Genomic DNA, 69,764 nt, shown 5'->3' with positions numbered 1-69,764 from the left:
GCACAGCTCTTGTGACCAGGATAGAGCAGGCCCAGGCCAGGGATGGAGAACTCCAGCTGGGGAGCCTTGCAGGATTAGGGCTGCCTGCTCTCAGGGAGAGGACAGGCAAAGGCACTTGGGTGACAAACGCTTCCTGTGAGCTGATCCTTGTGGGCAGTTGGCACTTAGGCTTCCAGAGGTTACAGTGCACTTTGCAGGAAAGACACTGATTCCTTCCTGCTTAACCACACAGCCCCTGGCACTAGGCAAAGGAAACCAACATGGTGTTGCTTTGAAAAATGTGGACTTTCTACACCTGCTACTAGGGGAGCGGCAGGATGGTCTATTTCCACCCCAAGCCCGTGATCTCGCCCAGCCCTTTCCTTTCTGACTTAGGAAAGGGAAGGGGGCTGAATGTGAGAGCCCAGACTTTTTTGACGATTAGCTCTGCAATCTTTAACATTAAAAACTTCACCCAGTAGCGCTGGTACTTTTTATGAGTGAGAAAGCATGTAAAGACAGTTATACATTTAGTGCTTTTAAAAATGAACCTATATTTTACGAATAGTACAATATCCAGGTGCACTTAGAAACTCGAGTCACATTTTATATTCAGTCCATACTCAGGGTGTGGGTGTATCTGGGTCTTAGGCCTCTTGCCACACTCTGGAAACTAATAGCCAACCCCAAATCTGGAGTTCCCGACACGTTTCAAGTTGCCTTTATAAGTGAGAGCTAATTGTAGTCATTGACAAGTCTGTCGGAATAGTTATAAACTTTCATCCCAACAGGAGAACGCCTTGAATAATTACCCTCGTCCAAACCCCTCTGTGGACCCGGCACACATGGACTCGGCGCTGTGCAGGGTGCTCTGGGTGGGAGATGTGGCCCCTTTCCTTCCAGGGCTTGGTGGCGGGACCTGCCCTCTGGGCTAGCTTGTCTCAGACTTCAGGATACAGTAGAGTCATGGGAGAACTTGTCAAGTTATAGAATCCCAAGCCCACCCTAGGAGGTAACAATCTAAGGGGTCCAGAAGCAGCCTTTAGAAAACCTGCAGCGGGAAGGATGTGCAATGTGCTCTGAGAGAGAAAGAGATACTAAGGGGGCTCACAAAACAAAACGTAAGCGAATAAGGACGAATAGAAAATACCTGTGACGCCAGCGTTTTCGCACCAGTGGGATACACGTGTGTGACGCTTCTTCAGGAGAGAGTTTCGACTTGCGTAACATCGCAATATATTTTTTAGAGTGAGGAAAACAGACCAGGGGAAGGTAAGGGATTTGCTTCTGTACAGGGAGTCAGTGGCTGAGCAGGTGCCCCCTGCCATGGTCGGAGCGTCCTAAGTAGACAACCGGAAGCCACAGCTTGTGTGCGTGTGCGTGCGTGTTGCGTGCAGTAGGGTCCTATTTGACCTTCAGATGGAAGGGCTAATCCTCTGATGCCCTAAGTGAGATCCTGTAATTTACGTCCATCTGTAAAACTATGAACTGAGCCTGAGCTCCCTGACAAGAAGGCCTGTGAGATTTATGCCACAAATAAATATTATAGCATCACTTCCTTGATGGGGCGGCGATAATAGAGGAAGACAGAGTTTTCACTAAAATGCACAAATGATTAGCACTGACCCTCAAAGGGTAAAGGCAGCCCAAATCAATGTTGTAGTCGTGACATGTTTTTGTCCTGTCGGTGACGTTGGGTCAGGTGGGCCTTTCACCGAGAATCCCACACTGTTGATATGTTCGCGTTATCTGGTGGCTTTGACAGAGGTGCCAGTGACTATGTGCCTAGTTGGTACGAGCGCCTTGGGGCGTGCAAGCGGGAGAGGTTGGTTTGGCCTCACTGTGCGTGCAGGACGTGGGCTGGGGACAGGATGCGAGGAGTGCGGTGCGTCCTGTGCGGAGGGGGGACCGCGGGGGGGTGGGACGGGGGACCGAGGCGGCCGGCGTGTGCACGTGCGATGCTCCGAGGCCCGAGTCGGAGACAGGTGCACGGGCCGTCCGGAGCCGCGCAGAGGCTGAACCGGTCTTCTCTGACTTGTGTGAGCAGGAAAGTCGTGGAAGGCGCTGACACTGTCCCAGAAGAGGCCCTACGTGGATGAGGCGGAGCGACTGCGCCTGCAGCACATGCAGGACTATCCCAACTACAAGTACCGGCCGCGCAGGAAGAAGCAGGCCAAGCGCCTGTGCAAGCGCGTGGACCCCGGCTTCCTGCTCAGCTCGCTCTCCCGCGACCAGAACGCCCTGCCCGAGAAGCGGGGCGGCGGCCGGGGGGCGCCGGGGGAGAAGGAGGACAGGGGTGAGTACTCCCCGGGCTCCGCGCTGCCCGGCCTGCGGGGCTGCTTCCACGAGGGCCCGGCCGGCGGCGGCGGCGGCGGCGGCACCCCGGGCAGCGTGGACGCCTATCCCTACGGGCTGCCCACCCCGCCGGAGATGTCGCCCCTGGACGTGCTAGAGCCGGAGCAGAGCTTCTTCTCCTCCCCCTGCCAGGAGGAGCATGCGCATTCCCGCCGCATCCCCCATCTGCCCGGGCCCCCCTACTCCCCGGAGTACGCCCCCAGCCCTCTCCACTGCGGCCATCCCCTGGGCTCCCTGGCCCTCGGCCAGTCCTCGGGCGTCTCTATGATGTCCACCGTGCCCGGCTGCCCCCCGTCTCCTGCCTATTACTCCCCAGCCGCCTACCCTCCTCTCCACTCCAACCTCCACGCCCACCTGGGCCAGCTCTCCCCGCCTCCCGAGCACCCCGGCTTCGACGCCCTGGATCAGCTGAGCCAGGTGGAACTCCTGGGGGACATGGATCGCAATGAGTTCGACCAGTACTTGAACACTCCTGGCCACCCAGACTCTGCCGCCGGGGCCGGGGCCCTCAGCGGGCAGGGCCCGGTCTCGCAGGTGACACCGACGGGCCCCACGGAGACCAGCCTCATCTCCGTGCTGGCTGATGCCACGGCCACGTATTACAACAGCTACAGCGTGTCATAGAGCCCGGGGCAGCCCGGCCGGCCCGGCCTGGTCGCAGCCTCTCCTTCCCGCGCGGAGCGGAGCTGATGCGCAGCGCCCCGGGGTGGGCAGGTCTGTGCTGCGGACCATCTCTGCGGAGCCAGGGCCCCTCCGCCCGCCCCCTTCCCCGCCCGCCCGCCCCGCCCCGCCCCGCCCCGCCCCGCCCCGCCCCGCCCCCTGCAGCCTGCGTTTTGAGTATATTCCTTCAAATGAGTTTGCATTGGCCACACCCTGGGAATCAGGCCCGGTCGTGGCTGAAAGACACTGTTTCCCGCGAGAATTTTCACTGACCTCTCCTCCCATTTCTCATCCCGGAAACAAATTCGGGAAAAGCCCGGAGGCATTCGCATCTCTCCTGCTTCTGACACAGCTGCAGGGGTACAGCCGTCCTGACCCTTGGTCGTCCAGGTGAGGAGAGCCCTGGGCTAAGATTCAGGGGACCCGGGATCCAATCCCAATTCTGCCTCAGGGGACTGGTGAAACCCGACTCCCCTCCCCTCCCCTCCCCGCCCATCCCCCCCATCTGTAGAGTGAGGGACAGACGCCGCATCTAAGGTCCCCTCTGCTCCAGGGTTTTCTGATTTAGGATTCTCTCGAGGCTAACACAGGAAGATGAAGTTGGCCTCAGTGAGCTCATTCACCTGCAACCTGGTGACGATTCCATGCACAGCCCAAGGACACCAGGCTGCTGCACTTGGTCACAATCTTCCAATATGATCATAGACTTCCAAAAGGACGCTTTGAGAAAGGACACTCACCTTGATTTGGGAAATTAACCCCTGGCGTTAACTGCATCACTGAAAATGAGATTGAATTCAAGATTTAAAAACAAACAAACAAACAAACATATTTTTTTAGACAAGTTCTTTTTTTATTACACACACATTTCAAGAGAATATACACAGCCTGAATACATACAGTGTGTGTGAGACACACACAACACACACATCTCCATGCACAGCCTGAATCAGATACTCTTTGCTGTCCTTGGCAGCTTCTCGTCAGCCCTCTGTTCCTAACAACCCGAAGAGCAGGGAACTGGAAAAGAATTTCAGCATGGTAGCATCACTTCCTTCCAATCTGAATGTGTTGATTTCTTGAGCAAAATTTCATCACGCTCTCCCTTCTGCAGATGCAAAAGGATCTTCCTTCCTGCCGTCTCCATCTCCCTTTCCTGGAATTTCTTTTCTCTCTTCTTTTCAGCTCGTTCTCCACCCCGGAATTGGCCACTAATTCAAAGATCCCTTGACTTAAAATTGCAGGCATGATTCCTATGGCAGAAATGGGAATTTGTTCTCCTCCCCAGCCAGCTGGTTCTTTGGGTAACATCTTCAGCCCACACATCAAAGGAACTTCCCTTTATTATACTTCCTTCCCAAAGAACAGAAGTGCACTGTGATTCAGAAAATATTTCTGAGCCCTGACCCCATCCCCAAAACACTTCCATCCTTCCCCAAGCCTCCTTTGAAGGAACATACCTATCAGTGTGCTAAAAGACAGTTGTTTGTCTTTTGATTTCACCATATTATTGCCTGTATGAAATATGTACGTGTTTTATATATTCTCCTATTAGTTTCACCTTATATTTCATATTGTTGAAAGATCCTTTTTCTTTTTTCCTTCCAAGGAGTCCTCTTGTAAAATCTCTTATGTGATTAATCTTTATGCTATTACTGTATATGACATTTGGTAATAAATAGTAAATCATGGACAATATGATTGGTGCAGTCCAGAATGTATGTTAATAATCTTATAAAACATTATCACAGACATTAAGCTAAACTGTTCCATTTTCTGTAAGAACCACACATGCTTTGGAATGGTTGTAGATATTGATTTGTCTAAAATATTTAATTTAAATAAACGTTTTTGTACCGTGACCATTCTATCATTCGAAATACAGTTTTGCAAAAAGAAAAAGTTTTCAAGGGAGGCGTAGGTATTACGCGCAGTGCTCCTTCCAGCATTGGTCAAAGTGTTTTCTCCCTCGACTTTTTTTATTTTAAAAAGTTGTCTTGTAGGAGTGGCTGGTTTTCTTTTATGAGTTACGGTAAAGAGATAAAGCCTAATTTTACACCTTAGAAACACTGTTGTTGTCATTGATATCGAAAGAAAAGATGGATTCATAGCCTACCTGCAAAACAGTTTTCTCCTCGGGAGCGATGACTTCACACTTGTAAAGTGGGATGAGGTGGCTGTCAGCTGTCTCAGGATGGGAAGTCGTGCCCAGTTATTTGCTTCCTTAAGGCTACCGCATTTTCCCCTTCTTTTTGAAATCATCTTTTGAAGAATATTTGGATTGCCTTCTTTACTAGGCATTTATAGATGTGGTATTACAAAAATCGTGTGCTCTCAAAGCTCCGTGGAGTGTTGTGGAGAAGACAGGGGAGCACAAGGTTGGGTAATTTAATTAAAGGATATAGCATCTTGTGAGGTTTAGGATGAAAACCCCAGCCAAAAAGTGCCTGGAAAAAAACTGATGATCCCTCAGTCCCCAGGCAGGTCACCGCGTCTGGCTCTTCTCTGCAGGGAAGCCGTTGTAACTTGTTTATGTCAGTAGTAGCCTTGTGTTCTTCCAGGGCCTCTGGGCCAAGGAGTAAGGTCTTGGGAGGGTCCGCACAGGCAGACGTTCATCCTGCAAATTTGATCGTAATCTCTCGTCATTACTTTCATAGCACTTTATAGATGTAGGGAGTTTTACAGCAAGTTTCGTGGTCTGTTTCTCATCCCCAGCCCCAGGTGGGGCCCGTCATCACTCCACCCCATCGCACAGTCAGGAACACTGAGGCCCAGGGTGGGAGGTAACACCCTGGAGTCACCCTACCAGCGGAGGCTGAGGTTTCAGCACTTTGTCAGATGCATCTGCTGGCGGTGGAACAGTCTCCCAGCTGAGTCTCCCAGTTCCTTTTATAGAGCTTCACCAGGCAGGGGATTACACGCGGCCCATTCGTACCTCTCACAGCCCAGGGAAAGAGGATGGACCAAGAGGAAATGGCAGGGCCGGTGTTAGATGACCCCCGAATTCCTAGCTGCTCAGGCCCACCACCATGGCCGCTGACAGTGGCCGTCTGCGGGGTCGTCAGCTGGCGGGAGGGCTTGTCATGCAGCGCCTGCTGGCCTTGTCTGTGTGTCAGCGTCCGGCCCTGGACGCTGCCAGATGGGCGTGTTTCATTCCAGGCCACACTGTGCGGGGTGGAGGCGTTGTCCCTGCCTCTGGGAGGGCAGGAAACTGGCAGGCGACAGGGTGCTCTCTCACTTTTGCTCAGCTATGAGTGAAACAGTCATGCCCGGAAGCGGGGTGTATTTCAGAGTTTTAGCTGCCCATCCCGGGGACCCAACTCCCACCCCCCACCACCCCCCCACACCCCCACACCCCCGCCCCGTGACAAAAGCACTTTTGGCTTTGGCTGATGGGAATTGATGGGTGTGCACAGTTATGAGTTGTTTTCCTAAAACATAGATGTTACCACGTCACGCTTTTCCTTAAGACCCTTCAGTGCCTGTGCCTCGCCCACGGCACACAGGGTGAGTGCAGTGGTGGGTCCACAGGGAGCCAGCGAGGTTCCTGGGTGTGGGGAGGGTACTGTGTTCACATGGCCAGCCCTCCGCCCCTCCCCCAAAGTGTACCTACTGCACGGAAGGCCTATTGTTCTCTGAAAATGCTCTCTTTCCCCATGCTTCCATGCTTTTCCCAGCGCTATTCCCCGACCAGGGAGACCCTCACTCCCATCACCTGTCTGATGACACCCCACCCACATTCCAGATCCAGATCAGACGTCCCTACCTGTGCAGGCAGAGGGGCGGGTCACTCTCCTCCCTGAGCTCCCGCAGGACTTGAGCACATCTGGCACTTACAGCCGGCGTTGGTGTCATCCACCCATGTGCATCTTCCCCAGCAGGGCAGACACGTAGTAGCTGCTCAACAAATAAGCGAATGAATAAATGAATAAGGTAAACATCTGAGAGGTCCTGTAGGTATTCCAGTTAGTCCTGGTGCTAAAGACCCGAAACATTCTGGGTTCCTAATCTTCTCACTCATCTCTCTGGAAACCCAGACTCTGGAGCCCTTGTGTGTGCAGGGCTCTGAGGCTGGATGCGATGCAGCCATGGCTGTTCACCCTCCCCTGCTACAATATAGCCTGCAGTAAACAGGTTAGGAGGTGGGCACAGGGGACCAGAGCATCTCTCCCGTCCCATCCTAGGGCAGCAGAATAGAGCTGAGGATGGATGATTGGCAGCTTTTGTAACTGCCTACCTTTCCTTTCGAAAAAGGTGTGCTGTTGATTTCATCCCAAGTGAAAGGAATTTGGAAGGAAGGAAGGAAAGAAGAAAGGAGGGCAGGAAGGGAGAGAAGGAAAGAGACATTATCTATTTATCTATCCATCCATCCATCTATCCATCCATCCATTCACCCATCCACCCACTTCACCTACCTATCTCTCTATCATCTTTCCATCCATCCGCCCACCCACTTATCCATCTATCTGTCACTTATCTATCTATATCATCTATTGATATTTTAATTCTCAAAAGAGACACAGTCTTTGTAGAAAGTTTAGGGAAAAAAATCATAGAGAAAAAAATAAATCATCTATTGTCAGCAACCTAGAGACATTACTGGTAATGTTTTTACACATATCCACCAAGTCTTTTTTGTTTGTCTGTCTATAGCTCTACATATACACATGTGTCTTATAATAGACATTTTTATTCATTAATATTAAATAAACATTTTCCTATGTTCTTAAACTTTTTTCTGCAAAAGGTGTTTTCTTTGCGGTTGAAAAATCAATAAGAAAAAGTTTCAGAAAAAGAGAAGAATTACCTACTCCATGACCTTGACATAACTATTTTCTTTTTCTAAAATTAAGAAGAATTTTTTTTTGGCTGTGCTGTGTGGCTTGCAGGATCTTGGTTCCCCAACAAGGATCAAACCCATGTCCTTGGCAGTTAAATGGCGGAGTCCTAACCACTGGACCACCAGGTAATTCCCAACATAACTATTTTCAACATACTCATTTTTGTATACTGAACTCCCCAGTCCTGTATTCATGTGTTCAAGATACAGATACCATTGGTTTTGGGCTTTATCCTTTCATCATCCTGTTATAGAAGTTTTGCCACATTGATATCTGTCTTCATATTTATGATTTTTGATGATAGCGCAGTACTTCAGTACATGAATGTGATTTAATTTACTTGACCATCCCCTTGATATTAGATAACTAAGTTGTTGCATTTTCATTTTTGCCATTACAAATAGCACCGCAGTGAACATTTACTTGTTTCTGTCCTTGGCTAGATTCCCAGTGGGGTATCACAGGTCCAAGCTATGAACAAGTTTCCAGCTTTTGATCAGACTGCTTGTTTGTTGGCCCTCCCAGCGCATCTCAGCTGGCTGTCGAGGCACAAGATGGCTCCATGCGATTCCCAGAATGAACTCTTTCCTACCAGGAAGAAGGAAAACTCCTGAAGACTGTTTATCACTAACTCCAACCTGAGTATGCTCCGTGGGCTTCCCCTGTCATGGTGGCTTGTCTTCCTGAGGACCAGCTATGTGCTTGCTGCTGGCTTCATTGGCACATTGGAGATGTTCCTTTCCTCAAGTGCCATGGTAGATGGCACACCCTCCCATCTACATCAGCTTACTATGTGGGGGAAAGGCTTCCTCTGTCAGTCAGCACGGGAACTGGGTTGGTGCCCAGAGTCCCCTGGAGCACAGAGCAGCTGGCTGCATTCACAGGGCGCTCGGAGAGCCAGGTAGTGGGAGAGCATCTGGAAAGAGCTGGAACTCAGGGCAGGGGTGTGACCTCACCCCATCACTGGACTTTGATTGGACTGGCGGTAAATCTCTGGGCCTGTTCTCTCATCCAGGACAGGTAGTTTGTGAATCTGTGGGCACTTGAGAAATTGTAAGGCTTTATACACATGTACAGAACAGCTATTGTCTATTTCAGATCTCTTTAAACAATTTGGATTTCTTTTAGACCTGGAGGCTGGTACTAGTTTAAAAAACCCAGAGTCACGTGTTCAGCAGTTACCACGCTGAGACTGACTGCGAAGCAGAAATGAGGGAACGGACCTCATGAGAGGGGCTTGTAGAGGATCCATCCGTTTCCTTGTTTGGCGCTGAGCTGGGGTTGACAGAGACCGTTTGGGTCATTGAGTCCACTCCCCTGTCTCTATTGAGGACTGCGTCTTAGCCATTCTCGGCAGACGGGTTTCTATTTGATTGGAGTCCTCTAGAGAAATGGGTTTTCCCTCTGTAAGTTCATCTAACAAGTTCCATCATCCAAAAGTTCTTTCTTGTGCCTCACCTAAATCCCTCCTGCTCAGTCTAAATCCACATCCGCTTGATGTCATATGAGGAGATTTACAGGATTTGTCCCCAGGTGGTCCTCGCCCTGTAGGCTGGTGGTCACACTCCTTTCCTCCTTGTTATGGGACCATGTTGAGGCCCCAGCATGGGTTGAGTTTTCCTCCAGATCAGGGCTGTTTTCCCCTGAGCCGGAGGCTGAAGGTTGTAGGGACGTGGGAGGGGGAGGGATGAGGAAGGTTCCATTATACAAACCGTGATTGAGGAAACCGGGTGATCGCCCGGGACTGGGAGAGGGGTCTCTGTGGGCACTTCTGGAATGTTCTGCATGTAGGCCTGGGGTGCAGTCGTCTCTCAGAGGGCCACACCTGGGCCAAAAGGCGGGTCCCCTAGCTCTACTCACTGCCCTTTCACCGGTCACTCACCTTCCTTCCATCCGCGGGGCAGGGGGAGGCACAGGTCTGGGACAAGTTGGGGGGACCTTAAAACAAGAAAAATATTCCACTGGATTCTGGAAAAATATCAGTGGATTCTGATGACTGAAATGTCTTTGCAGCCTCCAGGGCCCTCAGGGAGCTGGGTATTGCACCTTCTGATGACAGGACCTGAGAGGTGTGGTCGACTTCCACGGATGGGGTCCTGCCACCGGGGCAGGGGCCCAAAGGCGTCCACGTGCTCCACGTGTGTCCCTGCTTGCCGGTTTGTCCTTATCATGTCAGAGAATCCAAGAGAGCTTTGTAGCTCCTCCACTCCAATTCCGACAAGTGTCAAAACTTTCTTTTTCTTTATTCCCTTCCCTGAAAAACAGAAGCACCGGCTGCCACGTCTCAGGGCGCTGTGAAGGTCCAGGAAAGCGTGCGACATCCTTTAAAATCTGCAAGACAGGGTATAGTGAGATAAAGCCATCTGTTCCGACGAGGACCGTCAATCGATCGAGGTGTCCTCGTGTAAACAGAGCAGTTACGTTTTTACTGGAAAGAATTCTCCTCCCAGCTCTGCGACCTTGAAAAAAATCCGCGGAGGTCAGAGCTGGAAGGAATGGTTATCGTGTTGTCAATCCCCAGATTTGATGAAAAAGGAACTGGAGGCCTAGAGAGGTCAGGGGATTCGCCTGAGAGGGAGCAACTCGGAGCAGAAGCTGGTGAAGGGCCTTGAGTGCAGGGCTGCAGCGGCGGGGCAGGGTGGGGGTGGGGGTGGGAGCCGGGTGAGACCCCTCCCCTCGGGCCCGGAGGGTCAGTCATCCTCGGCAGCGCTGGCCAAGGAGGGCGGCTGAGGCAGGGCTGAGGGAGATCCCCACCACCACCACCACGGGGGCTAGCGGCACAAGTGCGGGGATGTGGGTATTGGGAAGAAGGGTTCCTGGGAGTGCAGATGGGAGGGGACGCAGGAGCCTGTGGGTGGGCATGCCTCCAGGAGACTTCCCTAGAAGTTTCTTGCTGGATTCTGGCAGTCTGGCTGGCCTTGGTGGAGCTGGCCCAGGAGACGGAGGCTGGGGATGGAGAGCCCCGGTACGCTCTGGTAGGGGCAGGCCCACGGCCCTAGGGTCCCAGACACTTCTGGGAACGGGAGGTGGCACAGAGGGAGCCAGAAGTCTCTGGGAGCCAGTGCCCCTTTGTCGTGTTCCTGCCATACCCGTCTGCCCTCTCTGTGACCAGGCTGCCCAGAAAGGCAGCAGGTGGTCCGGGGGCAGCAGAGGGGCTGGGAGGCCAGGGCTGCCGGGCAGAACCCCCGAGCTGGCCGCCACAGCCCGCCATACTCTGCTTCCCCAGTCGCTGGGGGACGAAGGCCGGCAGGAGGGGCCTGGAGAGGGTGGAGGCGCAGCCTGTCCGCTGAGCACTTTCCTGCCCACGGGAGCCGCTGTGACCAGGAGGAGGAGGATGTGGCCTGAGCCCAGTGTTTCCTGCCTGATAAGCCGGCCCCTCCCTGGGAGCCCTGGCCTGGCTACCTTCGGGCCCAGAGCCCTGCCCGGGAGGGGCCGGCTGAGGAGGAAAATCACTTCTCCAGATTAGCTCGCCCAGGCCGGGCGTTCCTCCCCCGCCCCGTTCTGCAGCCACAGGAAACGGGGCCGGGGCCCAGCACGCCCAGAGGTCCCCACCTTCAGAGCACTCAGGCTCCAGGCCCAGGGACTCCGGCCTGTCTTGGGGCCTCAGCGGCCAAGTCCCCTGAGAGCGGAAGCCTTCCTGCTCCAAAGTCAACCATGTCCAAGGAGGGCAGTGACTGCAAACCTTTTTATGTGTTTGTCAGATCTCATGCCTGGAGTTCGGGCCTGAAACCTGGTCAATTTCTTCACGGTCAGTCCACGCACCAGCCCCCTCTCACCTGGCCACTGTCCGAGGGCAGAGGGCGGAGAGCGGTGGGCTTGGGAAGTAAGACGCCAGGCTGGCCCAGAGGGAGGGGCAGGGGCTGGCCCAGGACCGAGCTGCTGCCCTGTTCTGCCCTGACGGGCTGTGTGGCCAGGGTGAGTCCCTGACCATTTCTGAGCCTTGCTCCCCGTCTAATTGGACGGGGGAGACACAGGGGAGCCACAGGGGAGCCCCTCCCGGGAGTCATGATGGATCGAGGACTCGGGGAGCAGCTGGGGCAGTGGCCGCCCCCGGGGAAGGCTGGCACGCTGAGCGCAGCCCATGCCCACCGTGGGAAGGAGGGAGGGCCTGGAGGGACAGCACCTACTCATCAGTGTCACCAGCAGCTGCCCCTGCCCCTGCTCAGCTCTCCTCTCCCCTAGAGAACATCCTCTCTGGTTTCCCTCCCACCATCCTGCCCCTGGGGCCAGACGCCTCCCTGGGAGCCGGGATCCCCGGGACTCCAGGTTGGGGGCAAGGATTATGCATAGGACCCCTAGGTCTGGGAGAGGGGCTTCTCAGAGAACTAAGTCCTGGAGAGGGCAGAGGGGCTGCTCAGACACACGGGGTCATCAATGGGGGCCCCAGCAGCACTGCCGGCCACCGCCATCCAGGCGCATCCCCCCACCCCCACCCCCGATAGCCGGCTCTCCCACAGGCCCCCTGCCCCGGGCAGTCCGGCCCCAAACTGGGGATGCACCTCCTTACTCACGCCCAGACCTGCTTCCCAGGCCCCTGATAAAGGCGCCCCCTCCACCCTCATCCGGAAGCCGGTTCTCGGTGAATAAAAGCACCCAAAGGGAGCATCTCAGGCCCAGCACAGGTGAACATGTGCTCGCCTTGGAGAAAACATGTGCATAGGCGTTGACAGATCCCCGAGTGGGCACACAGGACGTGCGGGCAGCACTCCGTCCTTCACATTTGGGGGCACAGTTATTTACAAAGCCCTGCTGCATCTGGTGTTTCACGTGACCGTTGCAGCCATCCCGATGTAGGCGTGATTATGCCCTTTCACAGGTGGAGCTGATGCTCAGGTGGGGCAAAGAGGGGCTAAGGCCCCGTCGCTGGTAAGCAGAGATGGGGATCCCGCCAATGGAGGTGGAGACAAACTTGCCCTTCCCAGTTCCTGCCCAGGAGGACGGGCTGTCTCTCGACTGCGCCTGGGGTGAGCATCCACCCACCACAGCTGAGCCTGAACAGCTGGTGGGCGATGGAGAGGAAGGTGGGGGGATTCCCTGGGCAGCGAGACCGCTCGCAGCCTGGCTGATGGCACAGGGCCACCCGAGCTGCCTGGGCTGTGCCGTCCTCTGATCTGGGGTCGCCTGGTCATGGGAGGCCTGCAGATAGGAGAGGTGGGTGAAGGAAGGAAGATTGGGGTCTAGGCCTTTCCATTTTATGCTCTGCAGGGCTGGCCCAGCCACTTGTCTGCTGTGTGACCTCGGGCAAGTCACTTTCCGTCTCTGGGCCTCTGTAAATTAGGAGTCCAGACTTGAGAGTTTCTAGGGGCTAGAATACCCTGGTTCTCTGAGCCTCTGAAAAGGAGCAAGGAAAAGAGAGGTGTGCCCCTCCTCTCTGCTCCTGGCCTCAGCATGGGAGTGGTCTCTAGGGAGGTGGCAGTGGTGGGGGTCCCGGGGCGGGGTTCCCCTGAGCTGCACACATCTGTGCTGGGGGTGTGGCTCCCGCACCCGGGCCCTGAAGATGTCCCTCCTCATCATCCCTTCTCGCTTCAGCTGCCCCGGGTTGTTGCCCAGCCTTGTCACCAGGCCGCGGCATAAGGCCCCCAGACATCAGGCCCGGCCCCATTTCCATGTGTCACCAGGCCCTGGCCCCGCCTCCTTGGAACTCTGCCTCACCTTGCCCACATCATCTGATCTCTCTACCTCTTCACACAGGCTGCTGGGCCGCGCAGGGTGAGGCAAGAGGCCTCTGTTGTCTGAGCTCAGCCTGGCAGGTCCTCACATAACCCTGACACCCAGGAGCACCCCTCCCGTCAGGACCAGGTGTGAAGACTGCAGCTGGTCTCCCAAGGGAGGCTGGGCCCTCTGTGGCCCAGGGGGACTCCCAGGCTCCATCCTCCCCACCCCACAACTACTGTCCACTCCCGGGCCTCGCCACAGTCACCTGGCTCTCGCCCTGAGCCTGCCCCCATCCAGTCCAGCTGGAGGGCCCATAAGATCTGCAAATGTCACCCTTCGGGGCCAGCTTCTGCCTGCCTGGTATCGCCAGCAAAGCGGAGCTTGGACCTCTCAGAGGGACATTCAGGCCCCAGTCCAGCTGGCAGCCACCTCTCCCCTGACTCATTCCCCACAGCACACCCTGTGTTCTGGGCACAGCAGATTTCCAAATAGGATTTGTTTCCGCACCCCCCAGTGCCTTTGCATAGGCTGTTCCCTCGGCCTGGAATGCCCTTCCCAGCATCTTCACTCTGTGGACTGCTACTCATGTCTCAAGACCCAGCTTGAATGTTCCCCCTCTCAGATAGCCTCTTCCACACATCCTCCACCCATCCGACCCACCTTCCCCCGGCCCTCAGCCCCAGAGGGTGTGTGAATATTACCACAGCCCTCTCACACAGTACCGAGGGCATGATGATGCAACCTCTGTTTTCGAGCCTCTATCCTCCCGCTAGTCTGGGAACGAATTTATCTGGAAAGGGCATCTTATTTATCTTTGATTCCATGGGGGCTACTTCGTGCCAGGCACACAGTAGGTGCCCCATCAGTGTCTGCTAGATGACAGAATCTACTCAGGGCTCGAACACTTCCTGGTCCCGCCTCTGCTCAGTGTTTGATCTTAGACAGGTCGCTTCATTTCTGTGGGACTCAGTCTTTCTACCTGTAAATTGGTACTAGCTTATGTCAAGAGCTTTCAGATTATGGTAATAAATAGAAGCTCAGGAGATGATCAATGGTGAGGGATAAATTCCTGATGCAATCCCCTTTTGATGATTGCTGGAAAAATTTAATTCTCCACTGGCTGTCTGCCACCTTTTAGCCCGTGTCCATACCCCACCCTTGGCCATCTGTCAGGAATGAAAACTATTTGTAATATTGTCCCCACCAGAGCAGATCAGGAAGAAAATTGGTGCTACATGTCGGGAGCTGATTGATAACACACACACACACACACACACACACACACACGTATTACATGTACATATTACACACGTATATATTACACATACATATATATCACGTACACATATATTACACACATATACACACACATCATGACTTTCCAAGGCCTGATATAAAAGACTTCGGGATAGCTTCTTCTCTCGCCCCAAGGGGACAGATCTAGGGGGCTGACACTAATGGTCAGTGTTAGGATTTATCAAAGTAAGGAGTCGGCAGCTAATTCTATTGTAATAAGGATGCTAAGTTCTCTTTGGAAGTAAATCTAGCCCTTTGGTAAGTTATCTTTTCCAGGTCTAATTTAAAAACCTTTTATTATTTTTTGTTCTATTCCTTCTAGGCTTTTTTTTTCCCCTAGGTTTTTGTGTGTGCTCACACACACATTTTTAAACTTTATTTCAGAATATCGAGATTACATCATTTTGTAAACTCACTTTTTAAAAAAGTGAACATTGTAGCCTGGATACATTTCCGCAGCAGTGCATGCCTCTGAACAGGTGCTGAACTCTGCCGTGGGCGCTTCTAGAAGCCACGTTTCTGTGCCCCATGTTACCAGACCCCACGGATGCCCCGCAGTTTGCTGAGCGAGCCTGAGGTGCCCTAAATGAGGACCCCTCTCCTCGACTGGAGAGCAGTTCACGGGCTCCTTACATTGAGGAGTGAGGCGTACAACCTCCACCTTTGGGGTGTCTTGGCTCTAAGCTGTGCCCGTTTTCAGAAGCCTTGTCACCCCAGGACTCTCTCCCGGGCATGTTCCCATCACCCAAGGGTGTGTGGGGCTTTTTTGCCACAAAGATCAGTAGCCACATGTTTACTTTCTACATGTGGGCTCTACTTGCCACTGAACATCAGTTCTCAAACGACGTGTTCCCTGCTCCCCTGTGTCATCCACCCCTTCCCCACTGGACCAGCTGACAGCTGGCTCCGGTGGGAAGGCCCCTGGGGCCCAGGTGTGGGCCACCAGGATTCCCACTTGCAATGCCAGGCCGGGTGCCCGGGGCGGGGGGGGAAGTGACTTGTCCGAGGTTGTGCCGTGACTCAGCAGCTTTGCCCAGCCTCCCCGACTGCTGGGAACCGGCCCGGGCCCAGGGCTGCTGCCCAGCCTCTAACATGCACCGTCCTGCTCAGGGTGGAAACCTCTCTTCCTGTGAAGGAGGGCAGAGACCCAGGGGTCCCCCAGTCCTGGGGCGCCTGCTCTGCCAGAAAAGGCCCAGTGGCTTTGGGGTGGCCTTTTCCTGTGTGTGTCCCTCGGCCCAGCCTTACTGTGACTGTGCAGGACATGGTCTTCCTGTCCCTTGCTGCCTGGGGGGAGAAAGTGTGCGCAGAGGTCGGGGCCTCGGGCCAGCTCTCGGCTCCCCTCCTTGCTGCCTGTGAGGCCCAGGGTGAGTCACTCCACTTCCTTGAGCCTCAGTTTCCTCAGCTGGAAGAACGGGAATCCTGAGAGCCCCCCAACACACAGGGTGGATGGGTGGATCAAAATTCCAGGCTGTCATCAAATGACTCAAAGGCGGCACTTAAAAAATGTGCACTTTTCTTTTGACTTCGTCCTGTCACTGCCCATCTGAGAATCACGGTGGTTCCCTCCTGGGAACATGGCTCAAAAGTCCCAGCCTCACACCGAGGGCCCATTTCCATATTCCCCTCCCATCCCTGGTCTGCACCAGACCGGCTTATTGGAGGGCGCCTTGGTACACAAGCAATTAGAAAACGGTAGGGTCGCTGGGCAAACGCAGCTTCAAGACAGGCTCCCTCATTCCCCTTTGAACCTGGAGTCCAGGAGCCCCCCCCAGGCCTCTGCCCCAACATACACAGACGTTCCAAGCCCCGGATTCCACCAGCCAGCCTGCCCTCCAACACCGCTGCCCGCTCTAACCATCACACTCCTCCCAGCAGGAGCCCTGGCTCAGGTGCCTCCGGTCCCTGCGGCCTGCCCTCCTGTGCCCTCCAGGGTCCTGAGGTCCCTCCTGCCCGAGTCCTGCCTCTTCCATGACCTGCATGCCTGTGGGCCGTGGCCCTTGGTCACGCAGTGCCCTGTGGACTGGGTACCAGCTGTTTTGGGCTTACCTCTAGATGCAGCCCGCTAGAGGGCAGGGGTCACCTCAGTGTGATGGCTGATTTAGGGAGAAAGATAGACGTTTAGGTTTAGGTGTGAGGGGCCTGGGTTTGAGCCCCAGCAGGGCACTTACTAACTCGGGAACAATAGGAAAGTTCTCCGACTCCTCTGAGCCTCCGTGGTCTCATCTGTAAAATGACGACAATGAAATAAGGTGCTTGGCACCTGGTAGGTACTCGTTATTAAGCTAGAGATGCCCTTCATGGTGCTATTTTTGCAGTCTCCTCTGTGTCTCGCACATTCCAGGGGTTCCACAAATGCTCCTGAAATGGGGCAGTAACCAGCGTGCTTGGCTGGGCCATGTGGCCGTGATGGGTGCAACTGTAGAGCAGGCCAAGCTGTACCTGGAGGTCTTACTGGTTCCAGTCTGAGTCCCTCCTCCATGCTGGCACCTCAGCCCTTTCACAGGCTCACCCTCATGCTCACAGTAGATTGGATTGTGGCATTTCTGGGTACCAAGACTCAAAGGCAGGGAGAAGGCAGCCCTTCCCGCACCCTTTCACCCAGCATTCCGGTGTGCTGGGAAGGTCTGGGCTGGAAATGTGAGCCCTGGGTTGGTATCATCACCAATGACCATGATGGTGACCTTGGGCAAATCCCTTTCTCTCCCTGGGACTTATTTTCCTCAGTTGTACTACGGGGTGGCTGAAGTAGGTACCCCTAGGATCCCTTCAGCTCTGCTGTTGCGTGACTCTGAGGTCAAAAAGCTTCCTGGTCTCAAATAAATAAAGGTGATATTTTATTCTCAAATTTCAAGTAGAGTGACACTGGCTATACGGGTGGGTGGGAGGAATAGTAATTGTTGAATAATGGCTGGTAGCATTAATTAATGAATTTGCTTCTGTAATTAACCATTTAGTTAACTCTTTTTTTTCATGTGGGATCTTCCCGGAACAGGGCACGAACCCGCATCCCCTGCATCGCCAGGCGGACTCTCAACCACTGCGCCACCAGGGAAGCCCCAATTTAACTCTTCATTTATCTAGTGTTCTGTGCCAACGCGGCAGATCAAAGTTGGCTAAGAATGCTTTGTCACTCCTTTCCCTGAAAGGCATGTCTATTTTCCCACTCCCGTGATTCCGAGCTGGATCTAACACTGCTTTAACCAATAGAATACAGTAGAGGTGATGCTCTGCTTTAAGACGACTGTCACCTTCCACTTCCTCCTTCTTGGAACCCAGCTTGTGAGGAAGCCCAGGCAGCCACACGGAGAGGCCCGTGTGGAGGAGGGTTAGGGCTCTGAGTCAATAGTCTCAGCTGAGCTCCCAGCCAACAACCAGCACCAGCCTGCCAGCCATGGAGGTGAAGCATCTTGGAAGTGGCTCCTTCAGCCCCAGTTGAGCTATTCTAGCTGATGCCATGTGGAACAGAGACAAGTAAGCAGTCCACGTGAACCCTGCCCCTATAGCAAAATCCTGATTGTTTTTTTTGTTTGTTTGTTTGTTTTTTGCGGCACGCGGGCCTCTCACTGCTGCGGCCCCTCCCGCTGCGGAGCACAGGCTCCGGACGCGCAGGCTCAGCGGCCGTGGCTCACGGGCCCAGCCTCTCCGCGGCATGTGAGATCCTCCCGGACCGGGGCACGAACCCATGTCCCCTGCATCGGCAGGCGGACTCTCAACCACTGCGCCACCAGGGAAGCCCTGATTGTTGTTATTTTAAACCACTAAGTCTGGGGATAGTTTGTTACACAGCAATCATCACTGAAACTTCAGAGCTAGTGCTGGTCTATGGGAACCCAAAGATAAAGACGTGTCTTAGCCTATGCTCCTCTCAAAAACAGAACCTAAGACAAAGGTTTGCTTGCAGTATACAGTTTCTTTGAGAAGTGACCTCAGACAGCAGAAATGAAGACCAAAGGGGGAAGACAGAGGAAGGAAAGCCGATATTTAGGTGTGTCCCTGAGTTGTCCACCACAGTGGGTGACTAGTACTTGAGCCCACTGGGACCGTCTGAGGAGCCCCAAACATTGTGTCTCAGAATTGTCTGCCTGAGGGATGAAAGGGAGAAGCATTTAGACATGGGTTCCCCCCTCCTATTTGCCAGAGGGGTCCATGGGATGTTCAGTCCCCCCACACTTCCAGGATGTGAGTGTGTGAATGCCACGCGGGTTCCTGACAGTGCCACAGGCTGTGACATGAGAGAAGTCCCGGGGCAGGAAGCAGGGGACATTGGCATATGTTGGAGTTAGGTACTGTCGGCACAAAGTGGACAAAGTGGCATGGAACCATTGCTGTAGCCTCGGCTGGAATCAGAAGTGAGGCCGTGAGAATGGGAGGTGGCCCACAAGAGATGTCCAGAGTGACACGGCCCTTTGAGAAGCTGACCGTCTAGTGCCCTTCTCAGCACGTGGGCAGTGGCTACTCCATGAAGCGGTCAGGCTCTCTCAGCCGCACCTGCAGGCTGGTGTTAATTCCGGGCTTTGAGTCCCAATCACCAGCAATCTCCTGGTTCAGAGTTTGAAAGTGGGTCTCCTCTGGACGCTAAGATTTCCAACTGGCATTGTCCTGGAGACAGTAGCCACTGGGCCAGGTTAGTGCTTCTTGCAAAGAATCTTGAGCAGCGCTGCCCACCTTTCACCAACAGCTCTACGCTTTTGCTAGAAAGGTTCCGAAGCCTTTGTCCGCCTGTCTGGTCTAAATTATTCCCAAAGCTTTAGAGGTACTTGGAGTCCTCCAGAAGGAAACACCTAAGGCCGGTTTACATGAGAGGCTCTTTCTAGCTGTGCCACTTCCTCTGCTCAGAGGTCATGGAGGTGGCACTTCCAGATTCTGCTGGAACTCTGAAACCCACAGGAAGAGCAGCCTCCCAAGAAACTCTTCTGGGATGACGGGGCCTGGAGAATACAGTCTCATCGTAGCAGGTTCAGGAAAGTATGTTCCTGGAACCTAGGCTGGGAATCACGTTGCCGTGTTCTCAGAAGGTTGGAGTAGGCAGGGGGCTCAGAAAGGTCACAAGGGTTACCTTGCCCCTCATTTCTAAAATGTGGGCACTGGGAATGGCCTCTGGTTTCTCAAGCTTTGGAGTAGGTGTAAAAGAACTTTACAGAAAATATCAGAAAGCCCTTTGGGTTCCTTGGAGGACATTTTCAAAGTAGCATTGTAAGGAGTTATAATAATAAAACATGAACGGTTGACAGAGGTTTGCACTTAATGCATTTTATGGCCGAGACCCTGTTGAATGAACAAGCAGGGTATGATGACGTTGCTGTTGGGGTGGATGCTTTCTGAGGAGAGGATAATAGCGATGGGTACATTCAGTTCATTGCTGCCTAAATCCTCCACTGGACTTTGAGGGTCCAAGTTCCCAAAGAAGAGGTTCTGTCCCGTGGACCCTGAATAGTCGTCCATCTAAGAGTAGATACTGTGTTCTGGCTCAGAGTCCAGAGCAAAAAGTGTGATTTATACCCAAGAGCCATTACACCTGTGGGCAGGGCAGTGGTCTTGGCTACAGGGACCGTGCCTTTTGAGGCAACACATGAGACAAAAGCGCTCATCTCAAGGCTGGAGTTCTGCTGCATCTGTCGTGGCTTAGCCCCCTGTTAGTCAAGTGACCTTGAGTAATCGTCTCACCTGTGTGAGCCTCCGTTTCCTTATCTGTCATGGGAGAAGCGTTCCCTGCCTCGCCGGCTTGCTGACCTCAGTCAGATAATGGGTGTGTGCACACTGGCGCAAACCACTGACGGGGTGGAGCTGCCTCCAGGTGATCGGTAAGGAGCAATCTCTCAATCAACCTCTCCTCTTTTTTTTCTGCTTCCCTTTGCATGGTGTCTTCCTTCTCTCAGCCAGGGATCTCAGCTACTAGAATATTAGCCTCCTAGAATCCTTACAGCCTCACACCTAGAGGGAGGGAACCCTGCCAGCTCTAGGTAGAAAAACACCTGAATCAATCACCATGGCTGGGGGTGTGGTGGGTGGGGTGACTATGGAATATTTTGATTGGTCTAGCTTGGGTCATGTGCCCATGCCTGGCCCAGTCACTGTGGCCGAGGGCAACGGAGTACTAGGATTGGTCCACTTGGGGAACATGCTTCTCCTTTGGCCAGGGAGGGAGGCGCTATGCCTGGGAGCCTCCATCAGAACCACCTGGTTGGTGCAGGAGGTGGAGGACAGTTTTTCAGAGAAGGAGCTGTTGATCTGGGCAGTCGAAACTCTAAATGTCCACTGAAGTGGAGGGCTACTTTGTGAGCCTTTAGGCGCCAGGTGCCTGTAAGGTGATGTCAATATTTCTGTTGTTAGCCCTGTACCTGAGTTTCTGTGAGGAGGACCAGGGACGGGGAGCCTGCTCTACTCTGAGTATCCTGGCCAAGAAGGTTGGGGACTTGATTTCTCACCTGTTATTGAAAATTCCAATGTCTTATCGATAAAACAGTTCTCCCCTTTAAAACAGAGAACACATGGGACTTCCCTGGTGGCGCAGTGGTTAAGAATCCACCTGCCAATTCAGGGGACATGGGTCTGAGCTCTGGTCCGGGAAGATCCCACATGCTGTGGAGCAACTAAGCCCGTGCGCCACAACCACTGAGCCTGTGCTCTAGAGCCCGTGAGCCACAACTACTGAAGCCCGCACGCCTAGAGCCCGTGCTCCGCAACAAGAGAAGACACCACAGTAAGGAGCTCGCGCACCCCAACGAAGAGTAGCCCCTGCTCGCCTTGTCTAGAGAAAGCCCGCGTGCAGCAATGAAGACCCCAGAAAAACCAGAGAACACAGCGTGCACAGCGTGAGTGCCCTTAAAGTGCTTCTCCCATCATGGTTCTCCTTTTCTACTCCATCCATGCAGCCACTCTTTGCTGAACAGGTGGTCTTTGGCAATGCTCTCTGGTCTACACGCATACAATGTGCCTGATAGCATGTGAAAGTCTAAGAAGACACAACAGAGGTACAATGGCTCCTGGCTCTCAAAGGAGCTGCAGGCTGGCAGGGGGACAGCTGGCAAAAAGGCATGAACGCTCAGGAGCTGTCAGCATGGAGGAGACAGGGTGGAGGCCGAGGGGCTCAGAATGCCTGGTCTGGGGAGAGGATGGCCCCTGCTTGTGGACTTCTCCCCACTCCCTGCCATTGCCAGGCCACCAATACTTGAAAGGCAGTAACACGGGGAGGTGGAGAGTATGAGCTCTGTCTAGACTGGCTGGTGTTATCCAGCCCCTTCCCATCATTTTTCTCATCTATAACATGGTGATGATAATAATAGTATGCACTTCACAGGGTTGTCCTGCAAATAGCATGTTACTACATGTCAAGTGCTTACAAGTGTAAGCACAGAGCATATGTCCAACTCATATAACTTGTTGCCATGTGTCACATCAAATATTTGCTTGTTACCTCATTGACTTTCTGTCTCCCCACCAGATTATAAATTTCATGAGCAGGGACTTTTTTACAGCTGGGTGCAGTATTCTCAAGGCTCAGAATAGTTGCTAGCACACAGTAGGTACTTACTAAATATTTGTGTACTGCATACCTGACAGTTAATCTTATACTTGGCTTGAATTATTTTAAGAGCCTCCTTCCTGGTCTCCCTTCTTCCAGCCTCTATATCCCTCCAATCCTTTTGCTCTTACTCAAAAGGTCAGGGTTTTGTTGGATTAAAACCTTCAACTGATGGGATGAGGCCACATGCTGTGGAGATTAGGGAAGGCAGTCTGCTTTACTCAGTCTACAGATTCAAATGTTAACCTCATGCAAAAACACCCTCACAGAAACACACTGAATAATGTCTGACCTGGGTTTTACAGTCTTTTTAAAGTTAATGCTGACCTTTGAGTTAGATGCTGATGATTCTGGAGTGGATCCATGTCTTGTTTTTTATATAGTCGATAACACTGCTACAGCTCTCAGGGTGGATGGTAAATGCAGAGAAGCATTTGCGCATGTTACCATTTCATCGTTAACTTTCTTGAAAAAGAGAAAGTCAAGATCTTTACATTTTCATTACTTATGCACTTTCCTTTTTTGTCAGACTCATTGCTTCTAAGGGTCGTTGAGAAGTGACAACGCAATTGCAAACACTATGATAAATAACTGTAGGTCTACACCATCCAGTAAGTGGCAAAGTTGCTCCGACTACTGCCTGTGAGCCCTTCAGCAAGACTCCTGCCTTTGAGGTCCCGCATGTCGCGAATACGCCCTCCGCCTGTCACTCCCCGTCCCCCACTGGCTCTCCAGTGGCCTTGTGGCCTTATGCCCCTTGCAGGCCACAGCATCACCGACTGGATCAGCAACACTGAGTCTGTCCCTTTGCACCACCCCAGCCGGGGGGAGTCAGCTCTCCTGAGTTGCTTGTGTCCGCGAGCATTTCAGCATCCCCGGGAGAGCCACAAACCCTGTCCTTGAGAGGGTTACCCTGAGACAGGAAAGGCCTGGGAAGGAGTGGCAGGTCAGCCCTCGTCATCTTCCGGATTTAGCCTCAAGTTTACTGAAAACTTGCTCACTGCACACGTGACTCACACACCAAGAAGCTGGCAGGGGAATGTAAATTGATACAGCCACTATGGAGAACAGTATGGAGGTTCCTTAAAAAACTAAAAATAAAACTATCATATGACCCAGCAATCCCACTACTGGGCATATACCCTGAGAAAACCATAATTCAAAAAGAGTCATGTACCACAGTGCTCACTGCAGCTCTATTTACAACAGCCAGGACATGGAAGCAACCTAAGTGTCCATCGACAGATGAATGGATAAAGAAGATGTGGCACATATACACAGTGGAATATTACTCAGCCATAAAGAGGAACGAAATGGGGTCATTTGTAGAAACGTGGATGGACCTAGAGACTGTCATACAGAGTGAAGTAAGTCAGAAAGAGAAAAACAAATATTGTATATTAATGCATATATGTGGAATCTAAAAAATAAATGGTTCTGATGAACCTAGTGGCAGGACAGGAATAAAGATGCAGACGTAGAGAATGGACTTGAGGACACGGGGAGGGGGAAGGGTAAGCTGGGACGAAGTGAGAGAGTGGCATGGTCATATATACACTATCAAATGTAAAACAGATAGCTAGTGGGAAGCAGCCGCATAGCACAGGGAGATCAGCTCGGTGCTTTGTGACCACCTAGAGGGGTGGGATAGGGAGGGTGGGAGAGAGATACAAGAGGGAGGAGATATGGGGATATATGTATATGTATAGCTGATTCACTTTGTTATAAAGCAGAAACTAACACACCATTGTAAAGCAATTATACTCCAATAAAGATGTTAAAAAAAACAAAAGAAGCTGGCAGGAGCTGGAAGCCCAAGTGGAAGGGCACCAGTCGCATCCTGGCTTCTTTTAGAGCAATGCTTATTGTTAACACTCCATTTAACAGTGACAAACCAGGCAGGACTGCAGCACAAAAGAGGTCAGCCAGGACTGTCCCGGACAAACCAGAGCGTGTGGTCGCCTCACTTACGGGGCGCGTTATCCTCGGGCTCTAGGGGATGCTCCAACCTCAGCCGGAGTTAGGGGTGGTGTGTGCATCCAGGCCTTGCACGAGCGTGCGGTACACGTGGGAACAGCAGACTTGGGGTCCTCCACGAGTTACCGCAAGAGGCTGCTCACTCCTGCGTCCTCAGGGCAGTGAGAGGGAGGGTTTTCCCAGTAGGACCACCCATTCTGTGGGCCTTGATGTAGCAATCCCGGCTCTAGCTCCCGAGGTCTCCACTCCCGTCCCCGAGGAGGCCTTGGAATCCGCTCATCGCGGTGACTTTCCTCCTCATCTCGGGCCCCTTGTGACCTCTCTGTTCTCCCCTCCTTCACTAATGTAACTCAGCTACACATGAAGTAGTTATTTGACAAGTACTGTAGCCAGGACGTTTGCGTGTTTGAGAACGAGCTGGAGGAGGGCGGCTTCCTAAGCCTGCTCGGGCCCCGCGCCTGAAAGCCAGCATTTCCAAAGGCGCTTAGTCTGCCCTTGGGTTGGAAGGGCCTTAGGGTTCTGCAGGGTGTCCTTCTCTCAGATGCCCAGGCCCCAGCCTCCTCTGCTTGGCCTTGAGCAGATGACACCAAGTGACTGTGGCAGCCAGCCGGGTATGGGGGGCGTTTGTCTCTCTTGCTAAGTGGGGCAATCTTCTCGAGGGCAGAGGCTTCCAGCACAGGGCCGGGCCGAGCCCCTGGAGGGTTCCACGGGGAAGGGCAGGGTGGGAGGGTCTCCCTCTTCCATCACAGGTAGAGCCTGCAACTCTGCTCTAGGCCCTGGCAGGAGGGAGGGAGCTTTACACCTGAGAAGTTTGATGAGCTTCCCAACACCCCTGTGGACAGAGGAGGGAGGCTCAGGGTTTTCTTAAATTTTTAATTCATTCACTCTCCCTCCCTCCGTCCCTCCTTCCTTCCTTCCTTCCTTTCTTTCTTTCTTTTCTTTCTTTTCTTTCTTTCTTTCTTTCTTTTCTTTCTTTCTTTCTTTCTTTCTTTCTTTCTTTCTTTCTTTCTTTCTTTCTTTCTTTCTTTCTTTCTTTCTTTCTTTTCTTTCTTTCTTTCTTTCTTTCTTTCTTTTCTTTCTTTCTTTCTTTCTTTCTTCTTTCTTTCTTTCTTTCTTTCTTTCTTTCTTTCTTTCTTTCTTTCTTTCTTTCTTTCTTTCTTTCTTTCTTTCTTTCTTTTCTTTCTTTCTTTCTTTCTTTTCTTTCTTTTCTTTCTTTCTTTCTTTCTTTCTTTCTTTCTTTCTTTCTTTCTTTCTTTCTTTCTTTCTTTCTTTCTTTCTTTCTTTCTTTCTTTCTTTCTTTCTTTCTTTCTTTCTTTCTTTCTTTCTTTTCTTTCTTTCTTTCTTTCTTTTCTTTCTTTCTTTCTTTCTTTCTTTCTTTCTTTCTTTCTTTTCTTTCTTTCTTTCTTTCTTTCTTTCTTTCTTTCTTTCTTTCTTTCTTTCTTTCTTTCTTTCTTTCTTTCTTTCTTTCTTTCTTTCTTTCTTTCTTTCTTTCTTTCTTTCTTTCTTTCTTTCTTTCTTTCTTTCTTTCTTTCTTTTCTTTCTTTCTTTCTTTCTTTTCTTTCTTTCTTTCTTTCTTTCTTTCTTTCTTTCTTTCTTTCTTTCTTTTCTTTCTTTCTTTCTTTCTTTCTTTTCTTTCTTTTCTTTCTTTCTTTCTTTCTTTCTTTCTTTCTTTCTTTCTTTCTTTCTTTCTTTTCTTTCTTTCTTTCTTTCTTTCTTTCTTTCTTTCTTTCTTTCTTTCTTTCTTTCTTTCTTTCTTTCTTTCTTTCTTTCTTTCTTTCTTTCTTTCTTTCTTTTCTTTCTTTCTTTCTTTCTTTCTTTCTTTCTTTCTTTCTTTCTTTCTTTCTTTCTTTCTTTCTTTCTTTCTTTCTTTCTTTCTTTCTTTCTTTCTTTCTTTCTTTCTTTCTTTCTTTCTTTCTTTCTTTCTTTCTTTCTTTTCTTTCTTTCTTTCTTTCTTTCTTTTCTTTCTTTTCTTTCTTTCTTTCTTTCTTTCTTTTCTTTCTTTCTTTCTTTCTTCTTTCTTTCTTTCTTTCTTTCTTTCTTCCTTTCTTTCTTTCTTTCTTTCTTTCTTTCTTTCTTTCTTTCTTTCTTTCTTTCTTTCTTTCTTTCTTTCTTTCTTTCTTTCTTTCTTTCTTTCTTTCTTTCTTTCTTTCTTTCTTTCTTTCTTTCTTTCTTTCTTTCTTTCTTTCTTCTTTCTTTCTTTCTTTCTTTCTTTTCTTTCTTTCTTTCTTTCTTTCTTTCTTTCTTCTTTCTTTCTTTCTTTCTTTCTTTCTTTCTTTCTTTCTTTCCTTTCTTTCTTTCTTTCTTTCTTCCTTTCTTTCTTTCTTTCTTTCTTTCTTTCTTTCTTTCCTTTCTTTCTTTCTTTCTTTCTTTCTTTCTTTCTTTCTTTCTTTCTTTCTTTCTTTCTTTCTTTCTTTCTTTCTTTCTTTCTTTCTTTCTTTCTTTCTTTCTTTCTTTCTTTCTTTCTTTCTTTCTTCTTTCTTTCTTTCTTTCTTTCTTTCTTTCTTTCTTTCTTTCTTTCTTTCTTTCTTTCTTTCTTTCTTTCTTTCTTTCTTTCTTTCTTTCTTTCTTTCTTTCTTTCTTTCTTTTCTTTCTTTCTTTCTTTCTTTCTTTCTTTCTTTCTTTCTTTTCTTTCTTTCTTTCTTTCTTTCTTTCTTTCTTTCTTTCTTTCTTTCTTTCTTTTCTTTCTTTCTTTCTTTCTTTCTTTCTTTCTTTCTTTCTTTCTTTCTTTTCTTTCTTTCTTTCTTTCTTTCTTTCTTTCTTTCTTTCTTTCTTTTCTTTCTTTCTTTCTTTCTTTTCTTTCTTTCTTTCTTTCTTTCTTTCTTTCTTTCTTTCTTTCTTCTTTCTTTCTTTCTTTCTTTCTTTCTTTCTTTCTTTCTTTCTTTCTTTCTTTCTTTTCTTTCTTTCTTTCTTTCTTTCTTTCTTTCTTTCTTTCTTTCTTTCTTTCTTTCTTTCTTTCTTTCTTTTCTTTCTTTCTTTCTTTCTTTCTTTCTTTCTTTCTTTCTTTCTTTCTTTTCTTTCTTTCTTTCTTTCTTTCTTTCTTTCTTTCTTTCTTTCTTTCTTTTCTTTCTTTCTTTCTTTCTTTCTTTCTTTCTTTCTTTCTTTCTTTCTTTCTTTCTTTCTTTCTTTCTTTTCTTTCTTTCTTTCTTTCTTTCTTTTCTTTCTTTCTTTCTTTCTTTCTTTCTTTCTTTCTTTCTTTTCTTTCTTTCTTTCTTTCTTTCTTTCTTTCTTTCTTTCTTTCTTTCTTTCTTTCTTTCTTTCTTTCTTTCTTTCTTTCTTTCTTTCTTTCTTTCTTTCTTTCTTTCTTTCTTTCTTTCTTTCTTTCTTTCTTTCTTTCTTTCTTTCTTTCTTTCTTTCTTTCTTTCTTTCTTTCTTTCTTTCTTTCTTTCTTTCTTTCTTTCTTTCTTTCTTTCTTTCTTTCTTTCTTTCTTTCTTTCTTTCTTTCTTTCTTTCTTTCTTTTCTTTCTTTCTTTCTTTCTTTCTTTCTTTCTTTCTTTCTTTCTTTCTTTCTTTCTTTCTTTCTTTCTTTCTTTCTTTCTTTCTTTCTTTCTTTCTTTCTTTCTTTCTTTCTTTCTTTCTTTCTTTCTTTCTTTCTTTCTTTCTTTCTTTCTTTCTTTCTTTCTTTCTTTCTTTCTTTCTTTCTTTCTTTCTTTCTTTCTTTCTTTCTTTCTTTCTTTCTTTCTTTCTTTCTTTCTTTCTTTCTTTCTTTCTTTCCTTTCTTTCTTTCTTTCTTTCTTTCTTTCTTTCTTTCTTTCTTTCTTTCTTTCTTTCTTTCCTTCCTTTCTTTCTTTCTTTCTTTCTTTCTTTCTTTCTTTCTTTCTTTCTTTCTTTCTTTTCTTTCTTTTCTTTCTTTCTTTCTTTCTTTCTTTCTTTCTTTCTTTCTTTCTTTCTTTTCTTTCTTTTCTTTCTTTCTTTCTTTCTTTCTTTCTTTCTTTCTTTCTTTCTTTCTTTCTTTCTTTCTTTCTTTCTTTCTTTCTTTCCTTTCTTTCTTTCTTTCTTTCTTTCCTTTCTTTCTTTCTTTCTTTCTTTCTTTCTTTCTTTCTTTCCTTTCTTTCTTTCTTTCTTTCTTTCCTTTCTTTCTTTCTTTCTTTCTTTCTTTCTTTCTTTCTTTCTTTCTTTCTTTCCTTTCTTCTTTCTTTCCTTTCTTTCTTTCTTTCTTTCTTTCTTTCTTTCTTTCTTTCTTTCTTTCTTTCTTTCTTTCTTTCTTTCTTTCTTTCTTTCTTTCTTTCTTTCTTTCTTTCTTTCTTTCTTTCTTTCTTTCCTTCCTTTCTTTCTTTCTTTCTTTCTTTCTTTCTTTCTTTCCTTTCTTTCTTTCTTTCTTTCCTTCCTTTCTTTCTTTCTTTCTTTCTTTCCTTTCTTTCTTTCTTTCTTTTCTTTCTTTTCTTTCTTTCTTTCTTTCTTTCTTTCTTTCTTTCTTTCTTTCTTTCTTTCTTTCTTTCTTTTCTTTCTTTCTTTCTTTTCTTTCTTTCTTTCTTTCTTTCTTTCTTTCTTTCTTTCCTTCCTTTCTTTCTTTCTTTCTTTCTTTCTTTCTTTCTTTCCTTTCTTTCTTTCTTTCTTTCCTTCCTTTCTTTCTTTCTTTCTTTCTTTCCTTTCTTTCTTTCTTTCTTTTCTTTCTTTTCTTTCTTTCTTTCTTTCTTTCTTTCTTTCCTTTCTTTCTTTCTTTCTTTTCTTTCTTTCTTTCTTTCTTTCTTTCTTTCTTTCCTTTCTTTCTTTCTTTCTTTCTTTCCTTTCTTTCTTTCTTTCTTTCTTTCTTTCTTTCTTTCTTTCTTTCTTTCTTTCTTTCTTTCTTTCTTTCTTTCTTTCTCTCTTTCTCTTTCTCTCTTTCTTTCCTTCCCCAAACACTTTGTAACCTCTGCACATACTTCATGGCTGAAACCCTCACTCCAACCCCACCCAACCCTCCCAGGGGGCGGGGCAGTGCTGCCCCTAAGGGTGAAGGCAGGGTCCGGGGTGCAAGCAGCGTGGACATGAGGCCGCAGGAGCCCCCTTCCTCCTCTCAGCCCCCGCAGCGCCCACCCCACCGCTGGCAGCTTGGCTGGTCCTAGGAGGAGGATCCCGGCCAGGCCAGTGATCCACCATGGGGTGGCGACCCGGGGCTCCCATGGCAGGAGTCCTCCCGGGGAAGGTCCAGGTCCAGTGGGGAGGACAGCGCCCCTGGTCCACTGCCCACACAGCTCACTCTCCTAATGGACTGAGTCTGAAAATGCCCAGAGCCTCAGGGTTCTCTCTGGGCACCGGCAGGGCAAGGCTGGGATACGGATGTGGACGAGGCTGTGGATGGGATGGTTGAGCCTCCCGCAACCTGGGACAAAGACAGGGCAGGAGGGAGCTGTCAACCCCTTTGCGTGTCAGTGACCCAGCCCAGTGTCAGCCAGGACTTCCAGTGGCTTCTGGGCACTAGAGCAGTGTTCCCAGCCCAGCTGGTTCCCAGGCTGGCCAGGGCGCCCAAGTCTCTCTTGCTCTAGATGGGGGTCCTCCAGCATATGGCCTGAGCTGGAGGAGTACCCACTTTCCCCCTCCACCTCCTCCAAACACCCGCCCCACACACACACACACAGGCTGGGATCCTGGTCAGGCCTGGACCAGATGGGATGGCAGCTCTCACACTTCCATCGGGGCCGTAGTGGTTTCAGCCACACAGTAGACATGGATGTTGAAAAATGCTGTGGAGTGAAGGATGAATCCATGAATGAATGCATGAATGAATGAAAGCATTTAAGGAAAACCTGGATCCTCCTTCCTCTGTCCAAAGAGGTGTGGGGAAGCCTAGCGCACTCCTCAGGTACGGAACACACCCTCTGCAACAGCAAGGCAAGGTGGGCAGAAGAGTCTGGATTAGCCCTCCCAGAGGGGTCCCCTTCCTAGCCGGGGGTCCCCCGTCTCCTGGACTTCTTTCGGAGGCTCCAGGGCTGCTGACATGCCCGCTCCAGGGCTCCCTCGACCTAAATCCAGCCTGGCCTCCAAAAGCACACCAACTCTGCCTGCAAACGTGTAAACCCAGGCACACCTTAGGGGCAAGACACAGGGAGCAGTGGTGGTCCTGGAGAGCTGGGTGTGAGGGATGGGAGTCCTGCACAGTGGCCTGGCCCGGCGTGAGCAAGGACCACGCAGCAGACGGCCGAGGAGACAGAGTGGGTCTCTGGCCCGGCGAGAGGCAGCGAGTGGTCCCATCCTTTCTGCCCTGATCTCGGGGGCCACAGTCACCTGTCAGCTATATAGCTGCATTACCAAGCCAACCACCACAGGGTTTGTGAAGCTCTTTGCACGAGGCCAGGGCTGCAGGGGAAGAAGCACAGATAAGGGTCCCACGGCATGAGCTCCAGTCCTGATGCTTTCACTGCCTCATTCTACAGCTCTGAGGAGGTACTCAGCCCCCTCAGACCTTGAACCCCTTGAAAACCGAGAAGAGCCGGCTGTGCTTCGTCTCTCCCTTAGAATGTTAACGTGGGAGAGGGGCCTTCCACACTAGCCAGCAGGCCTCCCACTTGACAGGAGAGAGACCTGGGCTCAGAGATGAAGGGACACGAGCAAGGTCACGCAGCCGACCAGCGGCAGAGCTGGGTTCAACGCCAGGTCTCTGACGTCTAGGATGGCACCTGTTCCTCTGCTTCTGGCTAAATGACGTGGATTCACACAGAAGGGAGAGTATCGCAGGGGCATGAGCTCTGCGTCCTCCAGCAGGAGACCTGGCAGGCAGGGCAGTCTGCACGCGACGGATCGCCTTGTACAGACCTCAGGGAGGAAGGAGTCCCGGCACCTGTTTCCACCCACTGTGCTGGCTGCAGGTCCTCCCCGGCATCCGGCGTTGCCCTCCCTCTTACCTGCTGAAACCCTCTGGGGGCTGTTCTGTCGTCCGTGTCTGAGCTCCGGCTTAGTCAATGATGTTTGCCTGGGTTTACAGGACGGCCCCCTCCTCCACGCAAGGAAAATCCATTTGGGTTGGACTTCCAGGGGGTGTAAGATGGTTTCCAGCAAGAAGATAGAGAAAATATGGTGAGTGCTGTTTTATTTCTTTGAATTGCTAAAACCCTCTGATCTTTGGGGCGCTGAGCACACCACATAATCCTTTTCTATCTGTCAGTGGCTCTTCCTCAATCAGTCTTCAGACCGTGGTCACCGGGGCCTCCTACATCTTCTTTGCTTTTGCTTTCCTCCCTTTGTTTGCTTTGTACAAATTAAGAGCTTCATCTTGGCCTGACTGGCCCGTGACGGGGAGCGGGGAAGGGGTGGGAGCGTTGAGGTTTAGAGTCTTCTTCTGTAGTTTCAGGTCCAAAATATCAAAGGTTATCTGTATCTCATACTGCAGCAGCTCCTTCAGGCATTCAATCTGGATGTGAATGGCCTCGTTGATGAGATTTTCTAGCTCCTGAAAGAAACGGAATGTGGCCTGGTGAACAGGGCCTGGGGAAGGCTCAGGCCATTTGCAGACAGAGTCCCACCGCAGTTGCAACTTCTCAACACAGCCGCCTCCTTTCTCAGTGTGCTGGCACCTTCCATTCCCCCCCAGACCTACTCCCCATCTGTCTCCACCCCACTCTGTGCCCTGGGAGGCTGACTTTTAAGGTCTGCATCAACCAGCTCCCTTGACCTGTGGCTGCTGGCTGAGTTCAGCCAATGGGAGACCCTGGCAGGAGATCTGAGGGTGGGGAGACGAGGAAGTCTCTCACCTTCCTGCCGGCCAGCTGGGGTTGGACATGGCCGTGGTCCTCTACCTGCAGCTGCACTTCTCTCCCTGTGGCCCTCTCCTACAGCTCTCTTTTTGCTTCTTCCCTCCTTCCTTCGGGCGTACTGTGGCAATCTCCCCATTTGAGTGTGTCATTTATTGTTCACACTGCTCTGGGCTCGGAGGCCAGCCCCGTATCCCCTACTTTCTGGTTAAGTTCCAGTTTTTATTTTCTTTGTACCCCGCAGCATGGCATGTGGGATCTTAGGTTCCCGACTGGGGATCCAAATGGCACCCCCTGCGGTGGAAGCTCAGAGTCATAACTACTGGACCACCAGGGAAGTCCCTGGTTAAGCTCCATTTAGATGCCAGCCCCCTTCCTTCCTCTTCTGCCCTCACCTCATTCTCACATCTCAAAGCTCCAGTTGCAGGCTTCATCGGAGGGGTCAGGGGAAATCGGTCAGAGAGTGGGTGTGTCCCCCAACTAGCCAGACTGGGGAAGAATGAAAACTCAGCCACCACGCGCCAGCTTAAACAGGAGACCCTATCTGTCATTGCAATCGGGATCATGGCATCATAAAATCCTGGCGACAGGGACCGTGTAACTGTGTTTCTCCAAGTTCCCTGCCCAAGCAACCAATCAGTAGCGGAGAGGTCATGCTTGTCCTGGGAGTGTCAGGGGACATGCCTTGAGTATCTGGTTACCTACAAGTCACTGTTTTGAGATCTCATATTTTAACTTAGAATCCCATGCAAAATCTCACATTCGCCCTAGAAAAATAGCGTTCTTCCCCTAGGGCGTCGGGGAGGATTGGGCTCCAAGAAGACGCACCATGTTTATCCTGCGGTGTTGAGTGTCCCCAGCTCAGGGGCACAGAGTGGAGGGGACTCTAGCCTACAAGCTCCACCTGGCAGGGACCAGCAGGCCCGGTAATGGAGGCCTGCAGGGGAGCTGGGGGCAGCAGGAGGGGAGGCGGCCCCTTCCACCCGTGGCCTTGCCCACGTATCTTGGAAGGTCCCTTGAAGGAGGTGGAGACAAGCCGCTGCTTGTGTTCTGTTGGGTCCCCGCTCAATGCATGAAGGGCAGCCGTTGCGCTATTTACCGGGAAGACTTAAACTTAGAAGAGTATCATTCGTTCCATTGTATTAATTGTTTAGAGATTTCCCCAATGTTTTATGCATATTTAAAGGAATGCGTCCCAAAGCCACCCACTCTTTGGCTGACAATTCAGAACCAGGACGCTTTTGGAACACAGAGTCGCTGAGACTCCCCATTCCCACCCCAACTCAAACCTCCCTGACACACGCACACATACATACACACACGCACATACTTGTCCCTGTGTTCAAAAACAAGCAACAGTGAGGCTATCAGTGCCTACATATAATTAAAAAATGAATTTAGACTCGGCCAGGCCCTCAAGGAGTTGGCTGCCCCGGGACCAAGCTAGTAGCCATTTATTGAAGAGCTGGGCATCAGGGATTCTGGCTCCTGGAGCCCCAGGAGTCCTTAAGACCTGCCAAGAGGGCAGCCAGTTTCCTAGCTCCACACACACCCCTGGGCCACTGGCTCCGCCCCTCCCCCACCTCATCACATCACTGCCCTGAGCTGTCTGTCCCCTACGGCCCTTCCTTCTTCCCCCCACTCCCCGCCCCGCCCAGGCATCCTCCATGGACGCTGGCTCTGCAGCAGACGAAGAGCACTGAGGAAATCTATGGTGGTTCGCAGCCTGGGGACTCTTTTGGCAGAATCTGCAGTGGAAAGGACTTGGACTTTGGGGCCAGCCAGACCTCAGTCCAAATGTAAACTCTACCACAGGCTAGCCTGGGGACCTTGGGCCAGGCGACCGAGCCTCAGTTGTCTCATCACTAAAATGGGGCCACGAATTATACATCTCAGGGATGTTTCATGAAACGTGCACGCAAAGCCTGTCCCCTTCTGCCCCCTCCTGGTGTGTGGACCTCTTGCGGGCCTCAGGGTCCAGCCCGGATGTCCTCTTGGTGGGAAAGGACATTGGTGGGGGGCAGGCGAGTCTCCTCCCACCCCAAGGACCCCACCTCACCTCTCTCTTCAGGACCTGGTACTGCCACCTGGGCAGCTCCGGGAGCAACTCCTGCAACAGGTGCTGCTGCTCTAGTTGCAGGGCCTCCTTCAGCTGCAGCATGTAGGCCCTCTTCTGCACCTCGGCCGCGCTGAGCTCCACCACCTGCTGTTCGTGCTTCCAGACGGCCAGGTCCTTGCCCGCAGCCAGTGGGAGGGGCTGAGGCGGCACATACACCTCCAGGTGAGTGACGGTCAGCTTGACGTCCTGGTCCTGGCCCAGGACATACTGGTAGAGTTTGTAGTGGCGGATGAACGTGTTGTGGAAGTAGTCGCACTGGGCCAGCAGGTGGGTGGTGTTCAACTGCCCCTGGTAATCTCCGAGCTTGTTCCCCAGGATCGTCACAGCCTCAGTGATGGAGCAGCCTGTGGGCACAGAGGGGCCGGGCATCGAGTGTGAATGGGGCTAAAGCTGCATTGATGGCTGATTGATACAGACTTGGACCCCAGAGTCCACCTCCTACCAGCTATTCTATGTCACCATTTATTAGGTCTTGAAAGCCATGGAGTGCACCATGTTTCCCCTTTTGCCTTGGCCTCTGGGATGCTCAGAGGCAATTTTATGTAGTAGCTTACATTTATCCCATTTGTCCTGATACGGTTATCTCACGCCTTACCTATATTTTGACACATAACTCTTGCTTTAAAGACTTATTTCAGCTGTGCTTTATGTTGTTTCCACTTCAAACCCTTTGGGAAGGAGATGAGGGTATAAAAAAGGATTCTGAATCGAGTGGAGCATGAGATGATTGGAGAGACATTATATTGGCGACTTGGGTCACAGAGTTCGGCAAGTGTTGTTTAGACCGCACAGAGATCAGTCATCTCTGAGGGTAGCACCGGGCAACGCTCCTTGGAGGGTAAACCGCCTTCTCCCATGTCCTCCCTTTCACGCCTCCTGCTCACAAGCCTGTCAGAAGCCTGGGGAAGGGGTGTGGTTGGGGCTGGGGCAGGACTCTCTCCAGCGAATGATTGCGTCTTAAGACAGGGATGGTTCACTAAAGGGTTGCGGCTAAACGAGGTGCGTGTCCTGTGAACAGACCCCGGGCAGGGAGAGGGCAGAACAAGGGACAGAGAATGACCCTGGCCCCAGTGCGAGGAGACCTGAGTCCTCACACGGATGCCGTCCCCGAGGCGCACTGTGAACTCGGCCAAGTCTCTCCTGCCCCCTGACTCAGGGTCAGCTCTTCAGATCCGGAGCTTGGGTACAGGCTTTGGGGGATTCCACAACTCCGTCTACTGAAGACAGAGACCAGGCGTTCCAGGCGGGGAGCCTGGCTTTCCTGCTGGGGTGGAGGTCAGCCTGCCCGTAGATACCTGTCCTCGCTCCCCCTGGGGGTGCCCCCCACGGGGCCCTGGTGGAGTCTCCCCGCCCCAGCCAGGGTGCCCCATGCGCCTTCAGGAGGGGCTGTCTCAGCCTGGCCCGCACCGTTTGTTTCTCAAACCCTCCTCACCCGCCACCGATTCTGTGTTCACTTTGGCCCCTCACTCTCGGCTCTGCGTGGACCTATTTACCTTAACTCTCCCCTGAGTCCTGAGAAGGTAGAGGTATCAGGTCCTGGAGAAATATTAGTACATGGAGCACTGCTCCACCTTGAGCCTTGCTAGCGAGTGCTGGGGAGCGTCACTGGGATTTAGGCTTCAGTCTCCTGGGGGATGGAGGGAGGGAGGCCCCGCCACTGTACAGAATTAAAGGTTAGCGGGCTGTGCCTTCCCTTCCTTTCAAGGCAAATCAGCAGGCTCCGAGGCCCAAGACAGCGCTCTGTCTCAGGGGGGTGGAGGGGAGGGCCCTGGGCCTGGACGGCTGACGCAGCTCTGTCCCTTCCCAGCTGTGACTCTTGCGCCTCCATTCCCTCGCATGTAAAATGGGGGACAGTCATGTTTACTTCATAGGACTGTTAGGGGGACCAAATGGGATGACATGTCCAAGTGCCTCGCACAGAACCCACTACAGGATGGTAATCAATGAATGCTGTAGGAAAAGAGGCATTGGTTTCTGTGCTGTGAGAAAAGTCTCTCCCGGCCACTTCTTTCATTCTATCTTTTCATCTCTCCATTGGTCTTTTCATTCATCCATCCATCTCTCCATCCACCCATCCAGTCACTCATCATCCATTCATCCATTTCTCCACCCAACCATCTCTCTATCCATCCATCCATCCATCATCCATCCATCCAGCATCCACCCAATCATCCATCCATTCATCCAGCATCCACCCATTCATCTATCCACCCATCCATCCATTATCCATCTACCCATCCATCCAACCATCCAGTCACTCATCATCCATTCATCCATTTCTCCACCCAACCATCTCTCTATCCATCCATCCAACCACCATCCATCCATCCGTCCATCCATCATCCACCCATTCATCTATCCACCCATCCATCCATTATCCATCTACCCATCCATCTCTCCATTCATCCATCTTTCCATCCATCCAACCATCCAGTCACTCATCATCCATTCATCCATCTCTCCATCCATCAACAATTAATTTGTCAAGCTGTTACTGAGGGCCTATTAATTCCTAGGCACTATGCTAGGTTCTAGCAATATTATCATGGGTCTTATCAGATGTGACTCTTGCCCTCAAAGTTCTCACAGGAGAGATACACAAGCAAATGTTAACACACGTGTAAAGAGGAACAGAATCAGGCGATGAGGAGTGCTCAGCCAAGGATGGGGTTCTCCTGGAGAACATGTTGCATGAGTGACATCTCAGAGGCTGAGCAGGACTGAGCCAGCAAAGATGGCGGGGGAGGCATGGCATGGGTACAGCATGAGCGAGATCAGAGGGCCAAGCGGCCACATGGCACGGGTGGGGAACAAGACCGAGTTTGTTGTTGTTGGCACCTGAATGTAGAGGCAGAAAACGGCAAGCGTTGAGCGGAGAGGTGGGTGGAAAGCACACGGGAGGGCCTTGAGTGCTGTGTTCAGAAGCCAGGGCTTTGTACTCCAGGCAGTGCAGGGCTTGCCCAGGGAGACTCTGGTTACGTGGTGGCCTGTGGGCAGACTGCGGCCCAGTCCGGACTGGAATGCCAGGTCAGCAGGCGTGGGCAGAAGGGGCAGATTTGAGTGGCAGGACTGATGGCCAGATGTGGAGGGGGATAGAGGCCTGCCCGACTCCCAGGCTCTTCCTGGGGATCCTTGGGGAGCGGGGGCGGGGGACACCAAGAGTATATGATAAGCGTGGGACATTTACCTCTGTTGTGACCCCTGTCCCCAGAGACCTTCCAGTCTGTGGAAGAGGAGACTGTTGAACAGATGACATCTCCTCTTTGTTCTCAGCCCCCAACTCAGAGCTCAGTAGGGGCCAATAGTTATCCAGTGAGTAAATGAACAAATTCTGACGTGTGAAGTGTGGTGAAGGAGCTGTTCATTTATCCCTTCAACAAATATTCGTTAGGGGCCTTCTTTCCAGGTGTCAAGAACCCATTTATGGTCCAGGAAGGTGGTGAAAGGCTGGGGGGAAACACACAGATAGTATAACCCTGCTCAGGACTACGTAGGGCTGGGCAGGGGCACAGTAGAAGAAGTGACTTTCTCAGGGAAATTGGGGAGCAGTTCCCTGAGGAAGTGGTGAAGGAGCTGAGATGCGGAGTGTCAGAGGAGTTACTGGGCAAAGAGAGGTGGAAAAGAATGAAAGCAGGGAGGGGAAACGGCCTGTGCAAAGGCCCTGTGGTTGGATAAAGCATGGCCCATTTGAGGAAATGAAAGGCTGGGGGTTGGGAGTTGGCAGGCTAGAGAGCATCCGTTGGGTCCCACTGGTCCTCACAGGGGCCTCCCAGACCACTGTACCCCACACCACAGCCTTATCAACTGGTTACCTTGCTGTATTAAGCAAAAGTTGAAAGTTAAATTTACTGAAAATAGTTTTTAAGAAATTAATTTTGTCCATTGTTTTGCCAGAAAAATAACAGTTTTGAATGACATTTTAAGATTTGCTTGCATTGCTCTCATCATTATATATTTGTATAAATTCTTCTTTGTCTACGTAATTTGAGAATTCACGTACATAAATAAGTCACAATAAAATTTACTCAGAAAGTATAATTAAGTTCAACGTTGACAGCTTTTCAGTTTTTAATCTAACTTTCAAATGTTATTTAGCCATCTTTAACCTTGCATTGAATACAAAAGGTAAACTTTATATGTATAAAGCAGATATACATATAGTATATAATCAGACATACAGAATACCCAGGATATTAAAATTTGATAGCAGTGGGCAGTTAGGGAAAAACATCTAAAATGACTTCTCAGAAGGATCCAGCAATCCCACTTCTAAGTATATACGCAAAGAAATGAAATCAGGGTCTTGAAGAGATATCTGCACCCCCATGTTCATGGCATTATTTACAAGAGCCGAGATATGGAAACAGCCTAAGTGTCTGCCATGTCTGTAGATGAATGCATGGTTAAAGAAGTTGTGACACACACACACACACACACAAACACACACACACACAATGGAATACTATTCAGCCTTAAAAAAGAAGGAAATCCTGTCATTGGCAACAACATGGATGGACCTGAAGGAGATTATGCTGATTGAAATAAGCAAGACACAGAAAGATAAATACTGTGTGATCCTACTTGTATACAGAATCTAAAAAAGTGGAACTCGTAGAAGCAGAGGAGCAGGTGCAGGGATCCACACCTGGTTCAGAGTTTCTGGGAGGCAAGGCTGAAGTCTGGGGGACTGGGATGGGGGACAGACGGCTTGAGGTCTTCAGTCTGCAGAGGGCAAGCTGTGCAGGTCGCATGAGAGAGCTAGATTTCGTCACAGAAGCTGGGCTCTTGAACCGGAATTCACGAAACACAAGGACATCCAAGGAAGGGCTTCAGGACTGACCGGGACCCCGGAATTGCATCTCGAATTTTGCATGCACATTTTTTCTGGGGAGAGTGCACGTTAGAGAGAATCATCAAATTCCTAAAGGAAAAGTTAAGAATCTCGGCTCAGAGCTGCGGACCACTCAGAGGCATTAAGCTGAGAAGCGAGATGTCAGGCAGGTATTTCCGTAGGATAGTATGTGGAGGACGGCAGGGACGGCCAGTGAAGGTGTCCCAGAGGGCAGGCAGCAGTGTGGGGCCATCGGTTTCTGATAACCAAAGCTGGACTTGAGGCCTGTATGGAGGCATCTTTGTGTGAACTTGGTGAGGTGAATCATGGAAACCTCTCTGGGCTCTGAGGAACTGGATTTGCAGGAAGGCACCCTACTCCTCCTCCCACCTGGCCAGGCAGCACGTGGGGCTGGGGTCACCTGCAACCTCCAGATATGGGCAGCCCCGGCTGCCTCGTTCGGCTAGGCCAGCCCTGGTCTTCTCCGCTCGGCCCTGGCAGCCATGCACGACGGAGTCCAGGTTTGAATCAAGAAGTGCGCGGGCCCCGTCGCGCTAACACCCACAGGTATCCCAGCTGCCTGTCATCCTGGCAGATGCCCTCCTACGGGCTTGGCCATGGCCTCAGCCATAGAACACAAGTGTGGGCCTTGTCCCGGGTCAACAGGGAAGGACCCCTGGGCTGAATTCTAACTTTCAGTCCCAAGACATTCTTTGGACCAGTTCTGGTTTTCAGCAAAAATTGTCCCAAGCTGGCTCAGGAGACACACTTGGCACCCAGACCACCCTCCATTTGTCAAGGGTTGAGAAGCCCCTGATGACTCAGAGAGCCAAGGATTAAGTCTCAGGGAGAAGTCTCTGGCTTCGGGAGGACTGATCTGTCCTTGCAAGTTGCTCTTCAATTACAGGGAGTGGCCTTCATTTGCATTGGCTGCTAGGAACTTCCTGAAGACGGTCTGCAAGGGCCTGGAGGCCAGTACCTGCACCGAGCACAGGGGAGGGGCGGAGGGGAACGCGGGGCCAGAGCGTGGGTGGAATAGCCCTGTTGCTCCAGAATCAGGGCAAAAAGGCACTGGGCCTGGACCGGGCGCTCTGGGCTCCCTCCCGCCCATCCCTCACGGGCTGGGTCTGGGGCTGGGTCTGGGGCTGGGCAAGGGTAAGCACAGGGGTGCATCCTGGGGGCTTGGGAAAGGAGAAGAGGGGCTGTTCCTTCGGGTGGGTGAAGTGGAGGATCCAGCTGCCACTGGTGCCCCATGACAAACCAGTTTGTTTGCCCCTGCCTTGGTTGTGAGGGGAGGAACCCAGTCAGGCTGCAGCCTGGCCCGGCTTACCCTTCCCAATACCCGAGCACCTATCAGGGCAGCCTGGGATGGTGGGAAAGGAAAGCCCGCCACTTCACCCTCCACTTCACCCGCATCCGGGGTCCGGAATGCTGCTCCCCGCCCCCTTTCTGCTCTTGAAAATGTTCTGCCAAACTCATCCGCCCCGCGGCGCCGTTGCCAGCTCAGAAGGGATGTGTTTTCTTTGGCGGGGAGAGGACTCTTGTTCAGGGGGTTCCCTCTGTGGCCCGCACGCCCTGGGTCATCTCAGGCTCCGCCCAACGCCTCCCAGCAAGGTGAGCAGATGTAGCCACCATCCCCACTTTACCTGTGAGAGAAACTGAGGCTCCAACAGGTCAAGGGATTTGCTGCAGGGCACACAGCTGGTGAGCGGCAGAGCCAGAATTCCAACCCCAGCCTGACCGGGCAAGGCCCCTCTCAGCAACCAGATCTAAGAGGCTTGGGCTTGCTTTGTAGACCCTGGAGATGGACACTGGAAGGGCCAGTTTTCCAAAGGTTGTTTTGCCACAGGTGTTACATGAAAATGCACGGCCTTGAACACGTGTTGGATCCAGGGAAATTAAACAGATGTCCTGAATATGCTAATGAGCTCAGCAAAATATGCTAATAGGCTCAGCAAACGGCCAAAAAGGGTTGAGCCTAGGCGATGTTCCTTAGATTTAGTTGAGGCAAATACAGGCAGACCTCGGAGATATTTCGGGTTCAGCTGCAGACCGCTGCAATGAAGCGAATATTGCAATAAAGCGAGTCACCCGAGTTCTCCGGTTTCCCAGTGCGTATGCGAGTTATATTTACACTATACTGTAGCCTCGTACGTGTGCCATAGCCCTATGTCTAAAAGACAATGTGCATACCTTAATTAACAAATATTTTATTTCTAAAAAATGCTAACCATCGTCTGAACCTTCAGCGAGCTGTGATCTTTTTGCTGGTGGAGGGTCTCGCCTGGATGTTGAGGGCCGCTGACCGGTCAGCACTCTGACCACCGTACCAAGGATCTGGTCGCACTGCACCTTGCCAGCCACGTACTCTGTTTTCAGGCACCATTCACAGTCACGAGGAGGCCCCCAGTGAGCCCAGGGCACCCCTGGCCTGAAGATGGCCTTGACGCTGGGGCCGTTCCTTACAGCCTGGTGTGGTTTTAAGAAGCACAGACTGGGGATTCAGACAGCTGTGGGCTCACAGCTTGCTTCTGCTTCTTAACCACTCGTGCGAGTTATTTTGCCTCTCTGGACATCAGTGTTCTCATCTGTAAAATGGAGGCAATAAAAACGTCTACCTCGGGCTTCCCGGGTGGCGCAGTGGTTGAGAGTCCGCCTGCCGATGCAGGGGACGCGGGTTCGTGCCCCGGTCCGGGAAGGTCCCACATGCCGCGGAGCGGCTGCGCCCGTGAGCCATGGCCGCTGAGCCTGCGCATCCGGAGCCTGTGCTCCACAACGGGAGAGGCCACAACGGTGAGAGGCCCGCGTACCGCAAACAAAAACAAAAACAACAAAAAAGTCTACCTCATAGGGTTAGATGTGGGCATATGTGATGGAGCTTTCCGAAGCGCCAGGTACACAGGGGCACTCAGTACATCACGTGGTTGTCATCCTCGTCATCGTGAAGATTCTAGGCGTGGCCTCCAGCTCCCCGGGGACTGTGAGCTATTCTGGGATAAATCTGGCTTTCCAGAGGATCCCGCATGCTCCTCGGGCAATGCATTCCTAGAGGAGCATTCAATCCTCTCCCTCCTAGGTCCTCACCTGGAAGCTCTCTCTACCTTGCTGGGGGTGGGTCATGGATGCTGACGTGCTTTTTCTCCTGGCGACACCGGCTGCTGAGGTCAAAGGATGGCTGGGAGTTGGCTGTCCCCAGTTAGGGGGTTCAGAGGGTAGAGGAAGGGGCAACTCTTCTGGTGAGACCATTTACTGAGTGACCCAATAGTTCATAGCTCTCCCCAACAATTCTGGAGCATTCTCTTCTCTCTCTCCCTGCTACTGTGAGCTCCTCAGTGGCAGGAACCTGCTCGAATGGACCAGATTTCCCAGTTCCGGAGGATCTTTCCAAAAACACTCTGGACGTGTAGTTGTTGCCCAGTGTTCAGCTCTCAGTAAATAATAATACAACCAGCCTACCCTGGCATGCTACTTTAGAGTTTTAAAGCATTTAATTATCCATCAATTTATTTAATTGGTCATAATCAACTCATAATAGAGGTAATTGCTGCTATATAACCGATGAGGAAACTGACGCTTAGTGGACCTATGCAAAATCAGGGCTCAAACCCAGATTCGCCAGCTCCAAGGCGAGTGTACCTCAGCTACTGAAGTATTTTTGAGGAGTGAACCGAAGACATGACATATACAGAAGTGCAGTACTTCCACTAGGGCATTTTAATTTTATTTTTATTGTGGTAAAATATACACGACATAAAATTTACCATTTTAACCATTTTTAAGTGCACAGTTCAGTGGCATTAAGTCCATTTGCACTGTTGTGTAGCCATCACCACCATCCATCTCCAAGATTTTTTTCATCTTGCAAAACTGACACTCTCTCCCCGTTAAACACTAAGTCCCCATTTACCTTCTCCTCCCAGCCCCTGGCAACTCTAGTTCTACTTTGTCTCTACAAATCTGATCACCCTAGGTACCTCATAGAAATGGAATCATGTAGTATTTATCTTTTTGTGACTGGTTTCTTTCCTTTAGCAGAATGTCCTCAAGGTTCATCCATGTTGTAGCATGTGTCAAAATTTCCTTCCTTTTGAAGGATGAATAATATTCCATTGTATGTACAGACCATATTTTGGTTATCCATTCATCTGTTGATGGGTTGCTTCTACTGTTTAGATATTGTGAGTAATGCTGCCGCGAACAAGGTTGTACAAATACCTGTTCCAGTCCCCACTTTCACTTTTTTTGGGTATATACCCAGAAGTGGAATTGCTGGATCATAGGATAAGTGTATGTTTAATTTTTTGAGCAAGTACCCTGCTGTTTTCCCGTTCACTAGGTTTTTTGTGTTTGTTTTAAACAGAAACCAATAGTCACATTAAAGGAAAAATCTACCTACACATTAAGATTTAGAACGACTTTGTTGTCCTTTTAGAGATTTTCTCCCTGTTCACTTTCCTGGGACTCAAAGGGCAAACACAGGGTCGGGTATTTTAAAGACTGTCATTGGCTTTTGCCCAAGTTCTTCTCTTTGTCCATAGTGGTCCCCTGCTTTGTCTGCTTAGCAAATGCACCCCTCATCCCCATTCCTCAAGAAGTTGGCTAATGCTAAAGAACTTTGGCAAGAAGGACTGCCAAAACTCTGGGGCCAGATGATCTCAGGGTTAATGCTGGTTTTGTTTTTTACTGTGTGACGATTTGCAAGTTACCTAACCTCTCTGAACCTCAGTTGCATCATCATGAAATGGGGACAGTAGTACCCACCCAACAGAGCTTGGTGTGAACATTAAATGAGATGATCCACGTGGAGGGCTTGTACGTCAGGACTGCTGAGTGGATGTCCGCTCTTCTCCACGTCCTGGCGTGGTGCTCGGGCGATGCTTGCTGGACAATGGCTGAGTGAGTGGAGCAGGATTAAGCTGATTTGGGAGGGTTCGGAGGTCAGAACAGGAGCCAACAGGTGGAAGGCTCAAAGAGACAGATTTCAGTTCAGAAGCAGGAAGAAATTTCTAGAAGCAAGAGCTTTATCAGCGGAGAAGTGAGGAGGCATTTAGCTGGGGAGAGAAATCCTGAATAATGTGTGTGTGTGTGTGTGTGTGTGTGTGTGTGTGTGTGGTGGGAGGGGCCTTGGATCAGGTGACCTCTCGGGTCCTTTTGACTCTAAGAAGCCGCGGTGATTTCCACTGAGCTGACAGTCCCCTGTAGCCACATCTAGGGCATCGTGTATGCCCTCTGCAGCCACCTCAAGTTTGGTGAGGGGCCTCTGACTTTGGATTTCATCATCATCCTCATCGTCATCATCCCCGAGATGAAAATGACCACCTAATCCCACCGTCTCAGGGACAGAGCACTGTACTGAGACTAAAATTTGGCAACTTCTTACCCGTCCCTTGTCCCCTCTGCTGCTGGGGAACTCAGAGACCGGCCAACACGTCCAGCCGATCGAGGAAGAACGGGGGAAGTTAGAGGGAGAACAGGGAGTCATTCCAAAGGGCCAGAGCTCTGGTCCCCAGGGCACCAGTACCACCTACCGACACTCGGGCACATGCATGCAAGAACACATTAGCCGACGGGCACAGCTCACCCTCTGGGCTGGGCCTACGCCACCCGCCGCATCGGAGCCATCCTGCTGGGGCCAGGATCCCAGGCTCGTGCTGGCAGTAGCTCCAGGTGACCAAGTCAGGAACCCAGTCCCCAGGTGTGTCACCTGGCTTTCCAGGTGCTCAGCTCCCCCGGCATGCCAGCAGCCTCGTTCCACTCACCGCAGGGCTGGGGGCTCCTCAGCTTCTTATGTGCCCTGTGTACAGATCCTTCAGGTCAAGATGGAAGGTCGCATGGCCAAGGGTGGAGGCGGGAGGGCGGGGTAGGGGGTGTGCTCTGCTGTCAGACAGACATGGGTTCAAATCCTGACTCCACTTTGACCTGGGGCAAGCTAGTTAAACTCTCTGGGCCTCAGTTCCTTCATCTTTAAAATAATGCCCATGATGCAAGGTCACAGTGAGGCTTACAGAGGCTACATGCGGAAATGCCAGGATCTCTGTGCCCCCCTACGCAGCAGGGATGGCCCCTCGGGGAACGTTGGGGAAGGTTCCACGGCATGGTTTTGATTTCTGGCCGACTGACGGGCTCATCCTTTCCCGGTGGGCTGTGACCCCACTCGGTGTCAGGGGCTGTGTTAACACAGTGCGCCCCACTCCCCCTCGCCTCCGCCCAATTCATATGTTGAAATCCTAAGCCCCAGCCCCTCAGCATGTAACTGAACTTGGAGATAGCGTCTTTACAGAGGGCGTTAAGGTTAAATGAGGTCATGTGGGTGGCCCTAATCCAATATGACTGACGCGTTTATAAGAAGAGATTAGGACAAGATACACAGAAGGGCCATGTGAGGTACAGAATGAGGACACAGCCATCCACAGGCCGAGGAGAGAGGCCTTGGAAGAAAGCAGCCTTGCTCACACCTTGATCTTGGACTTCCAACCTCCAGAACGATGAGTAAACACATTACTATAGTTGAAAGCGCTCAGTCTGCAGAACTTGATTATGGCAGCCCGAGCAAATGAATACGCTCAGGGAGGGATCTCTGGAATGAGAGCTGTACCTTTGCCCCAAGAGATGCTCTAAGATCTCAGTCAGCGGCTTCTGTGGAAACTTCCACTCTCCATCAGCAAAGTTGCCTCCAAAGGCCTCTCCTCCAGGTTTGGTCTGAGAGGTGTGGGGTTCGGGCTGCCCAGGAGAAAGCCGCTGGACAGGCAGCCTTTCAGGAAGACAGAAGGGCCCCTGCTCTCTGCGGGGCCGCTCCTGAATGGCTGGAGGCTCGCCAACGTGGGCAGATGCTTGGGGGCTGGTGGCGTGGCCCCGGGCATGGCCGTGAGTGCGCTGGCCAGGTTGTGCAGGGAGCTTGGGGGAGTCATTGCCTCCCTTCAGCCCCGGGCTGTCGGGGTCGGCTGGAGTGGCTGCCTTCCATCCTACGGCTGCCTGGATGACATTTCCGGGAGAATCAGGAGTGGCCGTGGGTAGGACGGCAGATGCCAGCGCCGTGACGCACTTCACCGGACACTCGCCTGGCCGCCTCGCGCCTCCACCAGCCGGCCATTGAGGCCCACTTCCTCCCAGACTCAGGATTTGGGGGCCAGGCCAGCAGGAAAGGGGTTCTTCCTAGCCCAGACGTCCAGGGGGAACACCAGAGAGAAGCCAGTGGCTGCCAGATGTCGATGATGACACGAAGCAGAAGCTGCAAAGTGGCTGAAGTGACGGTGGGCAGGTGGTCACAGGCCCCGGGCGAGCATCTGCGCTGGCTCGGGTGCCTGCAGACTTGAGTGAAGCCTGAGGCAGGGGGAGGCTGCTCTCCACCCGCTTCCCCTGCTGCAATGTGCCCGTCGGAGATAAGAATCGTGGGGCTTCCCCAGGCACCCTGAATCTCTGCAGCTCCCCGAGGTCCCCAAATGGCCCAGCATCTCTCTCCTTTCCTCTCCGGGACCCGAGGCAGGGTATGCAAGATCTGCTGCTTCCTGTGATTTCCTCCCACCGGGATGGAGCTGGCAGCCTTCTGTCCCTCTGTGTCCAGACTGGTGACTTCACCCTGGGCCCCAAGGACGCAGCAGGATGGGATCTGCCCGGGGCTTCCCGGAGGCTGGCAGAGGAGGTGCCGACTAAAGGACTGAGATCAGGACGTCCTGGTGAGCCATTTGCCAGCACGGAATCAGCTTATGCTTTTGAATAATGGGCCACGCTTTCCCTCCCGGTTCTGAGACTCGATTGGGCCGGGAGATAAGCCGAGCTGGCGGCCGTCCTGGCAGAGCTCTGAATCATTGTTGTGCAAACATGACCCTCCTTAAGGGCTGTCTGCCAACTTTGTTACCTAGTATGCAAACAGAACTCAACCATCACTAGCCCTAGATTAACCCCCACCAAAAAAAAAAAAAAAATTCATCCCTGGAGAAGCTAGCTTCCAAGAAGAGGGACAGCCCACTGTGGACTTTAGCCGAAACAGAAGCTGGAAGGTGAGCTGGCCGGCCAGTGTGACCCCCACCCCCGCCCGGCTGTGTGCATCCCACGGCCTACGACCTGTGATGGGTGGGATGTGCCTGGGGGAAGGGGCAGGCGGGACACGAGATGCGAAGGACTAGAGCTCATTTGGGATCTGACCTTCCTGCCCCTGACGGCTGGGGTCCCCTAACAGGGGGAATGAAGATACACCATCTCCTCATGCTGGTGGGCACTGGGCCCTCCTCACCAGTGCGCCCGAGGGCGGGGCAGCTGCATTAGGGGCCAGTCTGGACCTCCATTAGGTGGGCTGTTGACTTGAACCCATCTGCAGTCCTGCCTGCAGGGGGAGGGAGAGACAAGAAATGGCCCAGACAGCAAGACCCTGGGTGTGGGGCGGGGTGGGGGGGCGGGGCGGGGGCAGCGTGCAGCAACCTCTGGTCCGGGACCGCCAGCCTCTGTTGTGCGGCCTGCCTCACCTCCACGGGGAGCTAACCTTTGCCTAGCATTTCCTATATGCCTCGCACTCTATTATACTCTGGAGGCCCTGTCTCTTTAGTTTTTCCAACCGCCCTATGAGTTGGAACTATCATGGCCCTATTTTAGAGGTAAGGAATGGAAGGCACAGAGAGGTAAAGTACTGCTCTCAACGTTGCACAGTAATGTGTTGGAGGCAGACGTGAATCCCGGGCTACTGACTGCAGAGTTTGGTGCCTGATTGCTCGGCTATGCGGCCTTTAGCCTGGCCCAGCCTGGGCCTGGAGCTGATGCACAGTAAGGAGGAGCGTCTGGGGGAGAGAGGAGGTGCCCGCTGAAATTTCCACCCCCTGCCTCTGAGGACTGATATGCTTGTTCACGCTCTTGTAAGTGTTCCAGTTGTGGGTTTCTGGGAGGCAGTGTGGGCGTGGCTCTGCGGGGTGATGTCGGGCCAGCGTGCCGCTTTCTACAGCAGCAGGCGTCATCCTGATGACAGCGTGGCGGGGCCTGAGGTGCGTGGGCCTAGCTCAGGAGGCCGGGTTCTCGGGTGGCTCTCCCCTGCTGCACCCACACTCTGCACCCTCCAAGCCCAGAGTCAGCTGGAGTCGGCACTCACAGCGGGTCCGTTAGCCAGGGATGGAGCCGGGACCGTCTTATCTGTGTCTTTTTTTGCAGCCCCATTTCGGGGACGAGTCTGCAGTTTGCTTTACCTCCAGGCGCCCTGCTCCCTGCACGTTGTCCTGCCCCGCTCCCTGCGACGCATCTGAGGAGAAAGGGCCTGGGACCATCTCTGCTGCTCTTGAGAAGGGGCTGAGGTGACTCCTGGACGTTTGGAGGCTGATGTGAAGTGGGACCTGCACAAAGCACGGCCAGCCACACCTGATCGATCAGGCCATCTTGGAATCACATCACCCCCGTCGCATCTCCGGGTCTTTGTGGTCCCTCCTGAAACTAAGGGCCAGTCCTCAGTGAGCACGGACTAGGCACCAAGCGCTGTGCTGTGGGCTTCATCGTCATAAACTCAGTCCTATGAAGTGGGCGCTTTTGTTTTTCTCCTTCTCTCGATGTGTAATTAGAGGCTCAGAGGTGGTGTGGCTGCCCAGGTCCTCATGTCCTGCAAGGGACTGAACTAGGATGTGAGTCTTCTCTCCAGGTTTGGAGCCTCCAGATGGACGCTATCTTCGCCGAGTCCAATTCCAGGCACTGGGAGCCCACCCAAGAGCTTCTTCCTACTTGATGTGTGTACCAGCCATGTTTCACAAATTTGAGGAGATTTAAAAGTAAGAGGAAATCTTGTAAGCTGATGTCCCAGGATCAAGAGTTAAAGATGCCAGAAGAGGAATTCCCTGGTGGGTCCGCTGGTTAAGCTTCTGCGCTCTCACTGCCAAGGGCCCGGATTCGATCCCTGGTTGGGGAAACTAAGATCTCACAGTGGGCCAACAATGGGCCAACACTGACAAGACGGAATCAGTGGGATGATTGTAAAGTCTTTCATGTGTATTCAACATTGCCATGCGCAAGGACAGGACTGGGAAAATGGCTAGGGATGGTGCAGTGCCTGTCCAATATGATTGTGACGTTGATGCTGATAAAGAATATAAACCCATGGGCTATATGAATGGCCAGGACAAGGGTGATGATAAAATCCCTGGTCACTTCATTGATCAAATCGCAGGTGGTATTGTGCTGGATCTGGGTGCCATATTTTAAGAATGATATTGACAGGCTTCCCCGGTGGCGCAGTGGTTGAGAATCCGCCTGCCAATGCAGGGGACACGGGTTCGATCCCTGGCCCTGGAAGATCCCCCATGCCGCGGAGCAACTAAGCTCGTGTGCCACAACTACTGAGCCTGTGCTCTAGAGCCCGTGCGCCACAACTACTGAGCCCGCGTGCCGCATCTACTGAAGCCCGCGTGCTTAGAGCCCGTGCTCCACAATGAGGGAAGCCACTGCAATGAGAAGCCCGCGCACCACAACGAAGAGTAGCCCCCGCTCGCCACAACTAGAGAAAGCCCGCACGCAGCAACGAAGACCCAACACAGCCAAAAATAAATAAATAAGGAATGAATTGCCTCAAGAGGGAGCTCCCCATCTCTTGGAGTGCCAGCAAAGGCTGGGAAAACCTCCCTGGCTGGTTGAGGGGTGTCCCTGAAGTAAAGGGAATTACGTTTTCTAATCACTGAGTCTCCTAGCAACTCTAAGCTTTAGGTCTACCAGACATAGATAGACTGTACTGGTAAGGTATGTGATAGCCAGAAGTACTGAAAGCGCCAGTGCAATCTAATCTCCCCAGTTTGAAGTGGGTTTGCATCATCATCAACTGTTTTTCAAGGGCTCAGCCTGTGGAAGGCTCTAATGGAAACATTGAAAGAGTCCGAGTTCCCACCTGCTTGGGGCTGACATTCTTCTCCTGCAGTCAGTGTTTGTTCTGGCCACGAGCCACTGCGGGAGCTCAAACAACAGGGGCTGAACTCTGGTAGCCAGGCGTTGCTGTGAGCAGTGGGGAGCGGGACCCAGAGGGATGCCAAGAAGGCCCCGAGGGGGCAGGGGGTGTCTCGGGTGGGATGAATTTTCCCAGGGATTTCTGGAAATTTCTCTGAAACCAGCCCATGAGCATTGCCATGTCTTGCTTAAGCCTACAGGCTGGGACCACTGGGTTGGAACGCTGGCCTGGAGGAGAGACATGGAAGGGCACCCGGCAGCTCAAAAATAAAGAAAAAGGCTGATGCAATGCACATATGTGTGGTAGGAACACTGAGTGGCTTGAAGCAGAGGAGTGATGGGATTTTATGTGTGTCTGAAAAAAATCATGGTGCAGTTTGGTGAACGAGTGCAGAAATACAAGATGTGAAAGCCGTGGACTGGTTAAGAGGTGGTGGTGGTGTGAAGACGTGGTGAAAAATAGGCGAGAGTGGACGTTCGGGTGCTGCTTATAGGACAGGTGGGTGAGCTCTGGGTGCATCTGGGACAGGGCATTGTGGAGTCCTGTTTGCTTGGCAGCTGTTTACGATCTTGGTCAGAAGGCCAGTGGAGGATCTCAAATTAACAGATTACAAAACTTTCATCCTAAAACAATTTTCAAAATAAAGAAAAGCTTCCCAGAAGTACATAAGGCAGTGTGATATTGACAAAACGATAGACAAATAGACCAACGGAGCAGAATAGAGCCCAGAAATAGACCCATGCAAATATAGGTGACTGATCTTTGACAAAGGAGTGAAAGCAGTACAGTGGCGTAAAGACAATCTTCAACAAATGGTGCTGGAGCAAGTGGACATCCACATGTAAACAAACAACAACAAAAGAATCGACACAGACCTTACACCCTTCATAATCATTAACTCAAAATGGGTCACAGATCTAAATGTAAGATACAAAACTCTTAAAGTTCTAGAAGATAACAGGAGGAAATCTAGATGACCTTGGGTTTGTCAATGACTTTTCATATACAACACCCAAAGCATGATACATGAAAGAAGAATTGATAATCTGGACTTCATGAAAATCAAGAAGTTCCATTCTGCAAAAGACAGTGTCAAGAGAATGAGAAGACAAGCCACAGACTGGGAGAAAATACTTGCAGAAGACACATCTAACCAAGGACTCTTAGGCAAAATATACACAGAACACTTAAAATTCGACAATAAGAAAAAAAAAACCTGTGAAAAAAAGGGTAAAAATCTTAACAGACATGTCACAGAAGAAGATATACAGATGGCAAATAAGCTTATGAAAAGATGCTTCACATCATATGTCACCAGGGAAATGTAAATTAAAACAATGACAGACCACAACATGCCCATTGGAATGGCCAGAATCTAGAACCCCGACAACACCAAATGTTGGCAAGGGTGTGGGGCAACGGGAACTCTCATCCGTGGCTGGTGGGGATGCAAAATGATGCAGCCACTTTGGAAGACAGTTTGGTGCTTTCTTACAAAACTAAACATGCTCTTACCGTATGATCCAGCAGCTACCCTCCTTGGTATTTACCTAAGGAGTTGAGAACTTATGTCCACGCAAAAACTTACAGATATTTCTTACAGCTTTATTCATAAGTGCCAAAAGTTGGAAGTAACCAAGATATCCTTCAGTAGATGAATGGATACATAAACTGTGATATATCTAGACAATGGAATATTATTCAGCCCTTAAAAAGAAAGTAGCTCTCAAGCCTTGTAAAGACATGTAGGAAACTAAAATGCATATTACTTGTGAAAGAAGTCAGTCTGAAAAGGCTACAGACTGTATGATTCCAACTATATGACATCCTGGAAAGGCAATACTACAGAGACAGTAGAATGATCTACTTTCTGCTCATGGAGGGGAATGGAAGGATGAAGAGGTGGAGCACAGAGAATTTCTAGGGTAGTGAAACCATTCTGTGTATATATATATATATATATATATATATATATATATATTTTTTTTTTTTTTTTTTTTTTTTTTTTTTTTTTTGCAGGCCTCTCACTGTTGTGGCCTCTCCCACTGCGGAGCACAGGCTCCGGACGTGCAGGCCCAGCGGCCATGGCTCACGGGCCCAGCCGCTCCGCGACATGTGGGATCCTCCCGGACCGGGGCACGAACCCGTGTCCCCTGCATCGGCAGGCGGACTCTCAACCACTGTGCCACCAGGGAGGCCCCATTCTGTATATTTTAATGGTGGATACACACCATGATACATTTGTCAAAACCCTTCGAATGCATAACACCAAGGAGGAACCTTAATGTAGACTATGGGCTTTGAGTGATATGTATCAGTGTAGGCTCATGGACTGTAACAGATGTACCCACTCTGTGGAGGCAGATATTGACAACGAGGGAGTCTGTGAGTGTGTGGAGACAGGGTTTCTGTGGGAAATCTCTGTACCTCCTGCTCTATTTTGCTGTGAACTGAAAACTGCTCTAAAAAATACAGTCTATTAAAAAAACAGTACAGCCTGAAACCATAAAACTCCTAGAAGAAAACAGTGAAATCTCCTTGACGTTGATCTTAATAATGCTTTTTTGGGGGGTATGACACCAGAAGTAAAGGCAACAAAAGCAAAAATCAACAGGTGGGACTGCATCAAATTAAAGCTTCTGCACAGCAAAAGAAATGATCAACAAAATTAAAAGCCATCCTACAGAATGTGAAGAAATATTGGCGAACCGTATGTCCCATAAGGGGTTAGTATCCGATATATGTCAAGAACTCATACAACTCAGCAGCAAACACCCGAATAGTAAAATATTAAAAATAAAATAATAAAAATGGGGAAAGTATCTGAATACGCCTTTTCTCATAGAAGACATACAGATGGCCAGCAGGCACATGAAAAGATGCTCGACGTCACTAATCGTAAGGGAATGCAAATCAAAACCACAGTGAGATCTCACTTCATACCTATTAGAATGGTTATCCTCAAAAAAACAAGAGATAACAAGCCCCGGAGAGGATGTGGAAAAAAAGGGCATCCTCGTGCACTGTTGGTGGGAATGTAAATTGATACAGCCACTATGGAGAACAGTATGGAGGTTCCTTAAATAACTAAAAATAGAACTACCACATGATACAGCAAACCCACTTCTGGGTATATATTCAAAGGAAATGAAATCACTCTTGAAGAGATATCTGACCCCCATGTTCATTGCAGCGTTATTCACAATAGCCAAGGTATGGAAACAACCCATGGATCCATTGACAGACGAATGGATAAAGAAAATGTGAATATATACTATATATGTGTGTGTGTGTGTATATATATATATGTATATGTGTGTACACACACACATACACACACACACACACACACAGGGATATTATTCAGCCATAAAGGAAGGAAATCCTACCATTTGTGACAACATGATGAACTTTGAGGGCATTATGGTATGGGAGAAAAGTCAGAGAAAGACAACTATTGTATGATCTAACTTACATGTGGAATCTAAAGAAAACTGAACTCATGGAAGTAGAGAAGAGATAGGTGGTTGCCAGAAGCATGGGTTGGGATGTGGGCAAGATGGGCGAAGGTGGCCAAAGGTACAAACTTTCAGTTATAAGATAATTAAGTCCTGGGGATATGATGTACAGCATGGTGATTATAATGAACAATTCCATACTGTATATTTGAAAGTTGCCAAGAGAGTAGGCCTGAGAAGTTCTCGTCACAAGAAAAAAAAATGTAACTAGGTGAGGTGATGCTCGTTAAACTTATTGTGGTAATTATTTCGCAATCTATTCATATATCAAATCATGTTGCATACCTTAAACTTATACAGTATTGTATGTCAATTATATCTCAGTGAAGCTAGAAAAAAATAGTACAAAGATGAATTTCCCAAACTACTTAAAGAATAAGTGATCCACCTAATGCCCCACCCTCCAGGATCCTTTCGTGTGCATTTCCTCACACAAGGACATTCATAGCCACAGCCACCAGAATCCGGAGAGCACCGTCGACACGTCACTACCGTCCAATCCCAAGACCTGACCCAAGTTTCTCCAGCTGTCCCAATAACATGCTTTACAGCGAAAGGACCCAAATTGGTATCACCTGTCGTGTTTAGTGGACACGTCGCCTCAGTGTCTTTCAGTTTGGAACAGTTCCTCTATCTTTCCTTGCTTCTCAAGACCTTAATGCTTTGAAGCTTACAGGAGAGGGACTTTGTGCAGTGCCCCTAATTGGGAGTGTTGTTTTTTTTTTTTATGACATCATGTTCTGAGTCTTTGCTAGAACCATCACAGAAGGAGGCTGGCTAATTCTTTTGCATCCCGTCAGGCGGCAGAGTATTCTGTGTCCTCTTATGAATGGATCATTTGATTAAGGGGGTGTCTGCCAGGCTACCTCACTGTAAAAGTGTTCTTTTCCTCTTTGCAATCAGTGAGGTTCTTGGGAAGTGTGTAAATACCCCATTTCCCATCAAGCATTCACCCGCTGGTCTTAGCACCTACTGATGGTTCTTGGCTGAGTATTACGACGATGGTGGCCATGGATTTGCTCAATGGATGAATCGGCAACTCAGAGCCTAAGGGGTGGACAGATGTGGCCACATCCCCTTGTGCCACGGATCACGGGGAGAGATGCTTACCCTCTTCTCCTGAAGCCCAACGCAGGGTAGGGGTGGGAGAGATGCTCCCTCCATAACCTGACTGTTGTTCCCCCATCCCTGCCAGCAAGCTGACGCCTGTAGAGGATTCCCTCAAGACACTCAGCAGAGCAAGAACTGTTGCTGGGAGCAATTTGCAGTCTCTCAGGAGTACAGTGAAAAGTCAATGAAGGGCTTTAAGCAGAACAGTGACACATTTATGTTAAGCAGAAACAAAACAAAAATTCTAAATTATGGTCCCTCCTTCTCTCTTTTCTAAAACAAAAATTAACTTCCCTCTGAGACTGCTCTCTACGAGCTGCCCCAGAGGTATGGGTCTAATGATGAAGTTCATACTAAAGTGTAAATGACTGACTGAAAAGCAAACACCCCTGGTTGCTTTGTGAACAGCTTGGCGTGGTGCAAGAGTTTCCACCAGGGAGATCAGGGATAAGACTCAGCAAGGACATTCTGTTTGCTCCACTTTCCAGAAAATCTGGACAGGGCCCCTCTTTGGGAGCATACAAGGAGGCTAAATGCCAGGGAAAAAAAGGAAGGGGCTCCAGGCTCCTTGGAGAGCTCCTGGGGTTGTGTGTCCTCCCCAAGCCTCTCTGACTCCTGCCCTGGATGCCCCGTACCTTTGGTTTCATTGAGCAGCTCTTCTGTGAACTTGACCACCTGGGCCACCTCCACCCAGGGGAAGCCTTTGCCCACAGCGAAGATGATACTTTCGTAGAGGGTGTCCAGCAGGATGCTTCTGCGGGAGTCTCTGAGCTCGTCAAACTCTTCCCAGTTCAACAGTCTCCGTAGGTGCTCCCGACCTTCTGGTTTCTGCAGGGCATGATATATGAGGGGTGGCAGATGAGACTGAGGAATCAGGATGCCATCGTCACTGGGCAAAACACTACTGGGGGCCCAGCATATGCTCCCCAGCATCCTGAAGTGTGACCCAGAATGGGGGTAAGCTTGGGCAGAATTCATCTTTCATTTCTGGACAGGTTTCCCTCACCTTTCTAGCACTGCTCCTTCCTCTGGGTGTTCTCATGCTAGCTGCTGCAGTTCCAGGTTTCTACACCTCCAGCAGGCCTCAAGTCCTGAATTATTATGATCCTTGCTTCCCCTTCCCTCAAACAAAATTTGACATTCCTCTGAGACGACTCCCAACTAACTGCTCCAGAGATGGTGATCTGATCATGAAATTCATACTAAAGTGTAAATGACTGGCCAAGAAGAGGTTTGGAGATGCAATGCTTTAGCAGAGAAATGTGTCTTGCTTGGTGAAGCTAGGCGATAGAGACTGGTCAGGGTACCTCTTATTCCCCTCTATAGGTTAAGATTCATTTTACTTGAGAGTTCGCCTGGCCCTTCCAGAAGGTTCTTAGAGATCACACCGACACATGTAGGAGAATCAAGTGCCTTTCAGGGAGGGGGTAAGAAAAGGTGTGGCATGAAGTGGGCAACCACCAAACATTGGAGCTCCCCTGGGGTGCGGGGAGGGGGAACTGAGGGAAGACGGTGCCCGAGTAAGGCCCAGAGCCTTGTCTCAGCCCCTGGTCACTCCTCTCTCCACCCCTGCAGCCCTTTTAGACCCCTAGGTTGGCACCTGATGGGACAGCTGGCTGGAAGATCCAGGGAAGGTGGTGAAATCACAGGTCCCGGGCCGGGGGCTTCCCCAACAGTTTGAGGCTGCCGGTCAGAGGCTGACCTGTGCACATAGCTGGCCCGAGGTCTGTAGCAGAGCCCGGACACCCCTCTGTGGACAGCTCAGAGGCCCGGGCCCTGCAGGCTGGATTCTCTTCACTCCGCAGGTGCCCACCTTGCTCATGCCTTCCGGCCTCAGAAATGGTTCTGAGAAACCATCAAAATCTGCCCCCTTCTTTGCCCTAGAGACACAGACCCCACCCTCTACCACATACACAATCACACACACACACTCCCTCCACACGTTGGCGTACAATCCCAGAGGGCTCACAGGGTCCTGGAGCTCCTGGTGAAGGTGGCACCCCTGTGACGAGCCCCTGGGGCCTCCCGGGCCCTCCTTGGAGTGTGGGGGGCGGGGCACAGTGCCTCCATGCCCACCTCCTCTGTCCCTCCGCGCGGGCTCAGCTGCATCAGGCCCGGAAAATAGCCCCAAGCTCCAAGGGCTGGGAAGACTTTGGCCTGGCATCCCCCGGGCACACACCCGTGGCGGGCGGGCCTCAGAGCTGGCGTGCTGGGACAGGAGATCCTGTCCAGGGGTCCCTCGGAGGACACACCTCACTCTTAGATCAATCTGAGCACGCTCCCTTTGAAAAGTCACGTGTTCTCTTCACCTGAAGTTGGAAGACTTTTTTCACTCCCTGGGGTGTCAGGAGTGCCATGGCCTCTACATCCAGTTGCCAGGAGACCTAGCCAGGACTGACAGAGCTTCAGGCTGAGGGTGCCTGCTTTGTGAGGTCATGAAGACCCACCTGGAGGTGGCTTTCCCAGAGGAGCCTCAGGGTGGAAAGCCCAGGGCTCTGGGGGAGTCGCTGGCTGAGCTGTCTGGTCCTGGGGTTGCCTCCACTGGTACCTGCCCAGGCTCTTTGGTGTCGGGCCTGGCCGGGGGTGGGGGGCGGGTCCTGGCCATGAGTGAGAGCTCACGGAGGTCCCAGCATCTGCCACGTCAACCACTCAGAGCCATCATTCCCGTCGGCCGTGTGACTCCACCTTTCTTGTCCTCATGGCCATATTACTTCAGGGCCCTTGCTGCCTCTCCTACCGCCGGGACGACCTGGGTTAGGGTCACTTTGTTCCACTCCCGCTGATTACTAGGGACAAGGGGAGGGGGAGGGGATCCCTGGGGCCCCTCAGGAAAACTTACCCATTCCCTCTTCAGCAACATTCACACTCCTGTTTATCTCATGGAGGGAACGAATGGACCAAGTGTGCCCCTTTGCAATGTGTAGTTGCTATGCCGCTGTCCCCTTCTGTCCTTGCCATCCCTGGCCCATGCTTCTGTCGAACATTTGTTTATTTCTTGGCTTCTAACGAGCCACTCTCTCCTGAATGATCTTATGTCTCTCCACCCATTCCTTCTCTGCCTTCTGTGAAGACCTCCTTGCCTCCGTTGGTCCCTTACATGTCGCCATGATCCAGGGTTCTGTCCACAACCTCCTGTCTTTCTAGGTCATGTATCCTTTTTAAAAATTCTAATGGTGAGAACACAACACGAGATCTACCCTCAAAACATTTTAAGTGTACAATAGAGCTATAGGCGCTCTACTATACAACAGATTTCTAGAACTTATTCATCCTGCACACCTGATACTTTATGCCCATCTATCAGCAACTTCCCATCCGCCTCTCCCCCCGTCAGCCCCTAACAACCACCGTCCTATGCTCTGATTCTATGATTTGACTATTTCAGATATCTCATATAAATAGAGTCATGCAATATTTGTGCTCTATGACTGGCTTATTTTGCTTAGCATAACGTCTTCAAGAGTCATCCCATGTACCCTCTTTTTATTTTTAAAATTTAATTCTTTTATTGGGGTAAAATATACATAACATAAAATTTACTTTTTTTTTAACCATTTTTAAGTGTAAGTTCAGTGACATTAAGTACGTTGACATTCCTGTGCAACCATCACCCCCATCCATCTCCAGAAGTTTCCCAACTCCCCAAACTGAAACTGTCACCATTAAACACTACCTTTCCCTTTCCTCTCCCCCAGCCCCTGACAGTCCCATTCTGCTTCCTGTCTCCATGAATCTGAGTCCTCTAAGACCTCATGTAAGTGGAACATACAGTGTCTGCCCTTGTGTGACCAGCTTCTTTCACTTAACATAATGTCCTCAAGGTTCACAGGCCACATATTCGTAAGAGATTTTACACAGTGCATGACATTGATGTCTGTCCATAGAAGCGACGTATTTCTTCCGGATTTAGGTAATGGAAGTGCCCTATCCTCTGTCTCAGCTCGGGGTATGCTGATGCCTTTCCCCAGAAATGGATGATTGAGAAGTTATGCTGCTTGGTAGGTTTTCAGGGGTCTCCGGGGCTGATTTGTGTTGGGAAGTGTTGCCAGAGGGAGTCTTCATGCAGTGGTCCAAGGGGGTGAGTCTCCAAGTCCGGGCCTGCCCAGCAGGAACTGTCACAGCCTGCAATGCTGGAGTAGGGCCTACAGGATGGCCACCATGCCTGGGCTCTCAGGTGATGTCCCTTACTTGAGTTCTCTCCTAAGTCTGGGGTCCCAGAGCTGCGATGGGGCTTGATGTTCCAGACCTAGAGCCCCTTCTCATTTCCTTTCCCATCCCTTTCAATGTTCTCCTTGTGGTCTGTAAGTCACAATTCTCTTTGTTTCATCAGAAACTCAAACTGGCTTAGACCAAGTGAGGATCTATTGTTTCACAGAACCAAAATGTCTCAGTGTGTGTGCTTCAGGCGAGGCTAGATCCAGGTGCTCAAATTTGTGTTCATTCCCAGGATCGTCCCTGAGCTTTTCCTTTACGAGCCCCTTTCCTGAAATGCACTTCTAACCCCCAATCACCTAATTAAATCTTACTGATTCTGCAAAGCTCCACTTGTGTGTCAGCACTTCTAGAAAGCCTTCTAGACCCTCTTCTCCCCCAGGCTGATTCAGTGCTCCTCCCGCTGCCCAAACCAGCAACCTGAGAGTCATCTTACCTGCTCCTCCCCCTATTCCTCCTTCCCAGTCACTCCAAGTTCTGCCGACTTTACCTCCTAAATATTTTCGGGTCCCTTCTCTTCTCTCCACCCCCATCACTATAACCCAAGGATAGGCCTCCATCATTTCTTGCCTACGTACTACCATACCCAGACCCCAAACAATTATTCTCCACACTGTCACCAGAGTAAACAAAAACAAACAAAAATCTGCTTATGGACTGGAAATTGGCAAGGGGGAACTTGCTAGAGTGATCATAACGTTCTGTATCTTGTTTGGGGCGTTGGTTATTCTGGTATAACCGGCTGCTTAAGATCTCTGAATTTTATTTTATATAGGGTTATATCGTTCCCTCTCTCTGCACACACAGATACATAGATACTTAAAAATGGACTATGTCAATTTCTTGCTTCAAAACCCTCAACGGTTGTTTGTAGAGTAGCCCCCGAAGACTTCATGGGGCTTACAAGGCCCTCCGTGATCGGGGTCTTTCTTTCTTCTCCAGCCCTTTCTTCTCCTCCTTCCAGAACTTTGCATATGCTGCTTCTCTTCCTGGAAGCTCCTCTACTCCTACATCCTTCTGGTGCCTCGGGTATCAGCTTAATCGTCTCTTTCCCAGGGAAACCTTTCCCGGGTCCCTGTGACAAGTCTGGTAGCCCTGAACGCGTTACCAGCAGCACTTTGCACGTTATGTGTTCACTTAACCATTCTGATGATTTGTTTCGGTGCCTGTTTCCTCTAGGTTGTAAGACATGAAGGCATTTCCTCTTATCGATGACTTTTGCTCACCACTCTGTGCCACGGTATGCTCCACGGCCTGTTGAATGGCTGTGACTATCTTTGTCATGACCCTATGATGTGGCCTTTCACCTTTCTACTGAACAGTTGCCTCCCCGTCCAGCCTGCTGATCACATGAAGGCATGGGCAATGTCTTCTTCACCCCTGGGGCCCCGGGGGTTGGTGTATGGCCTGCATGGTGGCCGGCACTCAGTAGATGTTTGCCAGTTGAATGACTGGAAGCATCACGAAGTGATACTGACAGAATGAAAACAGGCTATGGGCAGAACTTTCCTAGGCACTTGACTCCTTTTGGCCACACCCAGTGTTCTTTCATTAAGAGGGACATTCTCAAATTTCCCTTGAGATCCATATAAAAGCCACATAGGGGCTTCCCTGGTGGCGCAGTGGTTGAGAGTCCGCCTGCCGATGCAGGGGACACGGGTTCGTGCCCCGGTCCGGGAGGATCCCACGTGCCGCGGAGCGGCTGGGCCCGTGAGCCATGGCCGCTGAGCCTGTGCGTCCGGAGCCTGTGCTCTGCAACGGGAGAGGCCACAGCAGTGAGAGGCCCGTGTACCGCAAAAAAAAAAAAGGCAAGCAGCTTTAGCCCTAAAAATTACATTTTGATAGGATTTTTGGTTCCATGTGGTTATTTGCACATGGAATGGACTGGAAGCAATTAAAACCAAAGTCAACTAAGTTTTGAGAGAGACATTTGCCATCGGAAGCCCAGCCTGACCTGCAACATCCTATGATTCTTAAATCCCTAAAACTATTCCTGAGCATCAAACCCAAACAAGAGGCGGGATTTAAGGGCTGTGAATTTCTATCGAAAGTTATCCTCCCAAACACTGTTCAGAGATGCAGCTGGGGGGGGAAAATGGATGAGAAAGAGCCTTCCAGAGGGGAGAACAATGGGGAAAATATTTAAGGGAGATTCTCCCAGAGGGAGAGGGTGAAGCAACTGGCCAGGCTGGTTAACCGAGGACAAAAGACCATGGCCAAGGCCAAGAGACCCCACTGGTTCTGTTCCAGAGTTTCCCATAATTGCTGTGGACCAATGACTGCTGTGGGCTTCCCATTATTCTCTCTACTTGATGGGAGCTTTTACGACAGTTACCTTCTGTGCTAGCGCAGGCTCTGATTTTTAGTTCTTAGAACTTTGGGCCACAGGGACCACATCTATACATGATGGAAAGGAGGGCATTGCCCCTAGTGGACATGAATGTGAATGTGAAGGAGGGTATTTGTGGTTGATGGGTAGCTCAAGAAGTGGATCCTGGCAGATAATCTTTGTGGTCTGTCTGATATTTATTCTCCCCTAGCCTTACCAATAGGGGCTCAATTTTCCCAGGGACAGCAACGTATACAGCTGAAAAACATTTCCCTGCCTACCTTGCAAATTGGAGTGGCCATGTGACACAGCTCTTGCATATGTTTTCCAGGCTTTGAAAAGCCCTTTTGCCCTTTGCCCCTTTCTTTCTTCCAGTTGGGAATGCAGAGATGATTGCCGGGGCACCAGCAGTCGTGTTGCAAGCATGTGAATGGGAATCCCAACCCAGGGCCCTGATGATAGCCAAGGTCGGCTGTACCAGCCTCTGAGTACTGACCTCAGGACTTTTTGTGATGTGAAAGGGAAAAACACCCCCATCTTGTTTAAGCCACTGTTATTTGGGCTTAGAGTTACGTGTAGCTACACTCAATCTCTCAGTGTATGGAGACTAATTTCTGAACCTCTAGTTGGGTCAGATCAGGTCATGAGATGGACCAGGCCGTGAAACGTTCTTGTTCACACAAGTAAAGCGATTTGCCAGAACCAGGAAGTGGAGGCGTTCAGGTTGCAGGATATGTCCCCTGGTCACCAGTGTGAGCTGCACGTCCAACTTCCTGGCAGGACCCTGAGAAAGGGACAGTCAGGCAGTCATCTTGGGAGATTTTTCCAGGGCTGGGGAGGACGGGAAGTCTGCTCATTAACATAAAAGGAGCCCCACTGAGGACAAATGATCCTGATGAAATGAGTCTACCCTACTGTGGACACTTCTCGGAAGGCAGATTTAACCTTTGTGAGTGTGCAGCCCTTTGACAGGTGGGAACCCTTTGTTTCCCTGGGGAAGGACCCCTAGAGGGATGGGCAGATACACAGTGGACAGAGGTCATTTTTAGGACACCTCAGCATGTTAGATTCCAAGCGTTCGTTCATTCGTTCACTCCAAGAAGGTTCATGGAGCACGGGAGAGTAGCCATCCTGCTAACAGTGTGAAAGGATGCAGAGACAGCCTCCAATGTCTGCTCTGACACGGCCCCTGACTCCCTCACCCAGCCCATCGCACTCGCTCTCCTTCGCTTTACCCGCACCGCTGGACCCTCTAAGCCTCGGGGCACACTCCTCCTTGGGGCTTGTAGACTTTTTCTTGCCTCTGTCCCGGAGGCTCTCCTCCAGGTGTCTGCTTGGCCAGCTCACTTCACTCCAGCCTTGACCACAGGTCACATGCTCAGAGATGCTTCCCCTCACCCTGCCTCTCCAAGGGCCGCCCCTCCTTCTCTCTCTAGCCTCCGGTTCTGCTTTTTCCTTCATAGCACTTAATGACCTCCTGACACGTATCAGTTACTATGTGTCTGTCTTCTCCCACGAGAACGTAATCTCCATGACAGCAGGGGCTTCGCTCTGCTCACCATGGGGACGCTGTGCCTAGAACAGTGTCTGGCATGCGGCAGACACTCCATGTGTATTTGTTGAACGCATGGACACGCTCCTTGCCCTCAGATGCTCCCAGTCTCAGGCAGGAGCAGACCAAGTCACAAGCAGTGCCATCTAAATGGGATGACAGGGCACTCAGGGGGCTGTGAGGGAAGAGAGGAGGGGACCCCAGTCCAGATGGGGACAGCTTCCTGGAGGAAATGGCTCTGCCAGAGACAGAGTGGGAATAACAGGGAACTGCAGCTCGGTGCAGAGAGGGGAGGGGTCTGGTAGGTTAGCTGGGCAGGGGAGGTTGGGAGAGCCCTTCTCCTAAGCCCGGGGAAGTGGGTGGATGATAAGATAGAAAATGGTGAGGTGCGGGTGTGGGGTCCTGACGGAAAGCTGAGACCCGAATTTCACACCACATCACACCACACAGCCCTAATTTCAACGTGGCAACGAGAAATGTGGAAGTTAGCCTTAGAGCCAGGGGTAGCCTCTTGGGGAGGGATTTTTTTTAATAGCTTTTACTGAGCCTCTTTGGTTGTGGAAAGATGGCCCTGGGGAATGCTGGAGCTGAGGACAGAGGCTACATGATCGCTAGATGGCTGTGCATGGAAAGTGGCTGGACTCTCAATATTCAATCCCAAAGAGTGGGGTTCTGTTGGCAAGGAAGAGAGTGGGCAGTCAATCCCTCCTGCCATAGCAACAAAACCTTTCTGCCTGGGATGAGGGCACATTGGCTGGAAAAAAAAGGAGTGGCAGGACCTCAGAGGCAGGAGAGGTGAGGGACCTGGGGGGTGGTCCAGGAGGTTGGGGCAGAGGACATGATGGAGGAAGCTGGGGTCTGGGGAGAGGTCATCGAGGAAGGTCCTCAGTGGTGGGGGGCAGTGAGGACCAAGGGGTGTGTCAGAGCCACTTCAGAATGGCCTCCCTCGCTGGGCTGCGAGGAGCCCCACTGCCGTTCCTTACCTTTTCCAAGGCCACAGACATCTATTATGCATGATGAGCCTGGACAGAGACAGGCAGCCACTCAGCAATATTGGGAATTTAGCCACAGTAAATGAGACTCAGGAGCAACGAGATGAAAGATCTAGCCCCCAAATCCCTCCAGAGATGTGGGGAGAGGCGCTGAGCTTCCCATCTACACGAGATGGGCTTGGAGCTTAACTTCTTCTCTGAGAGGAGAGTGACCCCAGTCTGGTTTTCACGTTACAGTAACAGGGCAAAGATGATGTCATCACCGAGGGGGAGGGGGCAGGGAGGGGGTCCGGCTGGTGGGATAAGAAGTCCAGAAGAACAGCTGTAGAGAGCAGGACAGTGACGGATACGAGGATAACCCTTCATCCCTGGACCCCGCACTGTGGAAAATGTGACTCAGTCAGAGCCTTTACCACTCCGGGTGAATGCGCTCAGTCGGGGTCTGAAGCTTCCCTGAGGGCCTCTTTTGGAGGGGAGACAGTGGCGGGGACGGCAGAGGCTGAGATGCTGGTGGGAGGGGCACGCAGCAAGAGAAGTAACGCTAACCCTGTGAACGAAGAGCCCAGATCCTGTTGCCCTGGTCAGAGGTCAGTGGAGACAGTGACTTGGGTTCGGAGTCATCCATAGGAAAGAGTGAATTCCTCCAGAAGATTCCAACCCCTGGAGGTGGAAAAAAAGAGGAAGGAGGTGGCTGGACTGATCAGCAAGAGAGTGGCTGAAGCCACGCCCCGTGGACTCTGGGCGAGTGCAAAGCAAAGTGGAGCTGGGAAGGGGTGACAGGATCGGGGAGGGTGGCAAAGGTCAGCTGAGGGTGAAGAGCAGAGGCAGTGGGAGGGGGAGAGGAAGAGCCAGGGCCTGATGGCTGGGCCATCAGGGGCCCAGACTCACCCCACAGCACTGAGTTTTCCGGAGCTGAGCCTGGAATGAGGGACTAGGCCTGGGCAGTGAGTTGGTGAGGTGGGGTGTAGACACAGGGGATCGAGTCAAGGGGATTTGAGGCCAGGTTGTGGGCTGGGTGCCACACAGACAACCCAGTCTCTGGGCACGGTGGCTAGACTGGAACGGAAGGGAGAGTCTCCATCAAAGGTGCCTAAGGGGACTGAGGAAGACAGTGCACGAGGCCAGACAGGACAGGTGGTAAGCCCCGCAAAGGGACAAGGGAATTTGCACCATGGTGAGAAATGTGTTCTGGAGGCCACAGTTTTGTGGAAGACCAGCCCTGTCCCTGGGAGGGCGAGGGGGTGACGCGGAGTCCCTTGAGGACATTAGGAGAGCAGGGCTGCCGTGACAGCGAGGAAGTGGAGGGTTCACTCCACGAAAAGGTGGATGATGCAGGGCTGTCGATCTCAGAGAACACCATGCATGGGGCAGGGCAGCATCCTCTGTGCAAAGAAGAGTGAGCTCAAGGGCCACGTGGGGCAGCGTGTGCAATGCCCATGAGGGAAGGAGGGTGGCCCAGAGAGGCCCGAGCTTGGTCTGGTGCTGGCATGACAGGGACGGGCACACAGGAGGAATGGCAGTCAGGAGGTGCAGCAGTCCCAGTTCTGGGGACACAGAAACCCAGAGAGGTCTCTCCCACCTGTCTGAATGGTCTGTAGCAGAATTCACATGCCGGTCCCAGGTCCCACTGGCGAGCGGTTACCTCTCCTCTCACTGTCCCCTCCCTCCTGCCTCCTCCGTCTTTCCCCTTCATTGGCTGGTGCCTTCTGCCGTCAGGCTGTCCCCTCTGGCCACCACCTCCTTTCCTGCCTTTCACCGGCAAACTCCCTAATAGAAACTCTCTGTAGCCCCAGCCTCTGTTTTCCCACCTCGCTCTCACCTGCGGTGTCTCTCATGAGGTTCGCCGAGGCTTTCTGCGCTGCCTGCCCGCAACCAGGGCTGCTCGTCCCCCCACCTTTCTTCTCCTTGACGTCTCGACTGCCTTCACTGGATTACTGCTCCTTCACACCTGAAACGTGCTTTTCTTGGTTCTCCTAATGCTGGACTCTGCTGCTTCTTCACTCCTCCTTCCTCGTTCCCTTATGACACTTCACTCTCTTTCCTGCTCCTATAAGAAGATCATTCCTTCTTTGGGCATAAGCTGCTCTCTCTATGGAAGGCAGAGCACAGGGGTGAGACCCAGGGAGGCTGATGCCAAACTGCCTGGATCCAAATTCTGGATCTGCCGCATACCAGCCAGATGACCTTGGCAAAGTTAGTTAACTTTTCAGGATCGGTGGCTGCTATATAGTAATTACAAAGCCTGTCTTCTTTGGAGTTCTCTCATCAACTGCTTTAGCTCCAGATAATGCCTATTTTTTTTTAAGCTTTTTTCTTTTTAATTTGTTTATTTTTGGCTGCGTTGGGTCTTTGTTGCTGCACGCGGGCTTTCTCTAGTTGCGGCGAGTGGGGGCTACTCTTCGTTGCGGTGCACGGGCTTCTCATTGCGGTGCTTTCTCTTGTTGCAGAGCACGGACTGTAGGCGCATGGACTTCAGTAGTTGTGGCATGCGGGCTTCAGTAGTTGTGGCATGCCGGCTCTAGAGCACAGGCTCAGCGGTTGTGGTGCACAGGCTTAGTTGCTCTGTGGCATGTGGGATCTTCCAGGACCAGGGCTCGAACCCGTGTCCCCTGCATTGGCAGGCGGATTCTTAAGCACTGCGCCACCTGGGAAGCCCAGATAATGTCTATTTTAAAGTCTTTGTCATACTGTCTCATGGAATTAGCTTCATCTGGAGTGAATTCATGTTCTAATTGCTGATTTTGTCGTCTGTGTCTTTCCTTACACTGTATTTGTCTTATGCTTTTAAATTGTGGTTTGCAGGTTTACCTTGGGGGGAGGTTTGTTTTTGCTTTGTCTTCTCTCCCTCTCTCGCTGCTGCCCCTCCCCGTGTAGTAGTTTTATGGCTGTCTTCATGTGCTTCTTGGTCTCCAGTCAGAACCACTCATGACATTTTTAGAGTTCTTCTTATACAATGATATTGGGGATATCCCAGACCCAGTCACCAGTAAGGAGGCCCCTCCCCTCTCCACTTATTAGGCCAGTCACTTCTCAACTCCGGCACTGCTGACCTTTTGGGCTGGATAATTCTTTGTCATGGGGGACTATTCTGTATGTTGTAGGATGTTTGGCAGCATCCTGGCCTAACCCACTAGATGCCAGTAGCTACCTCCCCTCCAGCTGTGACAGCGAGAATGTCTCTAACCATTGCCACATGTCCGCTGGGGGCAGCCCCTGCTTTATGAGTGGAGATCCACTGTCATAAAGTCATACCCTGACCCTGGGGCTCAGCATTACGTTTTATAGCTTTGTTTTCCTAGGAAGAGTGGGTGAGCCCAGCCAGCCTATGGTTTCAGGCGTAATCACTGCTTCATGTTTTTCTTCTAATTTGGAGCAAAAGAAATGTTTGTCTTTTTTTTTTTTTTTTTTTTTTTCCGTAGCCCAGCTATACCTTTTTGGTTTTTTTTTTTTTTTTCGTTTTATCTCTCATGGCTATGAACTTGGAGGGGGGCATGTGAATTCACGCATGCATATAATCTGGATCAGAATTTCCTCTCTTTTGTATGTTTCAAGAATGGCATCGTCCTCTGTGAAACCTCTCCAATCACGCTAGTCTTCCCGGCACTTTCTGTGTCTAATACTCACTTGGCGTGCTCTGCTTTGGGCCAGTCAGATGGCTGTCGAACGCTGGGATTGATAGTTAACTTTTGCTTGTTTATCTCTTGTCTCTACAATTTGATGTGAGCTTATCTAAGATTTCTTTGCCCCTTAAATAGTGGCTAAAGAGGCAGTAGGAATATAGTAAGGATCTTAGAAACCTATACAGTCGTGAATCCCTTACGACTATATCAAGGCTTTGATTGATTCAAAGGCTTCTGAGGCTCAGGCACAAAATTCTAGTTACCTTTCTACAGCTTTGAGTAATTTAAATCGGTTCTCTGTAGGACAAAATCTATCTGACCACACAACTCATGGAATCATAGATATTTACACATGGTTGTTCTTTTAGGTAGGGTAGCCCTAGGTCCAAATTGCCCGGAACAGTCCTTGTTCACTCCTGTCGTCCCAAAGTAATTGATAATTTCCTCTTTCCCTCCCCAAAGTGTCTTGGTTTGGCTGATAAACTATATGGTCACTCCACTTAGCGGTCACTTGGTTCACGTATGTGAACCAAACGCGGACATTGAACAGATTACATTTTCCTTTCACTTGCAATGATTTCCCACATTCCTCTGGGGGGGAGAAAGAAAGCCAGTGAATGGTTTGATTATCCTTATGTGCTTATTCACATGTTCAGATGAATTGACAGTTATTGAACACCAATGAATGTTGTCCACTTCTCAGGTGCTCAATAGACGTGAGCCAACACACACCACCTGAAAGTTCTTTGTGCCACCCATATTCTGCACTTTGTGCCACCCATATCCTGCACTTTGCGTGAAGAATATGGAGCTCAGCCAGTGACGCTTGTGTTTGTTTTAACTTATTAAAATTACTTGGGAAAGTGCAGTGTGTTGGCTAATTGTATGTGTCACCTTGACTGGGTAAGAGATGCCCAGATAGCTAGTAAAACGTCATTTCTGGGTGTGTTTCTGGAAGAGATTAGCGTTTGAATCGGTACACTGAGGGCAGCAGATTGACCTCACCAATGCAGTGGGCACCGTCCAGACTGGCGGAGGAAAGGTGAATGTGTTCTCTCTGTTTGAGTTGAGACACCCATCTTGCACATTGGTGCTTCCGGTTCTTGGGTCTTCAGTCTCAGACCAAGACTTACTCCATCAGCTCTCCTCGTTCTCAGGTCTTCAGGCTTAGGCTGAAGCTAGATCATCAGTTCTCCTGCTGGCAGACAGCAGATCATGGGACTTCTCAGCCTCCATAGGTGCATGAGCCAGCCCTTCCTTATAACTCTCTTTCTGTGTGTCTTTCTGCATGTCTATACGTATCTTGTTGGTTCTGTTTCTCAGGGAGTGATCTCCATCATCCTGTAACCCACATCCACTCATACGTGGTTGTTTGGACTGAACTGCTGTATCCGTCGGCCAGAAGCAAGCCTTGAATGATTCTGTTTGCAGAATTTGTCAGGTATATTGATGTTGACCGTACAGTGGCTAAGTCTTTGCCTCTTGATGGCCCAGGACTCTCAGGCCCGGTAGTTTCCACAGGTGGCTCATTAACCTGATTAATTTCCAGTGAGGAAACTTCCAGGCTTCAGATCACATAGTTCATCCCTGCCTGTAGGCAACCCTGCACCACCTAAACACGATATCCTAGGAAAGACTCATTTTCTGGCCTCAGAGAGGGTGGATTTGAAAATTCCAGGCTTCCCCCAAAGCGCTGCCAACGTAAAGCCAAAATGGTCAATTTAGTCTAAGTAAGGACGGTCCTCCCAGGGGAAACTGGTGACTCAGCATTGGTAGAGAAGACAGCTGATGGGTGGGTTTAATTGTCAGCTGGTTCTTTCAGGCCTCCTTTTCTGCTTTAATCAGGGTTATGGAAACCAGCCAGTTATCTTTTTCCCCTAGTGTCCTCTACTCAGGACTGGTGTTTCCGTGGGGTACCCGAGTGTCCCCTGCCAGTACAGGCTGCTTGTGGCCCACGCAGGCAGCTGGAATCAGGCACGGGGGAGAGCCTGGTACACCCTGGTGTGTGGAGGGCTCCTCTGCAAACCCACAGCCTGCGTTTAACTGTCTTGAAGAGTGTACCCTTGGGCAGAGGGCCAGGAAAAATCTGTGTAGCCCACTAAGCTAATTATTCTCTCTGCAGATGGCTTCCCCCTAATCCTCTCTGGGTTTGTCATAATCCAGCTCTCTTCTGGGGAGAGCTGCCGGGTGTCTGGCCTCAGAGTAGGCAGGACGCCTGCTCTGGGGGGCTGGGGCTCTGGGCTCTCGGGCCAAGGAGAGCGGCCGTGAGGATGTTCCAGAGGAGGACCACCAGCCCCGTGGCCCCAGGAGGCTGAACCATGGCCGGGAGAGGGGAGGCACCCACACTGGCCTGACTTCCCTCCGGGAGCCAGCCGTGCCCTTGTGCCCCCCGGAGGATGGTGAGTAGGTAGCTGTTGGTGTCCCATAGGGTCAGTCACCCGAGGGGCAGAGCATCTGGGTCTGGGAAGTCACAGCCAATAGGGAGGCGCTTCTGCCTGAGTCCCCGGGACAGGCGTCCTGAGTGGGATGCTTGTGTGATGCAAGGCTGGGTCTCTTCCCCCGCCTACTGGGCTGGTCATGTTGAAACACGGCGCTGCTGAGATGCAGGTTCCTGCACGTTGATTTACAGGAT

General features: G+C 50.8%; 2 protein-coding genes and 1 long non-coding RNA gene across 3 annotated transcripts in view; 2 read left to right on the top strand and 1 right to left on the bottom strand.

The window, feature by feature from the left end:
• The window catches only part of SOX7 (SRY-box transcription factor 7), a 4,813-nt gene extending 1,739 nt beyond the window's left edge, over positions 1–3,074 (top strand). Inside the window, exon 2 of the mRNA XM_032635842.1 lies at positions 2,027–3,074. Coding sequence (XP_032491733.1) covers positions 2,027–2,958 — 932 coding nt within the window. The 3' untranslated portion in view covers positions 2,959–3,074. The remainder of the gene's footprint in view (positions 1–2,026) is intronic.
• A 75-nt stretch (positions 3,075–3,149) lies between these two features.
• LOC116755654 lies at positions 3,150–4,856 on the top strand. The gene is made up of 2 exons (XR_004350417.1): positions 3,150–3,384; positions 3,548–4,856. It is a non-coding gene; the product is annotated as an uncharacterized LOC116755654 (long non-coding RNA).
• Positions 4,857–31,290: 26,434 nt separating this feature from the next.
• On the bottom strand, positions 31,291–56,805 carry C6H8orf74 (chromosome 6 C8orf74 homolog). Its single transcript, XM_032636141.1, has 4 exons — positions 56,737–56,805; positions 55,063–55,255; positions 34,009–34,412; positions 31,291–31,648 (listed from the first exon to the last, which is right to left on the bottom strand). The coding sequence occupies exons 1-4, from the start codon at positions 56,782–56,784 to the stop codon at positions 31,409–31,411; spliced, it is 885 nt and encodes a 294-aa protein (XP_032492032.1). The 5' UTR covers positions 56,785–56,805; the 3' UTR covers positions 31,291–31,408.
• Positions 56,806–69,764: the final 12,959 nt, after the last annotated feature.

Source organism: Phocoena sinus, chromosome 6 (assembly GCF_008692025.1).
Source record: "Phocoena sinus isolate mPhoSin1 chromosome 6, mPhoSin1.pri, whole genome shotgun sequence".
Taxonomy (NCBI): Eukaryota; Metazoa; Chordata; class Mammalia; order Artiodactyla; family Phocoenidae; genus Phocoena; species Phocoena sinus.
Note: the sequence above shows the minus strand (reverse complement) of the source record. Positions and strands in the feature narration are given on the sequence as shown.

Bases quoted from the DNA above. Each gene is read 5' to 3' on its own strand.
- C6H8orf74 (XM_032636141.1), bottom strand. From the start codon at position 56,784: ATGGCACTCCTGACACCCCAGGGAGTGAAAAAAGTCTTCCAACTTCAG. The intron at 34,413-55,062 runs GTACGGGGCATC...CTGTGCCCACAG, and splicing joins GCTGCTCAATGAAACCAAAG to GCTGCTCCATCACTGAGGCT. The intron at 31,649-34,008 runs GTGAGGTGGGGT...CGTTTCTTTCAG, and splicing joins ACCAGGTCCTGAAGAGAGAG to GAGCTAGAAAATCTCATCAA.